This window comes from Dermacentor silvarum, chromosome 2 (assembly GCF_013339745.2).
Source record: "Dermacentor silvarum isolate Dsil-2018 chromosome 2, BIME_Dsil_1.4, whole genome shotgun sequence".
Lineage (NCBI taxonomy): Eukaryota > Metazoa > Arthropoda > Arachnida > Ixodida > Ixodidae > Dermacentor > Dermacentor silvarum.
This window is the reverse complement of record NC_051155.1, coordinates 162,559,895-162,631,983: the sequence shown is the minus strand read 5'-3', so window position 1 is coordinate 162,631,983 and position 72,089 is coordinate 162,559,895. Positions and strand designations below refer to the sequence as shown.

General features: G+C 44.5%; 3 protein-coding genes across 3 annotated transcripts; 1 reads left to right on the top strand and 2 right to left on the bottom strand.

Moving 5' to 3' along the window:
• Positions 1-1,038: 1,038 nt before the first annotated feature.
• On the bottom strand, positions 1,039-16,861 carry LOC119441994 (uncharacterized). The gene is made up of 10 exons (XM_037706685.2): positions 16,690-16,861; positions 16,552-16,622; positions 16,205-16,351; positions 13,975-14,139; positions 9,841-9,920; positions 8,197-8,320; positions 6,499-6,597; positions 4,420-4,488; positions 3,734-3,874; positions 1,039-1,263 (listed from the first exon to the last, which is right to left on the bottom strand). Exons 1-10 carry the CDS (start codon positions 16,730-16,732, stop codon positions 1,168-1,170), a joined length of 1,035 nt encoding a protein of 344 aa, XP_037562613.1. The 5' UTR covers positions 16,733-16,861; the 3' UTR covers positions 1,039-1,167.
• Positions 16,862-16,903: 42 nt separating this feature from the next.
• LOC119441993 (divergent protein kinase domain 2A) lies at positions 16,904-19,868 on the top strand. The gene is made up of 3 exons (XM_037706684.2): positions 16,904-17,846; positions 18,176-18,476; positions 19,367-19,868. The coding sequence occupies exons 1-3, from the start codon at positions 17,256-17,258 to the stop codon at positions 19,714-19,716; spliced, it is 1,242 nt and encodes a 413-aa protein (XP_037562612.1). The 5' UTR covers positions 16,904-17,255; the 3' UTR covers positions 19,717-19,868.
• A 7,900-nt stretch (positions 19,869-27,768) lies between these two features.
• On the bottom strand, positions 27,769-62,068 carry LOC119441992 (rho guanine nucleotide exchange factor 7-like). Its single transcript, XM_037706683.2, has 18 exons — positions 61,901-62,068; positions 61,200-61,331; positions 59,087-59,213; positions 55,981-56,057; positions 54,091-54,185; positions 53,309-53,404; positions 50,531-50,653; positions 48,563-48,701; positions 47,470-47,529; positions 47,309-47,389; positions 44,151-44,291; positions 40,835-40,910; positions 38,504-38,706; positions 37,841-38,000; positions 32,476-32,580; positions 31,481-31,559; positions 30,602-30,656; positions 27,769-30,262 (listed from the first exon to the last, which is right to left on the bottom strand). The coding sequence occupies exons 2-18, from the start codon at positions 61,266-61,268 to the stop codon at positions 30,137-30,139; spliced, it is 1,812 nt and encodes a 603-aa protein (XP_037562611.1). The 5' UTR covers positions 61,269-61,331; positions 61,901-62,068; the 3' UTR covers positions 27,769-30,136.
• Between the last annotated feature and the right edge of the window lie 10,021 nt (positions 62,069-72,089).

Sequence of the window (72,089 nt, the reverse complement as noted above, 5' to 3'; positions counted from 1 at the left end):
TCTGGCATCAACTGCGTACTGTGCGGCAGTGCGTGGTCACGCCGGCCGTATCTTGAAAGCGATCTGTGTTGGGGCTGAGTATAGGCAGTGTAGGTGCGTCGGCGGCTCGTAGCTTTGTGCGTGCTGTGTGTTCTCAGCGCTCAGTTTGCATTGAAAGCGAGACAACAGCACGAAGATCACTTCGCTCGCTTCTGCAGCGGTGCTTCCACACGCTGCCAGCATTTGGCAGCGCGTGTCCGCGCTCATCGAGTGTGATGTGTCACAGCGTGTACCAGTGCGTCGGCAACATCAACTGGAAAAGGAGAGAGTGCCAGCTTGGCGGGCTAGGCCAGCTGCAGCAAGCGGCAGGATCAGGTTTGAATGAAGGGAGGGGGAAAGGTCACGCCCGCGGCAGCAAAATCGCCGGGTCGAGGGATGCAGGCCCGCCTTGCACACATGGGTTCGCTTCGCATTCCGTCGCGGCAGAGAAGGTACTTCCGGTTGCTGCTGGCGCAAAAATGACAAAATTTGGGGCGAAATCTCTAGGTTGTCGGCGGGGAAAATTCGTTACTTCGAGGGGGTCTCCCACTGCCACTTCGTTACGTAGAGGTCTCAAATACACATGCTTCTATGGAGTAACGACGGGGAATAGAAAAACTTCGTTATATCCCGGAATTTGTTACATGGAGGTTCGTTATAAGCAGGTTTAACTGTATAACTATTCATTAATAATAAATTAAGTAATAACTTAATTGGCAGCCTGCCCACTGGTGCTCGCACTATTAACATTGCAGGCTGCAGGCACGATGTCGAGGATCTGTGATTTGCATATGGACGTTGGAAACTGCTAATATGTCAATCTTTTCTGCCGAAAAATATTTCTGGTGGTTCCACTCAACCAGTCTAATCTGACCTGATATTTTTATTTCATATCCCTTTAAAAAGTTGCCAACAACAACAAAAAAGAAAGATGTTTGACCTTGAACAGGGCATCCCAAGGAAAATCCTACACGAGTCCAGTCAAGTATGATAAAAAATGACCACATATGGCTGCCTGCACACATTATAAAAACTGCACACTTTCTTTTCACTATCAGTTCATTCGCCACACAGTGTTCCCAAGTGTCTTACACCTCCATGGCTTCTTCTTCTTCCTCGCTCTCACTGGCGAAGCTCCCTTTATCTTCCTCATCTGCCTCCCTCGGGCTCTGGCCCTAATTCACCCAAGAGCTCCTCAATGTGGGCCAACTCATCAGCGTCATCAAACTGTACCTTGTGGGCCACCTGCACAAACACAAACACACAGGCACACCTCTGACTAATCAGCAAGATCCACAAATGTGCTCTACGTAATGGTGCCCCAGGCCCCTCTATAACTGTCGGACAGCTATCTTTTGTCCCATGCACACTCAATACGCACTTTTGTAAGAATCTCATTTACAAAGTTTTTGGCATCAGGAAATCTACCATATGCAAAATGTGGTGATAAAAACCTGTGTCCTGCACGAACTCACCTTCAAGGCAAGCCACTTGCAAGGTGAGCCTTCGTGCATATTCAATACATTCGAACCTCGTTATAACAAAATGGAATATAATGAAATAATGGATATAATGAAGTAAATTAAATTCCTCTTGAAATCCCCATAGAGATCCACATAGCTAAAACCTCGTTTTAACGAAGTGCAATTGTCCTGCCAATGGGTATAGTACTAGATTCCATCTCCAAAACAAAAAAATACCCGACCGTTGCAAGCCGAATACACCGCTCGAATACACTGCCGAGTTTGCCACTCGTTCGCCACAGCAGTTCAAAACTCCTGTATCCCCGCGTCGAATAAGCCAACAAGCAACAGTGGTCTTTTCCCCCGTTACACGTAGCTGCACGCCTGCGCACAAGCAGCTTGGTGTGGCCTCCGAGATCTCTGCCAGCGCAAACGATGGGGTCACGCGCAAGCCTGCGCGTTTCGTGCCATGCTGTGCAACTGTGTGGTGGCGCGAAAGATTAATGCATTCATTTCCACTGCACGGCGCAGCTGGGTGTGGCCTCCGAGATCTCTGCCAGCACAAACGAGGGGGTAACGCGCAAGCCTGCGCATTTCGTGCCATGCTGTGCGGCTATGCTCAGCGGTGCGAAAAATTTGTGCATTCACTTCTCTTTCTCTACGGTGTGCCACACTGCCAGCCGCAGCTGGACCTGGTCTCTGAGATTTCCCAACACAATCTTGGGGGTCACGCCCAGGCCGTGCATTCAGTGGGCCTCTTCGATTATTAGTCCCTGACTGTCCTGGACTGCTTGGGACTGCTGTCCTGCATTCAATTTTCTCGGACAGCTTCAGAAGCTCCGGCCACCAGTCTAACAGCTGCCAGAATCGGGTTTGATTTTCACTGACTGGAAGCCATGGACTGTCTGCGGACTCTCAGAGCTGTCAGCAGATTTTTGCTCAGACCGGTGCAAGCAGCTATAGCAGACGTCAGCTGTCTGAAAAAGATGCACCCGGCGTTTGCCACCATGTTGTGAAAGATGCCGTGTGCTTCTGCGTACCTTGAGCGTTCCAGACAACAAATGTTGTGCATGTAGTTATCACATCTGTTACATCGCTACTTTGTGTGCCATCATGCGAGCTTTTCATGAGCCATGTCATTTCTGCAGCTTCAGTCTTCGGGCTTTTTAAGAGACAAGCACAACAATCAGGTGAACATGTTTGCTTTTAATGCATTTCACGAAATCTGTCATGCTCACTGTTATATGCATGGTAAACTAGATGGATCTTACCTTTCAAGTGAGTGAAACTGGTGAGCGAGAAAGCATATCACATTCCATGTGGCTGTTTGTCGCCAGTAGTTGTGGTGGTATACAATCGGGAACATCCGTGATTACTGCTCACATAGGTTGATCCAAATCTTGTGCAAGTTCGAGCGCTTGCTTTTGGACTGTACACAATTAGTAGTCGGTGTACATTCGCTCTTTCTGAGACGCGCTACTGGGGACTTTCTGCATGAATAGCGACGCTGTACGATTGCGATCTTGTTTACGTTTGTGTGGGTATTCCGATTAAATTTTGCAGGCAATGAGCTAGCTCAATTACAGCGATTAAGTGGCATGAAGAGCGAGATCAAGACGTAAGCTGCGCTTTGAAAACACGTTCTATGCACTGAGGCGATGATTCCACATGCAAGCGCTATGGTTGTGTCAGCGACGTGGTCTCCGAGGCTGTGCCATATTGAAGGCCACGCTAATGAATTTGCTGAATAGTGGGGCTATCTACGAGCAGACGATGACAGCCAGCAGAGTGACTTCCGGTCAAGGTGCCCCACAGCTGGATCATGCGACAGTGACATGCCCTTCTGTGAGGGCTAGTCGGACTGGAAGCCTGCGGGCGGTTTGCGGATAGTTCAAGACTGGATAATCGAAGAAGCCTACTACATGTCCCTGCGATGCGCTGCACGAGCTGGCAGCTGGGCATGGCCTCCGACATCGCATTGGTACCAGTGCTGCCAACAGTGTTGCCAACATAAGTGTTGCCAACATGGCATTGCGAATAGGTGAGATGCAGCAGTTATAGCGACTCCATAAACCAACACTCACTGCATTTGAAAGTTTTGAACAGAGAACATGGAAAATCGGAAAAATATAGGTGTCCTTATGGTACTTGTAAAAATATTCAGAAAATCGGGCCCTTTACGATAAAATCGTAAAATTTCGCAGAATGCACTTACATAGCAATGGGAACTGAAGAGTGAAACGTATACTCACCTCGCGAGCTTGGTTAAGGTAGTACCGTGCATTCCCCCAGAACTCTCCTCCACGGAGGTAGTTCAGCCATCCAAGCAAGTACCACACATCAACCACTTCGTCATCTTCTTCAACCAAACCATCGAGAACAGTGTTGGCCTCCTGTAAAGCCCACAAAGCCAAAACACCAATCAACATCAAGGAAAACTACAAGATGTTCTTCACCTATATTTCTGGCCATGGGGAAAACACACCCATACAATATAAGCAATGAGATGTTGTCAGAGTAAAAATAAACTACAGTAGTCAACTTGTAATTGGTTTGCCGAGCTTGCTATGTACAAACAAAAACTCACTTACGTAAGCTCATCAAAAATGTTACTACAGGCTTTGCGTTAAGCCTCCCATCATGGTTAAATCAGAATTGAGATATCAAACTTGGCCTAGCAAAAATAACACATTGGGCTTTGTGGGTTACATAAGAATAAGTAATGTTATTCAGGTCTCCGGCTAATGTGCACATCATTTCTTACGTATGCAATGTGAAAAGTGATGTACCTAGTTATTATTGAACCGCTTTTCATATCAGTCACATTAATAAAACAGCTTCTTATTCTCATTTCTAATGCGTGCCTCACATTTATGGTATTTCCAACCCTTGTGCAAACAATTGAAGTGCAATAATTTATCTCATGAATCATACTTACATCAAGCATCTCCAGTTCAATTAGTAGCTTGGCTCCATTAACTCGGCTGCTATAGCTCAGGGGGCAAACCTGAAATAATAATAATAAAAAAGATTGACGGTGCATCCAATATTTGGAGACAATTGGCAACAATAATGCGGTTAGTAATCTATCTTATGATGAGTGCATAAATGGTGAGGATACGTTTCATAACCCACTTATAAGAATATATTCAAGTGTCAAGAAAATTCCATTGTTAAAATTGCTTGGGTTGCACGGGAAAAAAAAAAACAAAAAAAACAGAGGGTACTGACATCAAAACAATTTACTTTGACAGAAAGAAGTACACTCCAAACCATTATAACAAATCTATTTGATTCAACCTAGTTGCTCTGCACCTACCCACGGTGCGCTCGCTGCATCTAGGCTCTCGATTCTCCGAGGTACAGCGGCACACCCTGCACCCCCATCCTCGACTGCATGGGGTGCAAGGCAAGGTGCTGCCGCAGTGCAGTGCACCCTTGAACCTTGCAGTCAGTGGGTGAAGCCTGGCACACCACAACTGGCCCCGCCTGCACCTTTTCGTTTGCGGTGCTCTGCACCTTTTCTAAGTCAAACAGACCTAACATTACCGATTAAAAAAATACATATTCGCATGCAACAATCAGCAGCCACAGCACCACGTGCTCTATGGTAAGATGATACCTATGGTACCTCGCTTACTACAATGTTCCCATGACGCATTATTGGTCATAACAATTAAATCTGGCTACTGGGTGTCTGCACCAAAAGGAAAAGGAATGCGAAATCATGGCAAAGAAGGAAGAAAAATAGAAAGAAAGTGTGCCGCCATTCTTGTTGCATCGCCAGCCTCGCGCACCTTTCCCTGTATTCTTTTTACCCCTCCAATACAATATACAAGTCAACAGCGCCGACGACGGACGTTGATGAGGCCGGATTTCGGCACAGTCGGATTGTGCTTTGAAGTGGTGGATGCGAGACGGGAAAGGCGTGCAAGGCCGGCGATGCGGTGGGGGTGGTGAGTGAACGGCACACAGACGGGTGCGTTGAAGGTGTGGCACGCAGGCAAGTGCGGCAGCGCGCTTTTTAACACGAAAGTGTTTTATGCCGGGGTCCACCAAGACTTCACTGACGTATTTCCGTCACGGAAATACGTCATAGAACATAATACAAAGAAAGAAACCAGAAGAAAAAGTTCCACAAACATGCAAAATTTGGGAATCGAACCCACGACCTCTCGGTCCGCGACGATAGATCGCCGAGCGTTTAACCCATTGCGCCACAAACGCATTTGCAGAGAGCTACACAGACGCGCCTTATATATCTAACACTCCTCCGTGTGCCCGCGCTTGCTCGGGGCGGTGCCGCCGCCTACGAGCAGAAAAGAGAAGTACTGCATTATGACACTAACGCGCACCGACAGTGAACGCTTCGGTGGTCTCTGCACTACGACGCCTCGATGCCAGCATTCGAAGGGACGCTGGCATCAAGAAGCACTACCAACGCCACCTAGGTGGTGGCGTTCACCGTACTCAGCACAGCGGAGCGAGGCCTCCGCAATTAGCTCTGAAAATGTTTCTGAAGTTGATCGCGGAGGCTGCAATTACGACTTGTGGCATGCAGGCAAGTGCTGGCACGCGCGCTTTTGTTTTTTTCTTTCTTTCTTCTGTGCCATTATCTCACTCCCCCCCCCCCCCTTAGGTGCAGACACCCACTACCAGATTCCACTAATGCGGCGTGCAATAACGCAGCATAGGAACATTGTAGTAAGCGGTTTATTTTACCATAGAACACACACCAAAGTTAGGGGTACCACGGCTGCTCATCGTTATATTCAATGTATTGTTAAAACCAGTATCATTATAAGTGTGTTCGACAGTATTATGACAAGTGGCACATACACAGTGACCCAAGTTGGCGTGAAAGAAATATGGTTACATCCTGACAAAGACAGATCCCGAAAAGTGTGTGAGGTATCCTAACAATGCTGATCATCAGCATTAAAAGACACCACAGCAGTGTACAAAAAAAGCACAGCAGCAGGTTTATGTGTCAGCAAGCGCATCAGCAAGCAATCACCTCCACAGGGTCGCTATTTCCAGCCTCTTCTCCCAGAAGCAGCCGCTCGTGCTGTGGTAGCCACAGACCAAGACTCCGCTGCATGGCCTCTTTCGCCGCCTGGATTTCAGAGCACAGGAATCGCTGTTGTTCACAAAACACATAAACACTTAAAATTGGATGGATGTTCCACACCTGCTGCCATTGCCATGAGCGGCGCAGGCTAACACTCCCAGAGAGAGAGAAAAAAAAAAAACTCTTAGCAGACCCACGTAAATTTGATTTACCATTGGTCAAAGACAAGCAACTGTCATGTTTTCTCACCAGAATATCACACTCTTACGATGTACTGTGCACCTCTATGGACATATTTAGTTTCCACAACGCCGCTGTTCACGTGACCTCACCTTTGCCATCCCTGAGTGCACCTTGCTCTGATTAACTCACACGCCACCACGGAACACTCATACGACAAGCAGAAAACACTGCCCACTCCCGTGAGACCTCACCTTCTGCGCAACCTTACCACCGATGATCCACCGCTTCTCAGTAGGGATCATCTGAACACCTCCCACATCCTAGGACGTGCCCACCCGAATGCTTGCCCCCACTCCCTCTTTCAACCCAACTTACTCTCCCACCTCATCCATGGTGGCTGACTACAGCTGCCAGTCATCGGGACCAGTGTTACATGGCTGCATACCTTGAGGAAGCACTTAAAGATACGCAACCAGGTCAGGAGTGGCCTGAAAATGGAACTTTACACTGCCATACCACGTCAGGCCTGGACTGGACTGGATTGGCTTCCTCCCAATCAAACGAATAGGAAAAAAACTAAGAATTTCTCTCTCTCTCTTGCTTCGATTATTGTGCTTAACCTTCAGTGTTCATAAAGCAATTTTGAATAACCACTCGGCTTGTAGAGGTATTCAACTATACATGTGCAAAGTTTCAGCTTGAAATCTTTATTCCAGTGCTTCTGGTGATAGTTTTAACCTTAATTTGGGTCCTTTGTAAATCATTTTAGAGGGCCCTGCAATACTACATTGTTAATATCTGCCTACAATCAATCCACACACTTGATAGTTGCCCAGAGACCCTATGCAATGTTCCCCAAATTCCTGCAAAGTTTCATTCTGATCTATTTTTCAGTTTTTATAAAGCCGTCTTAAATAGCATCTCCATTATCTGTGAGGTACACTACAGTTATTGCAGCTTTGATCATTTCTTACGACTTCACCAGTTATCTCACATCTCTGTAACTTCTCAAATGACTTCTGCAAGGTATCCATTCCATTCCTTAAACTTTTCATTGCAATCCAATCTTTAAGCTCTCCTACAACAATAATTTCAAATGTCCTGGCAGGTGTTATTTGCAATCAACAAATTTCAGACAAATTCTTGACTCCCACAATAAAATGAGATCTTATAACTCTTCCTCTAAATGATATCCAATGTTCTTCATATTCCGGAAAAGTGCCATCCCTTTCAGACTTTTTAGTTCTCTTGTATGTGTTGCAGCAATACCTTTCTGTGCATGCTTTTCCAAGACGCAAAAGGTGATTCTAGTAGCGTTAGCAGCTTTATGTAAAAAAAAAAAAGTCTGAGAGCTTGCATTCACATTAACTTTTAAGGACCTGTAAATGTAGTGATTCAAGCACTCCGGACTTCAGTGAGCTACTATAAGATCAAGAACCTCATACAGACAATTCTCCGAACCTCATGTTCTTGTTTGACAAGCAGGAAGCTGGCCTGGACTTGGAAGGCTTCAGGGTTGCTGGGATCAGCCTGGACACTCTTCTGCACCAACTCTGAACACTGCTGCTCAGCCTCCTCTTCATCACTGCGTGGTAAACAAACACGATTGCCACCAAACAGAGCCCAGTAGTGAGTGGTTTAGACTGATTGAAAGATAGATTGATCAATCAAACACTTATTCATTTTCAACATGGTGCCGTATAGATGCATCAGCAGTAAGAAAAAAGCTACTCTTCACCAACACCACAATTCAGAATTAAATATTTATTAGACACATCCAACCTTAAATTCATAAAAACTTCACACAGAGGAAAAATATCTAACATACAGAAACTATAACTGTTTACGTTCGCTACAATGCAAACAGTAAGTTCAAACTAACATGTTCATAATGATATGAAGCAGACAGCAGCATATAATATAACCAGATATTGCTTCCTAAATGTCATTCCATATCATCAAGCCTAACCATGTCCAGGACAAACGCCTTTCAGCCATGCCAAGATAACTTCGGAGAAGAAAAAAGAAAACAGACACAGATAAACACTCAAGAAGTTCTGTAATCCTAAAGTGTTAAAGCATAGGAGCAATATAGATCTGGTACAGACTTGGAATGCTCATTTACATGAGCAAAGCTAGAGCTCTGATTTGCATTGCACTGATTGCACATTTGCACTGATTATAAGTATGCGTTTGTTGCAATAAGGATAAAATGTGAGTTTACTGGTCTCCTCTGGTCATGGCTATGATATTGGATTTTATTTGTGACATCTAATGCAGCAGATAAGCATACTCCTTACTGCGGTCATTGAATAATCATCAAGTACAGCTCACTAATATATTGTTACGTGTAGCTGACGCCCAAGGCTATTTACAATTTATTTGCAGGGAAGCTAACGGACGCCAAGATGGCGATGCTATATCAAGTGGGAACACGTCTTCCTTCTCCACAGTGCAGCCACACTATGGCAGCTGTTCCGTATCATCACCACCGGCAGTAGAAGCACTGTCCCAAAGTTACACATCCACGGTGAAAGGTGTGTGTGGTATGGCTTTAGTCTCGCCACGTGAATGATGTCACTTGCAGCTGACGACGACACTGAGGGGTCGGCGGGGATGATTTCATATGTCGATATGTGACATCGGTCACTTGTCGCACCACATGGTATGGACCAGTGTAACGCGACAGCAGCTTTTCGGAAAGGCCCACACGGCGGATGGGTGACCAGAGAAGTGTAGAGATCAGTGACCAGAGATCAGTGCAGCCACACTGTGGTAGCTGTTCCGTATCAATATAAACACTCTGCAGCTGTTCCCAAACATGACAAATGTGAAAGTGGTTGTATGGCTGCAAGAACTGCACTGCCAGAAGAAAAAGAAAGGAAAAGAAAAAGAAAAGAAGATGGATGCTTCGAAGCCGAATTGCCGACGCAAAGCAGGCACCTCGCGCTGGAGACCGTTTTGGCTAAGCCTTGAGTGTCGTGTTTTCTGCTTTATGCACACTTCGTGTTCTACTAAGCTTCCTAATAAGAAAATAAAGAAAGGGGTGGGGGACAACAAAACAAGCAGGTCCACGTCGTCTACAGAAAGTGGCAATTAACTCACCAACAGTCAGTCATGTAGATCTCAGCCATGGCGCAGTATGCTGATGACAATGCTCGATTGAGGTCAGCCCCACTACTTTCCTAAAAACAAGCAAACAGCAACGTAAAACTGCTTGACTACAATGACGATGCTAAACACACACACTTCATCAAGTGTGCAGTCACTGCAGTCATGCTGCATGCTTCTCCAAATTACTTTGGATAGCCTAACAATGTGACACCCAACATTCAATTTGTGCCGAGTCCCAAAGCATACTGCCACTTTTTTCGAAGCAACTGCCAGCCATGGCAAGTAACTTACAATAGATTAAGAGGGGAGTGGAAGAGGATTATGAATTGGGCAAGTTCACAGGTATTCATGATGATCAGCACACACAAAAATGAGTACAGGGTTAGAGAAACATGAGACAGACACTGTGCAACAATCGACTGTGCATTGGAAACGAAGATTGTGGCTGTGTTGATACAGGAGCCTCTGCCGAGCACCGCAGCATTCTCTAGCTTGGTTATTCCCTTGTGCACTAGGCTGGGAAGCCATCTCACCCCCCTTATTTAAAGCGACTGGGTCGGCTGCTGACCCCGACACAACAGGGCCTACTGCATCAGTGACAGGATGCCCGAGTTCCGTTTCATCAGGAGCTCCTGAAAGTGGCCTTATAGTACGATTCTCAAAATCGAAAGCTTCATTTCCTCTCCTCGCCAGCTTAGCCACCGAGTTCAAGTGTTGCCCATGGCACCCTAGGTGGAGGGGGGCAAAATTAGACACAGGTAGCACTACTTTGGTCATTGATTGGATTACAAGAGAATGCCACCTCTTGCTGTGAATTCACCTGTGACCTGTGTGTATCTCCCACACCAGTGTCCTGCAATCACTCACATGTAGCCAGTGAAAAATTCACTAGTGCAGCCTCCATTTAGCTGAATTACAGGGGCTCAAAACTTCACCCAGCTGACTGTCAGGCCAGGCTGAAGCAGGGCTCCCGACGACCCTCACCAAGGACCCTCAAACCTGCCTTTCAGTGGCTGTGCAGCCTCAACATGCTGGATTATAGGGAGATCAGAGTGCCCGAGAACTGGTGGGAACATAATACATCATGAGATGTGAGCACACATGATTTAGCCAGCTATCAGTTGCACTTACAAAAGAATGATGTTTTTGTATAGCACCTGACAATTTGTATCGCTGTTTTTTTTTTTTTTTTCTTTTCTTGCTTTCATTACATGCATTGTATTTTCCGGTGTATAAGCCACGTTTTTTTTTCCGGAAAAACTGCCATCAAGATTCGAATTGTATGCTATGGTCACGCGAAGCGCACTGGGTTGACCTTTCTGGCAGTTGCTACAGGTTGTGCGCGCGCAGCGCATGGAGGTACCAGGTTCTTCTCGTGATGGAGTTGCCGAGCGCCGTGCGAGAAGGACGGAGCAGCAACGCAAGCGGCGGCAGGCCGACCACGAAGTCATCGCATCTGCAATTCTCTTTCAAGATACGGTGTGCGCCACTGCGCAAACTACGCAGTTGCTACCAGAGTGCAAGCCAACCCCCCCTTCCCGTGCTGACTTCCCGCTTTCCTCCCTTGTGCATGATTCGGATCAGCGTCGCACGCTTTCACTCTCACATACAGCATACGATGCGTGAGGACAATGTTATCGTCCTTGGACTTTAGGCGGAATATCGCGGCGACCACGACGACAGATATGCGTCTAAAGTGTCCATATCATTGCTATTGCAATTATAGAAGAATGGCACCCATACACTTGCGCGTTACCCGCGTTCACGAAGTGAAACATCACTAATTCTTTTGATTACTTACCAAATCAACAGGTGCATCTTGTACATCGATGCGACTTTTATACGCTTCTTTTTTTTTCTGGAAAAACTGCCGTTTTGAGGGGGTGCGACTTATAGACTGAAAAATACGGTATATATCTACACATTTTTGTAATAGTATGTATTCCTTTCTTGTTTATCATCACATATATCTTCCTTGCATTTCCAATACATGTTCTGAAGAAGAATTTGAAGAAGAATGCTATTTATTCACTCACGAAAACAAAAGCACAGTAACAAGATATACAGAAGGAGATCCCAAAGCTCAAGGATGTAAGGGGACTTCCTAGGCTGCCCCATGGTTTTGTGATCTTGTGCCCATTTTCGTGCAGCTGATCATAGGAGGAGACTTGTTTTCCCGGGGGGGCGGGGGGGGGGGGGGGGCATGAGCTTCCCCCTCCTCTCTCTTTCTCCACACATACATATAAATATATATATGCTGTGCGTTTCTGCAAAGACTATGAATATTTCACCACTGTGCCCAACTTTCCACCTACTTTAATGCCAATTGTACATCTGTAAGTGCTATGCTAGAACTAAAATGCAAATGAAAAGAAGACCTACACCTCTTTTTACACTTAAACTTCATCCAGAAGTGTAGCCCTCATGCTATACGCTCGGCCTTCGTATCTGTGTTCATATATTAGCATACAGGTGCTCCCCTTCATGCAGGAAGATACGACACATTAAAATGTTTACGGTGTCTTTCCTTGCAGACTGGAGTGTAGCCAAGGAACATGGCCAGAAGCTGAAATAACTACCATAATTCACAGTATCCTTCCAGAATGCACACTGGCTGCAACAACACACTGCACATAAGACGTACATAACAAAAGTGACCCACTCACAATGTTAACTGCTTCAAACCCTATGCAAGTATCTTTAACCTTCCATGCCACATTTCAAACTTAATTCACCATACTGCTTATGCATGCTTTTGTCAACCATGTATAAGATGTTTCTTTCCTTTTATAATATATGTATGATCTTGGACACACTTTTATTGTAAAAGCCATAATTGAAATGCAAGTTTCTGTGTAACAATGCCTGAGTACCTAAGATTATGTTTGTGCACCAAATCTGACTTTTACACCAACCACAAAATAAAAAAATTGTGGCAGAACCCATTTCACAACGACTGTCGACGGTAATGCATTGGCACTGAATCAGTATAGCAACACAACGTAGTGCCACTGTCGAAACAAGTTAAGTATGAGGCATGTACTACGGCTGGACTACTTTTCTGTGCTTCCCTCACAACACTCGGTGTCATCTAGAGCTGCCGCCGTGAAGCCTGCGCATGGCCTCTGAAATGCATGGGGCGCCGGTGCATGCAAACGGCGAGAAACGCGTCACACAGCAACCAGACTCCTCTCTCCCTCTTCTTTCTGGACACGCTGCACCATCTAGTGGCACTGCTGAGAAATCCGTGCGTGGCCTCCGAAACAAGAAGCGTGGCGCGCCGGTGCCTGCGAATGCCGAGAATTGTTTCCTCGCTCGGCTGCACACTCAGTTGCACACACTCAGTGACCCAAGTTTGTGTGAGGTTCATTGAAGAGTGGCACATACCCAGTGCATTTGTGGCACAGCTGGCTAATGCGCCGGGTTGCCGTTCTTGAGGAACCCTTGTGACATGGCCTTGTTTCCACTCGGCATCAGAGAAACTTAAGGGATGTTTTTCGTCATTATAGAGCGGCACATTCCCAGTTGCACAAACCTAGTTACCCAAGTTTGTGTCAAAGACATTCATTGAAGAGCAGCACACACCTACTGGTGCATACCCGGTGACCCAAGTTGGCATCAAAGGGTTTCACTGGAGACAAGCACAGACCGAGTCGCACATACCCAGTAGTACTCCAGGTCAGCGTCAAAGAATTTCTTCGAGCAGCAGTACCTATCCAGTCCTGCATCTAAAGTGACCCGTGTCAGCGTCAAAGAGGTTCGCTGAAGAGTGGCATGTGTGTTCACATTGCCGCATACTCAGTGACCCAAATTGGACAGTCCGATGGTTGTTTTTGAACCCCCATACCTCAGCACAGCAGCCCAATGCACTACCCATTCGACCACGACCCAGTGACTCAGGTAGGCGGGAAAACGGTTAGATACATAGATAGATAGCCCCCAAAAAGTGCGTGAAGTACCAATACAATGCCAACAGATTAAAAGTGAAACTTATCAATACAACCATGTGGCTGCATCAGTGCTTAAAAGGAGAGGCCATTTATTGCCAGAAGTCACTGAACCTCTTTTCCCAGCCAATGGGCAAGCTGCAAGGGCTTGTGCAGCAGAGAGACAGTTGGCACTAACCTCTGAGGGAGCAGCCAAGCCATGTTGCTCCTGGAGCAAGTTGCACAGTATCTGCACTCCCTTTGCATAGTGCGCTAACGACTCCTTGCCATCAGTCAATTGGCCAAGGCTTAGATACTTCCTGAAGCCTCCATCTGGATCCAACTGGACCATTCTTTGCAGTAGCTGCACAAACAAGCATTGGGATGACTGCACTCCTTGAGAAGAAAATGGCATCAGAAAGTGAGCAGGAAGGGAAGCGACACATCTGTTATTTTTTTTAATATAAATCACACACACAAGCAATGAAACTCTGGACACACAGGCAAACTCTGGTACACTGCAAGGTCCAAAGGCTGGACATTTCAAGTTCAGTCTTATGCAGGACAGTTTTGCTGCTGTTTATTTCCCGCTTGAAGTGGGTGGATTCCGCTGTACACTAGGTCATAAAACATTCAACAATCTGACAAAAGTCAGGTTTCACTTCAGGCCGACTGAAATCACAAGCACTTCATGAGCAAAAACTGAGTGATCATCATCAGCATATTTAAGTTCATTGCAAGATGAATGCCTCTCCCAGTGTGTCACAGACCCCGTGAACGAGGCGCAGACGCCGGACCAAATTCCAAAGCCGACTTATCAGCTTCCGAAAATAATCCCATGAAAGCAAGGACAATTAAGAATGGGCCCTCTGGTGTGCCAGCGAACGCCGGTTGCTGTCCAAAGATCGAGTCAGAGCCCAGAGTTGTCAAAACACAACAAAATATATTATTCCCGCAAGGCAGTTACACACACACTTGCACATTTAGGTTAGACACAACACAATACAAATCAGATGGGTATTAACCAACACAGGAAAATAATTCACGACAAGCACTAAGAGTCCAACACGTAAAGTACAAAATGAATAGGAACACTAAGTGTCCAATCGTATTAACCGTGCTGGTTCTGGAGTCAGACGATCTCGGCGTAGCTCGGGGCGAATATCGAAGAAGGAACTTCTTCCGGAAATGCAGACGCTCGAGGAACTCGTCGACTAGCTTGTCGGGGAATCCCCTTCTTCCGCATACGATCAGTCTCCACGTTACATCTCTTATCCGGAGCGGTCTCAACTGAACTCCTGATTCTCGCACGGCGGTTATATATCTTCCACAGGCGTTCTCGAACTTTCCTATCGGAGTCGCGATCCCGTATCATGGCCAAAGCCTGGGAATCTTCTAGTCTTTTCTCGCACCTTCGACTGCTGCCGTCGGAGCGTCGTTGAGGGGGGGGGGGCGATGACTCATTCTGTTGGCGCACGCTCACGCTGTAGTAATCTCTCTCTCGACTCGCCGGCTGAGAAGGTGTCTCGGTGTGCACGTGTGCTCTCTCTCTGTCCGGTTATCGTCGCCTCGATGTCTAGACTCTGTTGGCCACGTCCGCTGTTTGAGGCGTATGCGCTCTCCCCGTCTGTTGAAACTGTCGTGGTGCGGGCATGCTTCTTTCGCTGGCTTGCGTGACACGCGGCGCACGCTTTCGTGACACAGTGCTTTCCAAATTGCCCCTTTCTCATGTCAGCCAACTCTACTGCATACCTACTAGCTTCCTATCTTGCCACTCCATCTATTTCTGTCTCACACTCAACTGCAGTTCCCTTCACTTGGCACCCATTCTGTTATGACAACAGATCACCGCTTATCTGTTCTACATGTTACAATACGTTGCCAGCTCTGCTCATAATACCACCCACCTGCATTTGTTCTCTAACCACTCTGTTAACATTGGTGCCCATCATTTTCCACACCACTGCTCACTGCCCAGCTTTTGGCTTCTTTTAAACATTGCAATATTCAATTGTTTGTGAATAATGCAAGTTGACATGCGTTAAATGGAAGGGAATGACTGAAGGCAATGCTAAAGGGCATAACGAGTGTGCTAAAACCTGTTTTTTCTAGTTCAAAATAACATTTCTAAGAGGGCTCTCATATGTGTATGGGGAGTCTGTGGCATGCAAAAGCAAGAATTGAGTGACAACACAACATATTGACAGAATACACAAGCTTAGAAATTAAAAGGAATGCAAACAGAACATTGGTTAACACACATACAGTTTGGTGACAGGAAATGGTTGTTATGGTGACTATGATATCTCCTAATGCAAACCTAGAAATTACAGCAAATGGAGTAAATGCAAACAAACCTGTCGACTGCTTGCTACCGTAGGCTCACCACAAACTGAACTACAGAAAAATTCTGACGCTGCTTGTCCTACCTCGAAGGCTTTTGCAGAATCACCCATTTCGAGCAGCAGACTGGAAAGGACGTCGAGTACTTTCAGGTTATCCGGTTCCATTCTTAAGGCGCTTTCGCCAAACTCCCTTGCTTGATCGTACTGCAGTTCGTTCACGCAACTTTCCATCTGATCGATAAAGAAAGTCATAGCATAAGTGAGAACCACGCCACGAGAAGACAACATAACGCTATCGTAACATGCGAAACATATGACATATACGACTGTCGTTTTTCACTGAATGGCTTTGTTACGCTGGATTCTTTTCTCAGCTAGCAACACAGGTCCTTAGCGTTTATAAATGTCGGCAGTAATTCGAAAGCGGTCACCTGGGACAGGAGGTCGTCGACGCTGCATTCTGCTTTGAGGTTTTCTGAACTTTTTTTCTTCGAGCCTGGCCCTGAAAGATTGACGCGCAATAGAGAGCGGTCCTTCAGACCCACAACGTTTTGTGTTTCGGCACTCACTTAGTTTGTTCTCCTTATTTGTCTTCTTCTTGCTTCTTCCCATGAAACCGTCTCACTTGCCGCACTGCCGGCGATGTCGTGGGACGAAGCAAATCACGCAGGAACGCACGTGCACGCACGTCGGAAACAGAAACATGCGTGAAAACACAATCCGCAGTCAGTGCTCTAGCCTTTCCAGAGGTCGGTTCTAGCCAATCTAAAGCCGAAACGTAGGCCGAAACTAGCTGCAACTTGCTTCCACCCGGATACCGCGGGTTTCGTTTCCTTTGCTGTGCGCTATAATTTTTCTGAGGTGACACTCCAAGGAATGGGTCGGCACATGAACCCTATGGATTTGATGCGAGTTAACTTGAACATCCGAACTTCTTCTTCTGAATGTGCCGCGTGCGACCAACTGGAGAGCTGCCGTCACTACGGAGAAGCCTTCACGCAAGATCAGCTCAAGAGGACAAGTGAAAGCTTGTTCGGAACAAAGCTGTTAGTTTTTGGCAGCAGCACTGATCGCTTTCAAGCATTCCGGTTCTCTGAGTTATTTGGGACATTATCTTGAACCTTAGTTACTAGGCATGGTGCTAGTACGCCACTCCAGGGCTCGATGGCGACTGTTCTGGCTGCTGGCGTCGTGCGTGTTCGTCTACGCGTTGTTCCTTCTTTCTTTTCACATAGAACCGGCGTCGGAAGCCTTCCACGAGTTTCACAAGTGCCCCGCCTGCTTCGGCGACGGTCTCTGCCCGCACATGCGAGACGTGAAGTTGACCGGCTGGTACAGTCGTAGCGCGCTGCGCTTTTTCAACGTCAAGAACGTCTTCATGGCGGAGCTGAACGGAACGCGCGTGGTAGTCAAGAAACTGGCACACGACGACGAGTTCCGCCAAGTGGATCGTCGATGGTGCCGCAGTCGTCGGTGTAACGTCGCCAACGTGGTTCGCAATACCGTGGACAGCGGCAAAACCCACGAAGTGGCGTTGATGAAACACATGTCCGCTGTCAGAAAGGAGCAAGACATGACGGCGTGCCCTTCTTCGCGCTTGATTCGCCGAATGCTGATGATGCTTTCGTACAAGCCAGCCATGATCGCACACCGCCAAGGCGCACTGAGAACGGCCGATGTGTTTGCTTATACCGTCACCGTCAATGCCGAGCCGCTGCTTTTGCAGGTGTGTAAACCGGATGAGAATGGTTCTGCCTCTGAATAGAACCAGGGCGACATATAACATTTTTAGAACAGTTTTGGAATACAGTTAAACCTCGATATAACGAACATAGACATAACCAAGTAAATCTAAGACGTCTCTCGCCAATATCAGCATGTAACAAATTAATACATTCTTATGAACGGATGTTGGCTATAACGAAGCTCAACTGTGTAGGCTACCTAAAAGGCCTTCTTGCGTGTATGACCAGCCACTTCTGGCTCCTGTAAATAGCAACACTGGTTGCTAAACCTGGTAGGATAATCCACCTGTCGCTGCGCAACTCTATGCAGACATTTCCACGCATGGATGACTGGCCATTCCCGACATTGCTGGGCAGCTGCGGTCGCACAGTGGTGGAGACGTATGAGGGAGAGCCTCTCTCACACTTTGAGCTGGCCAGCTGGACTGTGCGAGCCAACATCTCTCTGCAGCTGCTCGACATGGCCGATTTGATGACCGAAAACCCAACTCAGTATGCACTGTATATGACTGATGTGAGCATGGACAACTTTGCTGTCAACGATCTAGGCGAAGTGAGGCTTGTCGACTTGGAAAATATAGTTGTGGTCGACCGCATGCAGGTTCGGGCAGGTGAGTTGTAAAATGATTGTGGGTGCTTTTAAGCACAGCTTATTATTATTCAAACCAGTATGGCCTCAATATTTCCTTAAAGTGCTCTTAAAACATCTTTGGCATATTGAATGCATTTTTATATAAATGTGCATATAATGTACAGAATGCCATGCCGATCATCTCTGGCAAACATGGCAAGGCTATGCTCTGTTGAGAAGCCAGAAATTAAACAATCCTGTGATCATCTCCAGGATTTTTCAGTCCCTTCTTCAAGCATCATGACACCAGCAGAGTCACATGCATGACATCACCTGGGTAAAAAAGCTTTCAAGTGGTCAAGGAACGAGAGCAACATTATGATTAGAGCTAGCTGTATATTCTGAAAGGGAGGGTTTTGACCCTTGTATACCATTAATCCTTCCGTGAACCTTCTATGGTCAGGGTCGTGCATGGAGCAATCGGAGGTGGACAATGTAGGGGGACTTTCTCTTGCGTTTTCTGGTGCTACCCATAGCTTTTTCTGCACTGCCACAAAGTGATGAGCGAAGAGGAGAGAGCACCCACGGGAGGGCAGCGAAGGCGAGTGAGAAACTGTGTTGGCCATGAAGTCATTCTTCAAATGCCTGTGACTTTGCTATTACCTCATCACCTTCAAGCATCTTGCAGCTGTAAGTTCATTGTATATGGGTACACAGCTGCCTCCATATAACAATTCTTTTAGCTCAGAGTGGTTTAGGGGCCTGTGAAGGGAAATAGATGCGACAACTTAGGCTATGTATTTTAATGAAAAATAAATCTGCAGGTATTTGTGCCAAATTTACGCTGTTATAACTGTTTGAATACTTGTGAGGGTGTTTCTCCTAGGAAAGATCTAGCAGGCTAAAAATGTTTCACTCTGTGCACTGCAGAAAGGCGGCCAGGTTGGAAGCAGTGGCTCGAACACCGGGAGGAGATGTGCCACGACTGCCTCAGCTTCAATGCAGAGGACCTGTGCTCACATGAAACGAGTGACCACAACTTCTATGCTGTATGCAGTGGTTTGCTTGCACCCCGCGCCTTCTACTCGTCCTACGGGGGCCTGATGCATGATATTCCAAAGAACGTCGACGAGCAGTATGGGCTGTCCAAGCTGCTAGCCATCTGTGACCAGCCAAGCAATGCCAAAGAGAACCGCTTCGCAGCCTCCCGCCTGCTGCGCAGAGCACTGGACAGAGTGCTGCGGGCTTCTGCTACAACAAGCCATGACAGGTCCTTGTAGGGAACCTCATTGTTGTACTGTAGTACTGCAAGTTGCCACAACTACCCATCTGCATTTTTTTTACTCTACCCAGAGCAGAACTGTACGTTTTGCAACTGTGATACCATGCATTTTATGTGGTGACACAAACCTTTAAAAATTAACTGATTGCATATTGATTTTCGACTGGACTGTTGACATTTTCTGTGTTGTTTCCAAGTGTGCAAGGCCACAGCAATTTTTAAGCATTGGCTTCTTGCCTTCTGAGACTTGCTGACTTTGCTAACTTGCAGAAAAGCACAAATACTGCAGGTAGTCGGCACATATTTCCAGTGTCATAAAGTAAGCGTAAAACTTTTGTGTGTGCTGCACTCCATTCACGCAATGCTTTAACTTAACTGTCGATACAAACAATTTAACCAGCCCAGCTGTCTTGAATGCATGTTTCAAATGAGCAATAGTCATGAATGCTTCTTCAAGGTTTTAGTGGTTCACCCACTGGTGAACTAGGACAAAAGAGCTAAAAGTATGACGTCTTCGTATTATTGTGATCTCTTTAGCACAAAGGAAAGCCACAGCGATTTTCTCAACATATGAGCATTTAATGCCTGAGCAAAACTAGTTTGGAGGCATAAGACCCTGTCTCGGAACATGTCGCCAACTGCCACAGTGACGTGTGAACCATCCACCTGTTGCCTATTCATGTCAGGACTGCAGCAACAATTCCTGTAGAGCAGCTCAGTAGGCCTCTATAGTATCTGAATGTGAAACTTCTAAGGCATGTCTTTATACATTGTGCACAATATAAATGGCTTGCTGCACTATGTGGGCAACTTGTGGTGCTCCAGAATGTTCAAGCACCCCTCCACCTATCCTATAGGCATGCATGCAAGTTTCGCATGGCATTTCATTCATGACAGTGCAACGTAAACAGTTGACAGTGGTCCATTGGTAGTTCTTTGGTGGGCCAAAGGATGTTACTGAAATGTGCTTGCATAACACTGTGAAAAACATTGTCCATTCAAATAATTATAGGCCTTCTGCTCAAAAATGAACACTCTCAACCAGTATGAACAGTACATATTGCAAACGAGCAGTAGCTGACAGTTTCTTCAGCTTCTACACAATTCAGACACATTCAATCACGCCAGCTAGCTTTGACATAGACCAAAAGCGCAAGCATATCAGTGCATGACATATTAGTGGACATATCAGAATCTTCGGAAGATGGAAGTCTGTGATCCTACTGCTACAAGTCTCATTGAGATTGTCTAAGAATAAATTGTCATGAGCAGTCAAGTGAATGATGCAGTGCCTTTGAGTAAATGCCTAAAGTCTCTAGCTTTATTACTAGCAGAACTGAAGACTGTAATGAACTTATGACTATGCATACTCGTCTGTATTTTAAAATTACATGTAACTTGTCCACTAATTTGTGTAATGACTTGTGTAATAATAGAGTTTTAGCATATCTGGTATTCCACTAACCGCAGGCAGACTGGACGTTTTTCCAGGTGGGCGGAAGCGCAAACATGAGTGGCCAGCACGGTGCAGCCACTTGGTGGTGCAAAGCTCAACCAGACAAGAGCACAAAGCTAATATTGCAGTAAACAAGTGTGTTCTACATTGCTGCGCATGTAAATTTCCGGCAGCGGCATAATCATGAACTGCCACCATAAATTTACACCAGCACCAAAGTAGAATACACTTGGTAACTGCAGTAATAGCTGTGTTTTTCTGGTTGAGCTCCACATCACCAGGTGGCTGCACTGTGCAGGCTACCCATGTTTGTGCCCCTGCTCACCCGGTGTTCCTTTCGATCTGCCTGCATTTAGCGGAATGCCGGACATGCTAAAACTCGACCAGAACCACTTAAAATGTATTCTCACTGGCCACAGAAAACACTGATGCAGCTGATGCACATGAAATACATTCCTGTAGCCACCACTGCTACCATTTTATTGACATCTGACGGCATCTTAATTGGCCACAAAGCAAAAGGATTACAGTGCAGTTGCAGCTGCTGCTTGGTAAATAGAGAGATTATATACAAGGCTTCCCAGATGACACTGGGTGTATTTTAAGAAAAGCCTTCCGTGCGGATGAAACTATGTGGTTAGCAGCCTCCTGAAGATGTTGCCAATATTTTTTGTATTTATTAATTGTGCCTTTACAGCCACGGCATCAATGCAAAGTTTGTAGAGTGCATTTGAAATCACTTTCAAGTACTTGCAATGCACTACATTTTGCGTAGCTCTTACCTCCACTCTAAAAATGCTGTGTTGCGCAAGCGGCGGGCCATGGCAGATTTTTAAGTCTTGCGGGCTTTCTTTTATTTGCGGAAAGAAGCTATGCAAATGGTAGTACGTCATAAACAACTGAGTGATTTTCAAATATGCTCTGCAAACCTTGTATGTGTTAACATTATTGCCATAAAGCTAACAATTAAAAACTTTGTTAATTAATGAGCACTAATTACTTAGAGATACTGGAGGTCTTTCCAGGAGGCTGCTAGCAACGTACAGTTGGTCTCATCTACACAGAAGGCTTGATTTTTTTAAATTTTGCTCTGTATTAGCTGGAACAAATGATAGTTTACTAATTACTATTTCTGGTATCCTCTCTCGCTCCTTCTTTTGGCTGTGTTTCGAGATGCAGTGGTGTCGTATCTGCAGTTGCTAGTTTCACCTCCACAGTCTCGTGTGGGAGTAGACCGCTACAGGTGGGTCAGAACTGGGGTTGAACAGTGCAGTCTTTCAATATATGTGCCTGATTCTGTGTTTTTTCTTCACTTCACTTCCTCAGAGTAACCATAATCTACATTTTGATGACACATGGTAGACAAGAACTATGCACACCTTGCAGGCCACTATATTAGTAAAGTGTTGCCCGCCCCTTAATGTCTTCTACTCATCGAACAGAGGCCCTCTGCAGGACTTACTAAACAACTTCAACCAATGATATGACTTGGCTAGAATGCAATTTTGCTGTACTACGCAGCTATGGACTTGGAATTCGGCTGTCTGTGTAATGTCGCCCTGGAATGCTTTTACGAATTCTTGACATTGTCAGAGAAAGAAGTTACTGGAAGCTCCGGTTTGCCATATCGGACTAGAATTAAGTATTCCTATCGTACTATCATTTGGGGCCTTAACACTCGGATATAACCACTGGTACGTTCATTGCGCTGGATTTTGTTTGATGAGTGAAACAAAACAATTACCATGCTAATCCAATTTTTTTTTTCTTCTTTTCTGCCCACTATAAATCTCACTGAAATTAACTGAGTCTCCAAATTCTTCACTAATACAGCCTATTAATGTCTCCTTCATTAATAGCTCTTTCATAATTGTTAGTCTGACTGCCTAGTTTCATACTACTCTTGTTTTTCTATGCCTTTCATTTTACACTTTTCGTTTCTTCGAATAATTACTTGAAGAATGCTACCTCATCCTGCCCGATTCTTGGCTTATCCCCCCTTTGTGGGAACATCACGTGGCTGAAGATCACCATCAGCTCAAATCAAGAACCCCATGACTGATGAGGGCAATCATTACATTGGCTACAAAAAAAAAAAAAAAAAAAGTTCACCAAATAGCTTTAACAGTTAACATCAACAAATATGAAACTCCTTCTTTGGCAATTCAAGCTAAGCGACAGAAGTGCTGTTCAACAAATGTGCTATGCTTGTCCATTACAAGCACCATCAAGCAGGGAAAAAGTGAACTAGCATGAGACAAGATAAATAGGTGCACGAGAAACTTGCACCTATGCATGTACCCAAAAGGGGTATTCGAAGCAAGGTTGTGTTAGGGAATGCATGACATTGGGCCTGCATGGTGCAGTCAGACTTGGGGCTATTGTTTTTCTTTCTGAGGCTCGCTGGTTATGAAGAGAGACTATTCTGATAAATTTCTGAAGTATCCTTAAACAATGCAAAGGGTCAGCATTGATGTAAACATACTTGTGCCATCAAGTCATTTTACGTTGCTAGTCATAGGTGGTCTGGTAGATAGTCCTCTAAAACAACAGGCAGCACATGATGTAACATATTTTCAATACAGCCCAACCATTAGAGTCTGCACAACGCAAGAAGAATATTGTAGCACTGGGAAAAACTCCAGAGTGGAGGAGAAAAATGGGGTTGATGCAAAATCAAACTGTTTTAGCGAATGAACTTGTATTTGAAATAGCGATTCGAAACTTAGAATGTTCGATTCGAGTCGGTTAGTATTCAATTAGGTTTGAAAGACACTTTTAATATTTGAAATATTCGAACCCCCCAAAAATTGCCATCAATTTCTTAAGTCAGCTTCGGAGCAATACAGCCATGTTATGCGGAGGCACACAAAATGCATTGCGGTAAAGCATATTTGCCATGCAGTGAAGCATATCCAAGGTAAAAAGGGAACACTAAATATACTACTTTGACCTCAGCATTGGCAAGCAAATTGAGCAACATTACCACAAAACCATACCAACAAACTTAAATAACACACATGCCTGACATGATTGACTGATTGGGTCTGACACCCCAAAGCAAGCGGGGGTACGAGGGATACTGTAGTGGAGAGCTCCTGACTATTTTTCACCATCTGGAGATCCAAGTGCACCTGAATCTAAGCACACAAAGTTTTTTACGTTTTGTCCCTACCAAAATGCAGTGGCCACAGCTTGGAATTGAACCTGTGAAGTCATGCTTGCCAGAAGAACACCATCACCACTGAGTCCTGACAGTGGGTTGCCTACCATGTGTCGTAGGGCCTCTTTAACATGCGTGTTCATCTGTGCTGACTTGTTCAAGTATCCACTCTAGCAATACAGCAGACTGTGCCAAGAAATCTAGATGTTCACACACAGTGGCAAAACCAGGAATTCTTTCGGGCTTGACTGAGGAAGGGGGGCTGGGCAGTTATAGGAGGTGTTGGCTGGGCACGTGGCTGTTGTTGCACATTGTATTATGCGAAGTACCCAGAGATTTCGGGGGTGGTGGGCACATGCTTGGCATACCCCCTCCACCTCAGCTGCACCCTTGTTCACACGTGATGTGCTACGTAGTAGAACTGAAAGTAAAACTATGGAAATTATGCATGGATGTGCACACTGCCATAACTGCCCCCTCTGGATGTAGCATGGTACACAAGTGGACAGAGATCAGGCGTTCAACCCTGGCATTCTGAAGATTGTTTGGCAAGATTGAAACTATACCTGCGGACAACTTTCTGTGGCAGTGAAGGGAAAGCTATGGGGGCGGAGCTTCTGCACATGTTAACGAATACTTCATGTGCGAGGTAGTTCGGCAGCGTTTGACAGTGCTTTTGGTTTGCAGATACTAAATCGGCGTAGCTCATGCGATGGTTTTGCATTTACCCAGATGCAGAAGAGAAAAGCAGAAAAATAAGTCAAATTTAGCACTCAGTGGTGTGTTTTGTCCTAATTGGCTGCTGCAAATATGCTATTTATGTTTTGCTTTCCCAAGCTTAAACTGACACAGACAAAAATGTGAGACTGTTTAGAGTGCAGCTCTAAACAGTCGGCCGTTCCTGCGGCGAGTGTCGGCATCATCCCTCGGCGACTCTCGTAACCGAGCACAGTGATAGATGAAAGAGCGAATGCGGAGCACGGATGAAAGACTGTGATAGCGAAGACGGCGTGAGGAGGAAAGTGGAGGAGGAGGGTATGGCAAAAGCGTAAGATGAAAAGCGTAATGCCGCGCAAGACAGGCTCTGTGTGGATGATGGCTACGAGATGGCGCCAGAGTAGCGCGCATTGTCTGTTCACCGACTGCACGAGCGAAGATCTGTATGTGGCGGCTGCTGTGAATCGTGCCCACGCATTACCCACGCGCTGCCTCTCGCTATCTCCCGATTAGCGAGGCAGTCGCACCACAGTTCGCTCCGCTTGCAACATGCCACGCGAGACAGATTTTTCGCGCCAGCCAATATATCGCGAAATGAAAACACGTATACAGCTGCACTCAACTTTCACATTAGGAAGTATCATAATCGTCGGTGAATTTCCGTTATTTGTAGCCTCATTTTTACATCTAGTGCCTCCCCTATTCCGTATACAAAATGTATATGCTAATCCTTCCCCACTGCGAAAAAAATCCGCCGTTGGAGAGGAATCAGAGACATTTTGAGTAAAGCGAAGGCTTTTTTTTTTCCCCCTGTAATCTGTGAATATGTGTACATTTGAGTGAGGTGCAGTAGCCCACACAAGATGACAATAATTAAAGTGTGAGTAATACAAGAAGCTATAGACCACCAGTTTGACTTTTTTTTCTGCAGCGCTATTATTTGTGTGCACTGTGCCCTCGTAGCTTTCCCTTCATTGCCACAGAAAGTTTTCTGCAAGTATAGTTGTGTACATTGCTCCTGTGACACTGTTGTTGGTTAGCTCTCAGGTTCCACTTTCTCTGGATAGAGCTTCACTAGAGTACCGGAAAAACTTTCGCTAAAGGACTATACTGACATGGCATGACATTTTGAATTGTAATTTTTTTTTGCATTCAATGAAGGTTAAAATCCTCCGAACCCTAAAAGAAATACATGCGAGCGTCAGAACACGTTAAATAATTACTGGTTTCCACAAGCCAATTTGAGTTTCGGCACCCAGGAGCAGAGGTGGATGCATCATGTTGCCATGATACGAGGGACGTTCCGAAAGCAAGTTTCGTCATTTTTTTGAAAGAGAACATGGTACACCAGGTGAAGCAAAAAATCGCCCTAAGAACCCACGTCCATTGCTGGTTCAACGACGGAAGGCGCGTCAGCAGAGGACGAATGACTAATGCGCAGAGCGCCAAAGAAGAGAGAGTAGCAGCAGACCGGCGTGCTCGAGGTTATTCGAGTACAAATCACAATGGCAGACGCCTGCTGACAACGTGGTCACCAATGGAAATGCGTGCTGTTATCCAGTATTAATGGGCACGTTGGACTGGTCCATCCGTCATCCATGAACGCCTACAGATCGTGTATAGTGAAGAGGTCATGTCTCGTCAAATGCTGAGGTGGAGCAGGCTGTGCGACAATTCCTTGCATCGCAGGGCACCGAGTTCTACCAGAGTGGTTTCTTCAAACTGATTGCACGCTATGACAAATGGCTCAATGTCGGTGGCGACTATGTGGGAAAAGAGTGCAAGGTGTATATTCATAATACCATGGTGTATTTTATTTTGGCTATAAAGCTTCCATGTGAAAATAAATGACGAAACATACTTTCGGAACATCCCTCGTACATTTCCTCACTTTAATTCTGCGATAGCCGCGGCTGCCAAACGCGAGCACACCCAGAAGAAAATTGTGCAGCGGTCTTGTTAATTTTTTTAAATGACTAACATCACCATGCCTAGTCATACTGCTACACAACATCAGCAAATGTTGCTTAGTGTCATCACGTCACAGCCGTGATGACACCAGGTCTGGCATCACGAGACCAACTTTGGTATCAAACTTAAATATATTATGTTTCCCAACCTTTGTGCCAGCTAAGTGTCATACTTTTGCATGCAAACAGCATGTGGTATAGTTTCTACAGCTTCAAAAATATGTGTTGGCACCCCTCTAAGAAATGACTACAAAGAGCTCCTTTATGTCCTCTCACTTAAAATGTTTGATTTGCACTTAATGTCTGCTTTTCATTATGTCTCACTCTCACAGAACACCTAAAGAAGCACTGTCCTGTTATACTTTGCTTTCTCAAGTATGAAAGTGCAACTCATCTGCACACTACAGGTTTCACAGGTTACTGCACAAAAGCCTAGGCAATGCGATGATCTCGTGTAAAAGAGCTGCCCCCGTTGCAGATCTTAGTAAACTAATGCAAAAATCAATTCTCCTATGATGATGATGGTAAACTGTCCAAATACGGAGACAAGGTCTTGCCTCATTCGTGGTGCAATGAAAAAAAAAAAAAAAGCAAGGTATGTTAGCAATGGCTGGACACACCCAAGGCTGCAAGTTTGTAGGCATGTTATATGTCTTATTGTACTACTATGCGCATCTGTCTTTCTGCCTTTTAGAAAAATATGAAACTGGAAGCAGTTGAAAACAACGAAAAACTCAATGTGCATCAAAATGGCTTAGAATTTATATGCTCATGGTCGTTGTATGTAGCACAAGGAAACCCACAAGAAAGCACTACACACAAGTCAACCTCACCCTGCCCCATAGCTACACATAAGTGTTTTGTCTATTCTCCTAGAGTGCTTGCAGAGTGAAAACAGCCAGATAACAGGTTTTAACATCTTATTTTCAGAGCACAATCTGGATGGCACATGGATTTTTTTTTTTTTTTTCAATTGTACGTGATCAAGGACGCATTTACACAGCATCTCTTCATGAATTGAACACCATGTTTATACATTACATACTAATGGTAAATCGGTGCGAAGCGCACTGAAAGAACCAACCAAAGGACACCACTAAGAATGCCTTTGTAGATTGTGGATAACAATGACTTGTGCACGAAACCAACTGTGATGACAGCCCTTTTGTAACAAGTGTGGCACATAAAAGTGGGATAGGTGGTCTGCACATTTTGATGCTACAATATAATGGCAGTGATGGGAAACAGTCTGTTAATGACAAAAAGTGACATTTTAGAAAGAAAAATTGCTCTGATCCTATCCCGTCTCTTAAAATTGGGTGCATATATACTGCACCGTGTACTACGGTGATAGCTACCTAGAAAGACACTGTTTCAGAAAGAGTGTGTATTTGAATTTGCAGAGTGGGCAGCTCTAAAGAGACATTTCTGCCTACATTCAGCTATTTTGGACAGAATTGAGCTATGCCAAAACTTTGAGAGAGCTTCCCCAAGCCCTACATAGTTGGGCTTAAAAAGAGGCCTACATAGTATACTGCATACAAACGCTTCTAAATGTAAGCATTTTATTTTTCTAACAGTAATGTCCGCTGGTATCTGGAGCAGGTTTTGTTGCTCACGTGTTCTCTGTACCACTGGACGTTTTGGACCAATTCACTCTACGATGTATCGCTCTCTCTTGCTCTGCTGTCGATAAATGAATTTGACTGGAAGCACTGTGCCTTGCAGTGTCACTTCTGCCGGCTGTGCATGACAACTTCTATCGTTATACAGCGTGGAATAGTACGTATATGTTTTTCTCCAGCAGATTTGAATTTGCAAAATCTTAGCATTGTCTAAGCGCTTGCTCAAGGGTTCAGGTAGCTTCTCTAAAACAACCACTAGAATTCAACTTAGCACAGTGTACAGACTCCTTCACACAAGTTTACAGAACAGCAGATGCACAACAGAGCAGCCACAATACTTCTTGGCACGTTACTAAGCAGCAGCTCCAAAGAATGCGTCGCCTGACTTGTGCAGGCACTGCACAAGTCAGCTTATTACTGTATGTTATCATGACCTCGCAGGTACTGTGATGTGCAAATGGTCCACACACCAGAAATGACCTGTGTGAAAATTTTGGTGAAAAAAACATTCCATGTGGCTGCTGCTTTAACAATGCATCCCTGGAACAATTCTACCTTTTTTTATCATATCTAAGAGAATCACTTGAGCAAGGACACTACCTTTCAAGCAAAGGTTTCCCACAGAAATTTGATTGAATGTACACGTTAAAAGAGCTATAAATTTTACTAGAGATCACTGTATTAAATGGTTTGTAACATGACTAAAATTATTACTTTTGTCTCAGATTATGGCTTTACCCCTACACTCAAGTTCCATGCAGCAATAGCTATGTACAATAGCTATCTACTTGGGCACAACACCGTTTCGTGACATGAGGGTCGTCTACTTCCACTATTTTTGAACAAGTGTGTTCTTGCGAACACTTAAAATCTACCCTTAATGTTCACAAGGGCCCCCCTTACATAATCAATGCATCGGTGCACAGCCATCGAAATCATCTCAAGCTCCTTTTTGGTCATCAAGCATTATCTGGCAGTACTGCGGTACTGAAAAAATACAGTGGTCTGGTTATAACAAGGGTCTTCTGCACCAGCCATCGTCCTTTTGCCATCTTCACGGCATTCAGAACAGCACCATCATGCGGCAGAGTCTGAACAGTCCAGGGAAAGGGTGAAACTTCTGTTCCTTGCTGCAGTGGCAGCATCAATGGCATGAGCATATCAAAGAGAAGGACGACAATGCTGGTCCAGATCGCTGTCTGTACCCACATCTGAATACTTACACCCAGCTACCTAGACGTGAGCTTTGGAGTGGGGACAATGCTGCCATTGTGCACGACGTTGAGACACGACACGACAGTTGATAGGCCAGCCTTTTGCCACCGTGCCATGCCCAAGAGACAGCTGCCACATGCTCGGAGAACAAATGGATGGAGAAGCACTGAAGCAACTGGCTGCACTGCAGTGTCCTTTGGATGCATACACCACACAAGAGCAACAAAGAACATTGTGTGTGGGCATCCGATGGTGGCCTCATAGCATGCTGGTCAGGACTCTGTGATGAGCAGGGGCTGGTCGCAAGAGCTTAGCAATAAGTGTTGCCGTAGTAGAGCCTCCAGTCGCATCCGTGCTTGTCGCTCTTCCTCAAGTGCGCGCGACAGCTGACTGGTCTCCTGCAACATCAGCCACCATCATCAATGTACATCACGTATCTTGGAGCAAACACTTACCTAACTTGTTAATGGTACACAGCAAGCTAACAAAATCTTCAATGAAGATACAAAATGCTGTAGTATTAGCCAAACTAAAACAAACTACAACTCGGTGACTAAAACAGCCTGTCTTGCTGTCACCGACCCAGTACTTAATTGAAGGCAGCCTACTTAAGCATGGCAAGCAAGTTGCCTCCTATCCAAGTTTTATAGAATGAACCTGTTGGGTCACCTAATCTGTACAAAGCATTGCATGTTATTAGTGAAGCAAATGTCAGCAACTGACAGCGCAGCACTTACAGTTCGCAGTTCCTTGACCTGGTCTCTTAGGGCATAGACAGTGTCAACAAGGCTTCTGCAAACCAAACCAAACAAAACATGGTGTCAAGATCATGCTGACAGGATGACCAGTGTAGAGTATCTTCTACAAAGGCTCATAAGGATAAAAAAATGGTCTGGAGTGTTCTGCGGCCTCATAAAAAAATTTGTGTGTTTCTGTATTTTCCGGTTATAAGATGCATTTCTTTCTGAATTTTTCGTTGGTGCATCTCATAGAATGGTGCGACTTATGTGCGTTTTTTTTTTTTCAGGAAAACTGCCGTCATAATCGGATTCGATGTTATGGCCACGCGAAGTGTGCTGGTTGACTTAATTGCTATGGGGTCTATGCACACTATCGAGGTACCGGGTTCTTCTCGTGATCAAATTCCCGAGCGCCGTGCGAGAAGGACGAAGCAGCAACACAACCGGCGGCAGGCCGACCGCGAGTCAACCGACCCCGAAGTCATCGCATCTGCAGATCGCTGTCAAGATACGGCGTGCACCGTTGCGCAAGCTACGCAGTTGCTACCAGAGTACAAGCCGCCCCCCCCCCTCCCTCCCGCGCTGCCTTCCCGCTTTCCTCCCTTGTGCGCGTTCATGGAGTGAAACGTCATTGTAATTTTTTTTAATCGCTTACCGAACAAACAGGAGCGTCTTATACACCGGTGCAACTTATATATGTTTTTCATCGGAAAAACTGCCATTTAGAGGGGGGTGCGTCTTATAGAAAGGTGCAAGTTATAGACCGGAAAATACGGTACTTCGAAAAGAAAGAAAAGAAGCGAGCTGCCACGTTTTTTTTTTTTTACGCTGAAAGAGGATAATTTGCTATTCATGGACTGAATTCAACACGTTTACCTCTCCTCCATGCCTTTGTTGTCTTCAACAATAATTTTCTCATCCTCTGCTACTAAGACTTGTGGGCAGTTCATCAATGCTGTAAAGAGAAGTGGCACCCAGATCAGTGAATGTCTCATTTTAGGGAGAGCAAGTGAATTGATGAAAGTAGACAAAATACTGTACACTCCCTTTATGACGCTACACAGAGTTCTCTGAGAAGCTTAACAGTTCCAAGGCCCTTTGTTTAGAGTCCCACAGATTCTGAACACCTATTAAGCCAGGCTCTTGTTAGGACGACCAGATTTCCATGCTATTTCATGCTTAGGAACACTAAAGGCAAATGTTAAGTCAAGTTAAGGTGGCGCATAAGTGCTCCAAGGTGTCCAAAACGTCACTATTATTGATAACACAGCTTGCATAAGCGAGCAAATGACATAAAGAACAGCATTGGCTCTGCCACTGTGGAAATATGGCACTGCCTCCTGTGATACTGTCTCATTTATAACTGGTAGTTTGTACTCAAACACTGATAATGAAAATGTTAAATCTGCCTCATTTTACCATGAAAGGAAAAGTATTTTGGCCAATTTTATTAGATTTTCCTACAGATGAACTTTGTTGCCACTACTTGCAACAGTGTGAGAAGCTCTCTATGCTGGCCACTGGATTGAAGTAAACAGTGGTGCCCAGTGAAGCATGGCCACCGAGGTCGCCAGCATAGCTATCCAACAGAGCCCATTCATCACTGGCGACTTTAATCTCGTAGCTCCTATGCAGACAATCTACACTGCAACTGATGACAATGACAATATGTTTATTTGACAATACCTGAGTAAAACTGTCATGGTGCTGAGGTGAAAGGTGACAACATGGGTCACCTGACTAGGCCTCTAGCACCATGAGTGATTCATCTCATGGCAAAAAAGAAATGTGCCATCCAATTATTTTTCGCTAGTGCCAGTTTTAAAGGGAGACTATTGTAATTTGAAATTCTGCAAGCATCTAAGGCCTACCTGAGTTCACTGTGTGCCTCGCTCGACAACTGCTGCCACAGTAGGCCTCAATGACTTGCAGCAGCTGCATGTCATCCACATGCGGAGCCCTGTCTTCAGCAGGACCTGCACAGGTGCCGCCCAGCCATACATCACAACATGCCTTGCCTGCACCATGTTGATAAGGACTGCATCAAAGTGATGATATTAAACTTTACTTAACCAATAACAAACAGGTGATCGTAATGCACAACTTATAGCTAACTTTTTTGCCTCTACTTCTGTCTTCTATACAAAAGAAAGATTAATGCTCTATCGAAGAAGAAAGCTTAGGTAAATTTCGGCAGAGCAGTAAGAAAGGTCACCTACTTTGTGAAAGGCGATAATACGGCACCCCTTTCAGTTAACAGAATGTTCAATGGCAGGTCAGTTCAGCGGAATTCCACAAGGTGGAGAAAGGTTCATGAAAGAGAAAATTGTTATCCACCCGAATGTAGCCCAAAGCTACAATGAATGTGTAGATCACATTATGTAAATAAGTTGAATTAGAATCAAATACTATTTAGCACTACATCTCCCAAAGAACAACTTTGTTTGCGAAGAAGTTATAACATGTTACAAATTAGGTACAGCTGCAGGCTGTTCCTAACTTTTTTACAAAGATCAGACAATTTTTTTTCTTTCCACTTAAGTAGTTAGTATGCACATAGTTATGACCACATTTCTTCCTCTCTGAGTAGAGAAAAAATAAATGGTTAAAAGCGCCCTGAAACACCATTTTTAACATAGTAAAAAAAGAAAAAAATGTTCCCGATCTGTTGTAGAGGCTGCTGTTAACACGTCAGCCAAATATTACTGCGCTGTATGCAGCAGGAAACCAGTGTTATACACGTTCCTCTAAAACAAGAACGAAAGCTCGTTCGTTCCCAATATTGAAACGAGTTCCCTTTACAAGTTCCTTTAATGCGAAAGGAACGCGTTCCAGTTACACTTCGAACATTGAAACCTGTCGTTACATTACCGATACATTTTATGATAATTTAATTAAAATATAGTGTCGGATAATCCTGAGGCGAAATAAAATGAGCAATTTAAAACTCACATCGAACTAGGTATGCTATACGAATTTGAACATCGCTGGCAGCAGATTATCTGGAAATAACAAGAATCCAAAGAAATGCTCCTATAAGAATTTTTTCAGGGAGCACCGGACATACTCCAGAGATGTCTGACTGAAACTTTGGTGCTCGTCAATTACAAGTGCAATACATATGGCACTTTCCACTCCGGTCTTCAAATGTGCAGTCAGGTTACTGCACTTCAGAGGTGCAAATAGAAAGTTACTCACATGCACCAATATAATTAAATTTCTTGCACAAGAAACTACATCGAAAAAAACAATACATAGGCCTTTAATGAATGGTAATTCAATATTGCAGTATGAGTAGGAAAAAGAAATGTCCAGAATACATATTCACAACTTAGTTAAGTCCCTTGTTTGAACTCAGGAAGAGTTGCATCTCGATGTTGGTGCCTGACAGAGGAACCCGTTTTTCAAGTGAAGCTTGTATTGCCTCACAAATGTTGCAGTGGTGGTGGTGGTGGTCTCACGCTAAAACCCTAGGGCTCGTCGTCGACGTGCCGATTTTAGTGTGAGGGCTTCCGAAGTCCGCGCGAAACGTCAGAGAAGAGCCGCGGACACCAAGTTGCGGGTGCGCGATGTTGAGGCCAAACGTCAGCGAAGAGCCACCGACCGTGAGTTAAGGGCAAAAGAAGCATAACGCTTGCGACAGCGTCGTCTTGCCACAAGCTTCACTTACCCCCATTTTCTCGACAGGGGAAGGGCTGGTGATTTTTTCGTTAGCACTTCGTTGGTAATGTTTAAGAGCCATTCCACCGAAGCGCTTGAGGGTACTGCCGTATTGTACTTGATCAAAAGTTGGATAGATTCCTCGAAGTTCTTCATTTGCGATAGCGGTTAGGCAACTGGCACCAGCAAGTACCATGACAGCTCATCCTGTGCCTCGGTTGGAAGGGTTTGGTGCCCGTGAGGACTGGAAACTTTCCATGCGCTGCGAAGTACCTCGAGTGGCGCTGCAATCCTTACGTCATGGTTCTTTTGCGGCAAGCCGGCATGGAGGAAAGAAACTACAGGAGGGAGCGTCACGTGGCAATCTTGAAGCCTAGTAATAAAAACGTACAACAGAGATCTGACGAAAAAAATGCCCCACAGTCACATGACAGGCAAGCGGTAGTTCTCTGCGCCTCACGTGGTCGCTCATCCACCCTGCGTGACATGCTGCATACATGTGTGCATCTGTTCAATACCGTAGAACGTTTACAGAAGGAACGCCGTTCCCTCTGTCGTTCCTTCATAAACGTAAGGAGTTACCGTTACAGTTCCACCGACCCTTAATGGAACGGTGGCGTTACTCCGTTCCTCCCAAAAGGAACTAGTTCCAGGAACGCCGTTCCGTACAACACTGCAGGGAACTTACAGTCTACCGTGAAACACCGTGAAAAATTGCTTGCTCTCGCTTCCTCATGCAGTGTCATCGAAAGCAGCTGGCCCGCCAACGCTATTGGCTGATTTCGTAACTGCCAGAGCATTCTCATCAATACACAATTGCTAATTTTGAAATAAATAAATGAAAAATATATATGTCTGCGATTTCAAGAAGACAGGAAAATTATTTTGTCCTTGCACTGCGCATAGCTCCATCTGCTGTGCATGGTCTCCGAGATGGCAGTGGCGTGCTGCATAGCGTAGTCTACCGCGGCCACCATGGAGTGCTGCGACAAGCCCTTTCGCTATCACGACATTCAACTTTTGGCCGCGGCTTTGACTCTTGGCTTCTCCGCTGTGTAGCTTCCAGCGCGCTAGCAGAGACGAAAGCAGAGAGAAAGTCGGGTATCGGAGCGATAACTCCACTTACAGAAGAATTAGAAAATTTTTGTGGCGTGAGATTCATGAACTTCTTTTAATACTGAGGCCATTCTATGATAAGTTAGAAAAGTCGATCAGAGCCCCCATAAAATGTCTGCCGCTGATCCTCTAAGTGAACTTGCAAGTGCTTTCATCTCATCTACTTTCCAGCAAGTCCGTACACAGCAAGAGTGATACTGCCACAAGTCCAATATATGACACCTGAATGCTGCCTAGCACACTTGCACATGATGGAAGGTGTTTCACCACACTCTCTTGACCATATTGAGAAACAGCTCACGTTTGGAGTACAATCAAATATGCACGGTATTTACTCGCATAATGAACACACCTTTTTTTTCCCCGAAAATATGCGCAAAGTTGGGAGGTGCGTTCATTATGCAGGGTAAAATTTTGAGCAATTTTATTTCGCAGCTACCTCTAAAAAAAGTCGCAGTTTCACCTAAAAGGCGAACCATGGATTGTGATAGCAAATGCGTAGACAGCTATACGAAGTGAGGATAGTAGTTTGATCGACTGTGTAAACTGGTAAACATTCGTTAACTATGTAGATTAACAAGCATGGCGTTAGCACGCACAGGCAAACATGCACACATCACACTCGATGACCGCAGACACTTGCTCTCAAAATGCTGGCGTGAGCAAGTGCGGCTGCAACAGCGAGCAAAGTGACCTTCATGCCGTGTATCGCTTCAACGCAAACTGAGCAGCAAGAACGGAGTACACACAAAGGTATAAGCTGCCATCGCACCTACACTCAGCCCCTGACGCAGATCGCTTTTGAAGATAGGGCACGCGCGGCCGCGCAATGCACAGTTGCTGCGCCGCGCCCCTCCCTCTCCCCAATGATATACGGTGCATTTCCTTCCCACTTTCCTCGCTCTAACGCGGCAGATTGAGCCGCAATCATTGGCGCCGACAGCAAAAATGCGCCTGGAGTGTCCATATGGTTTCTATCACAATAAAAGTAGGAGACACACGGTACAATTGGGCATCCAATACGGCATCCGATACAATCGCACCCGCCTGGCGCCATATCAGCTGCCAAATTACACCGCGTCTCTCCTACTTCACGGCCGCAAGTTCAGGGTGAGATCATTATGCGAGTGCGTTCAGTAGGCAAGTAAATACGGTATAAATTTTTCGATTCGAAGTGAAGTTGAAGTGTAGAGAAATTAGTGTAGAATAATATCAAAGCAAACAGTTTGCATAGTTGTGGGATTTGCATAAAACCTTGACAAAAAAGCCAGATGTTGACACATTAAAAAAAATATGGTTCTTTACTTGCAAAGTATGAAACAGTTATATCTCTGGAGTCAGTTTAGTTTCAAAGTACTGCTATTTTTATGCAGGAATGCAAGCAAAACTTTTTTTCTTTTTTCTACGATGCCAGCAGCCCAGAATTTGTTTACAGGCTTTTGCTCAGTGCTTCACTCTACTTGAAATCTTGCAATGGTCGAGGCCACACGAAGCCGTTGAAGTTTAGGCTATGTTGAACAAATTCAGAAATGCTATTCTTGGGCAATCACTTTCCCAAAATTTTGCGGGACTCCGCACCAGACGTGTTGGCGTTTATGGCTGACAGCATTTCTGGCGCTGTGCCAAGGCGCCGGACACGTCAGCCGACACATCTGGTGCCAAGTCATGCAAAATTTGGCAAAACTGATAGTATTTACGAAAGTGATCACTTGAGAATACCCCCTTTCCATATACATGCGACCTTAAACCCGTTCCGTCAGTAAGCGCACAAACTAAGTTGCTAGGCACGCTGGCCACTTCTCTGTCTAGCTCTCAGTATAGCCCGTGTGCATGATCTCAGGCCCAATCCCTGATGAACGCCAAACTTCCTGCAACAGTTTGCTGCCCAAACGCCACACCAGCCTTGGCTATTGGGTTAACCAGCGCTCCTTCACCAGGTGTCGGTGACCAAGGTTACAGTTTCATGCCAGGTTAGTGCAAATCTATTCGCAGTGGTCGTACAGCTCTTAGAAAGCCAAGAAACCACCGCACCAGCGAAAGCAAGAGTATGGGGGACCATTTTAACTGCACAAGATTTTTTTATTGGCAGCAGTTTTTGACGACATCGTGCGTGGGAATCATGCTCAAGCAACTGAGCCAGACAACTTTCAGTATCTGAAACAGTCAGAAACTTCGGTCGTCGACATACATTGGTTCAAGAGAGAAGGTTGCAAAAGTCAGTTGACAAATGCAAACGAATTCCCCACCTTTGGCTTGTCTTGGCTATAAGCTATGTGATGGCAATGAAACTTGATCATCAAAACTGAAACTATTGAGCATACATGTTTTCATTTTTAAAATTTATACTCATTCATTTTGAATACTGTAATTTGCGCTAAAGCAAATATCGAAGAGCATAATATTTTATAGAGAATTTGAAAATACAATGAATATTCCGAGCCTGCAATCAAAACATCTCACCAGGTCTCCGTTGCTGCTTATGGTGCCGGTTCGGGGCACGGCTAGCTGTTGGTCGGGGACGCAGGGGTGGATGCGGTCGCAGGCACCAGCCACCACTCTGTGATACTGATGAGCTCTCTGGCACGGCTGTCCTCTCGGTGGGTGGGCCCAGCACCACATGCTGCAATATTGACACATTATTAAGTTGACGTGCTATCAGTCGGGAAAACCCCAATGTGGGGTTTGAGGACACGCCTCGTCACTGCTGTGCTGGCATTCGTCTCTTCTGGTGTTTCTGGTTCTCGCCCTTTACACCCGTGACAGCACGGAGCGATGACTGTGGTGTCACTCACCTGTCACTCCGGAAGGGCAAGCCACTACGGCTTAAGCAGTCAGCCAATACATTAAGCTCTATGGAGAGTGGGTTGAGGATTTGTTGCAGCTACATTTTAACTGTTCATACGTTTTCAGCAGGCACACATTAAGGAAGTTTTAGTGTACATGCCTCATGCTTTATGGTGGTAGTGACCCCTTACTTATGATAAGCACACAGTAGGCATTGAATTTGCATGAACTAGGTTGTGTAAGTCAAGCTGAACTAAAGAGGCCTACAGCTACGAGTTTCTTTTTCAGGCGTTTTTAAACACTATCACAGGCGGAAGCTTCCTTCACTGGAAAACTCACCAAGGAGCGCTGTGGCACAGGAGTTTCCATTGGCCGGACCACTGTGACGGTGGGAGCTGGTGTAGGGGTGTTCACTTGTGCCACTGCCCGTCGGAGGGGGCTGGGTGCAGGCGGCGGCGTGGGTGAGCAGCTCAGCTTGGACTTCCACTGGGATGCCTCTTCTGCACTCCGACAGAGCACTGTCATACGTGGCACTGAAGGACCTGCGAGTAGAAGTAGCAGTCAGCTTAATAACAAGCTCTAGCTACCATGACCAAATGACCCACACAAGTGTCAATCAACAAAATTGTGCCAGGTATATACACTGAACAAGCACATTTTTTTTTTCTCCTTCAGCCCCAGAACACCTAGTAGCTGTCCTACTAACCCCCTCGAAAGGCATGAAAACAAAAGACCGAAAAAGGATTCATGCCTCTGAGTAAGTGCGAGAACATTACCCAAGCACCACACAGAGATACGCAGGCAGTATACGACACAGATAGCCACTTGAACAGCAGCACTTCACCACTTCAACAGCAAATGTCCCTATACCCACCTACCCACCCACCTACCTACTTTTTCCCACAAAGCATCCAACTGTGCCTCAAGTTTTAGTTGGCTTTTTGGCCCGGTTGTATGAAATGTGCTTTTTATATGAACTTCTAGGTGCTGGATTTCTCACTTCTCAGTCTTTGTACCGACGTTCATCTTGCAAAACATTGCTTATCTCACTCAAACATGTCAACCACTTGTCTGTTACCAGTCTTTGGGCATAAAGCAAAGCCAAGAAGATTCTGTGGCACGGGCTGAACTACTGTGCCCCTTAATTCTGAGGCCCGTACTTTACTAACTGCACCAAAAGGCCCACCAGTGCCCTCATGGCCTCAGAGGAGCTAACTGCTTCCCGCAAAGCTAAGGACATGTCAGGGAAGGAAGAACCAGTAAACAAGGTGGTGATTGTACAAGGTAAGGAAGATGGCGATTGTGACAATGACCAAGAAAGAAAAACAGGACCCAATCAACAAGGAAAGCAAAAAGGAACAGAAGGAGTATGTCTCGCTTAGAGGACAGCAATGGCGCCCTGCCATGACCTCCACCTTGAAAACAACTGAGGACACCCAAGCATGCACAGTTGTTGCACTTAAAGCTCCAATTTCAGGGTGACATAAAAAAAAAATCAATAAGTCAAAACAAGTGAGGCACTATTTTGTGTTAGCACCAAGTTTATAGTCATAAGTAGATACAGTTGAATTCCCCTACAACGAATGCCGCTACAACGAAATTTCTGCCACGACAAATATTTTCCGATTCCCCTTCAGCTGCCCATAGAAAGTAATAAAAAAAAAAAAAAAGTCTCTGCATAACAAAGGCATTTTATTCGGTATTTCCGCTTCAACGAACTTTTCAAGAACAAAACTAGGACTGAAAAGGCAAAGCATCGCTTGCGATAGCAGATTAGTAGACATCTATACGAACCAAAGATCGTAGTTTTATCAGCCGTATAAACCTGTAACATTCGCTTACTAACTAAATTACCAAGCACGATGTCACACGCGCACAGGTAAACATGAACACATCTTGCTCGATGACCGCGGGAACTCTGTGTCAACACGCTGGAATGAGACGGCGCGGCAATAGCAGCAAGCGAATTGACCTCCGTGCCATCTCTCGCTTCAACGCGAACTAAACGCCGAAAACACAGTGCACACGACTCTACCGGAACTAGTTGCACTTTGCCCACATCGCAGATCGCTTTGAAGATGAGGCCCGCGCAAACGCACACTTTGTGCACGGCACAGATTGCTTTCAAGACACGGCGGCCGCACCGCAGCCGCTGCTGTCAACACATGATGCCAACGTCTCGTCGTCTGCAGAAAATGACAACCCAATAGACACACTGACTCCGGCGACTGCTTTGAACGTAATGGATTCCTTTGACCTCATCTTAAAAGTTATCAGAGCCCACAACAATGACATTGCGATGGCTCTTTTTAACGGACTGTGAGACTCGCGTAACGCCTTTGCTTGCCATGAAGCGTAAGAAATCCAGGCTGACCGACTTCTGGAAATAAAACTTCCGGTAAGCGCAAGCTTGCCAAGTTTGCCAATTTTGTCATAAGTATACAATGAAATTGTGATAACTCAAACTGCTTCGTTGCGTCGGTGCATGTGCTGCAAAATTAGTGTTTCGCGATCACTCAGGCACACGCGTTGGTTTAGGTGTCAGCTGCAATGTACGAAAAATGCTGTAACAGCGGCGCGAAATGAATTCTCTCGTGAAGTTGACACTTTATTGACAGCAGTAGATTTTTCACTTGCTAACAAAAAAAAAAAAAAAAAAGCTGACGTTACCTTGAATGTCAAAGGCACAGCCATCAGCTGGATCCTGGGAGTTCGCGACTGTCAAGCCCAGTAAAGGGAAGCGACCCTGCAAAGGACACAAGTCTAGAGCTTGTCCAAAATGTTACACATGCAGTTGGGTGGCTTAAGAAAAAGGGATTCATTTGCACGAGTTGGAAACGTGGCTCATCTTGTCATATTTTATTTATTTAAAAAAAATGCAGCAAGAGCTGCTGGCCACAGAACAAGAAATCATGCCAATTCACGTCAATTTACGACAATTTTTCCGAACTAGAAAACTGTCGTGATGCATGATAAATAGCCTGAAGCTCTTTAATGCTTAAAGGGTCCCTGAAACGGTTCGGACAAATGTTGTAGACGCGTAGGGTACAGCTACAGTAAAACATTCGCGTCACAATTTAAGTGAAGCGTCTCATATTAAGAGAGCTACAGACGATTACAAGTTACCCTCCTCCCTAGCCATGCAATTCCTCCTCAACTCGTTCGACGAGTGATCGAGGCTACGCTCCGCCTTCGCTGGCTCTACGTCATGTTGTGACGTGTTGTCATCTACTTCCGGTTGTCTTGGAGCCAGCGCGCGAAGGCTCTCCAACCTCTCCACTAGCCGCCTGGCTGTGAATGCCCAGCAAGAGCGATAAAGCAGCGTGCATTGCGAGCGTTCTGTCGCAGCGCCGAACGTGTCCGGTATTCCGGTAACCACAGGCGAGCTGGGTGTTTTGACGGATAGCCAGAGGCATAAACTAAAGCCCCTCCATACCGCTGTGATGAAGGAGCTCCGTAGACATACATGAGCGGCCTGATCGGCATGCACGGTCCAGCCATCTGGTAGCGCAGAGCTTAACCAGCCAAATTCGGAGCTAATATTCCTGTAAACAAATGTAAAACATTTTAAACATATAAAAAGACAACATGTTCGAGATTATGCTCATGCCGAAAATTTGAGTCAGCAGCAAAGTAGAAAAAACTTGATTACTGCTATACAGTATAGACCACTTATAACGTAACCGCTTATAGTGTAGGACCGGATATAGTACGGTCTTTTCAGACTCCCGTTAATTTTCCCATAGCACTCCATGTATACGCATACTGCTTACAGTGCAGCCGCGTGAGACGAAATGCCGGGAAAATCTCGCTGACAAGGGCGGTAGTGAGCACGCTTCTCAACGAGGTGTGCCCAGCGATGGGAGAGGAGATCAACGAGGGCGATGCGGAGGAGGAGCATGAGTACAAAGGCGATAAAATCGTCGCCGCGCGCTGTATGTGCGAGTGAAAGCGCGCCTTCACAGAGAGCGAACGCACAGTGGAGATACAGGCCCTGTAGCAGAGAGCAAACGCGACTTCAATCGCGCGAAAGGCCGTGGCGGGACGGGAGGGAGGGAGGGAGGGTGGGCGACACTGTGCTGTGGCACCAAATGCGTATCTTGCAACTGGGCGCAAGGGAAGCTGGCGACGCTATCTCCCACGCGAAAGGAGCAAAGCAGGAAGGCAGCACGGGAGGGAGGGAGGGAGGGAGGGAGGGGGGGGGGGGGCGGCGGCTTCTACTCTGCCAACAAATGCGTTTGTGCCTATGCCGGCTGTCGGTGTTGTCGCGTGCACCGTATCTTGAAAGCGATCTCCACATGGCTCTGACCTTTGTATGCGCTGTGCTTACGTCGCTCAGTTTCCGTTGAAGCGATAGACCGCACGAACCTTCGCTCGCTGCGACGGCCGCGTTTCCCCACGCCCGCGTTTTGACACTGGTTGTCTGCGGTCATTGAGTCTATTCATGTTTGCTTGTGTGCGTTGACACCACACTTGTTAATTCAGTTAGTAAGCGAATGTGTCAAGATTATGCAGCCGATAAAACTACTATCCCTACTCCTTATAGCTCTCTACTAATGTGCTATCGCAATTGATGCTTCGCCTTTCGGGAGAAACTGAGACATTTTTTAAAATTATTACTTTTTCTGCTTCATGCGAAGATCGTGGGTACTTGGACATTAACCTTTCAACGTTCGTAAATTTAAACGGATGCAAAACTCCAAGTCGCAAGCTTCGATTCTCGCGTGGCTGCTTGGTTTACATGTTTTGCATACATGCAGGGCTTGAAAATTGTTGTTTTGGTTATATTGCGGTACCGCTTATAGTGCAGATATTCACGACTCAGCGACTTACGTTATAAGTGGTCTACACTGTATTAGCTGTGTGTTTGGTTGAGCTTTGTGCCGCCAGGTGGCTGCACTGTGCAAGCAGTTCATGTTTGCGCCTCCGTTCATCATGTAAAATGTGGTTAAGCGGCCAGTACACTTGTGCTTGCGTTTACCTGAATACTGGACACACTAAACTCTATTGTGGCAATCCTTCGACGTGAAGTGACGGCCGCAAACGCGTAGATGCTGGCGCCGTTTGGATACCGACAGTCCGATCACTGCAGCCACTCTGCTCGTCTGCTGCCTTGCAGCGGGGAACGATGTCACAGCTTGACATGTCGCCTATTGCTACGTTTGCAGCCCACAACGCAACAAGGGCGAACCATGGTGTTCACGAAAAGAAAGAACAAGAGCAACACTGACCGCGCAGCTCTCGTCAACACGGAGCACGTTTTAACACAAGCAGATTACACTTGCTGTGGGTCGGAAGTGCTTTTAGTGTAGTGATACATGTCCTTGTGCATTCTCTTTCTGTTACTTTCTTTTTATAGAAACAAATTAACTAACATCTAAACCATTACGAACAACATTTGTTCACCAGAATGTTGGCGAAATTATCGATGACGCGCCCTGGGCAGCCAATCGGATAGCTGGCCCAGTGACGTGTTATGGTCAAATCGCGTCACTTGGTCACAAAACACAGCCGATTGGCGTGCTGTGATCGATAGCAATGTACCTTTCTAAAACCTTATAATAAATTACACGCTTTACGTGGCGCGCTTAGATGCGTCAATTAATGATCAGAAGGACCTACTCTAATGACTGAGTACATTTGTACAAAATCGTCAAAATCGTTTCAGGGTCCCTTCAAGTCCTGAATGGCAAAGGAATTTGCTGCGCACATTATGACAGTGTATAGACATGTGCACGGGACAAGTGCACATTTCTAAATATATTTATTTAATGCTTAGCGCTGCCAGACAGCAAGAAAATGAGGCAATGCATGCGACACTGTGTGACATCACAATCCACGTGCAGCTTGTAAATGTGCAGCACGCATTTACAAGGACTTGTGTGAGGTTTTATGCGAGACACTGTGCAAGGAGTGTTGTAAAAGTGTAGCACACCTCCAACAAGTGCAATGGAACAGAGGGAAGGGTGTTGCTGAATGGATTCACCTGGTAAGAGAAACGCCCATTGGAGAGGGACAGCTGCACCAGGCAGCTGGAGAACAGTGCCAGGTAAAGGTCACGCCGCTCTTCCCCGGTCAACAGTACCACAGGACCCACGTGTAGCAGCTCGCCTAAGCACTGGAGCTCCTGTGGCATCAGGGTTTCGAGAATGGTGACAAGTCGCAATTAAACATGAGATCAAGGAACAGTAAAATTATAGAACCGCTGGATTGCTTGCCCCTTACGTAGTATTGTAAAAGGTTTGTTTGATGTTTTTGGTACAGCTGAACTACAATTTGACAAAGTCAAGGGGACTCCAGAAATATTTTGTCATATGAAGAACTTTGTTCAACCAAAAACACTTAAAACACTCGTGCAAATAACATAATATTTATTTAATAGTGAGAGAAGCTGTGATTTTTACCTGCGTGAGCTCTTTCAGCTGCGGGAATACAGTTAAGCCTTGATATAACGAAGTCAATAAAGTGAGCACATTGCTTCGTTATATCAAAATATATACCTAACTATATATATATACACACCTTCATGATAAGAAAGAACAAGGCATGCAGAATTTACTTTCAAAGATTGAAAACTTGTGTTGAATAAGCTTTCATAAATCGAAAGTGGCGCATCGCCGTCGCCATTTGTGCGTCATTGGCCACATATATCAAACATACAGCGGCGATATTCTCGAGAGAAGTAATGATAGCAGTTTTATTGTCCGTATAAACTTGCAAACATTCGCTTACTAAATAAATTAACAAGCACGGTGTCACACGCGCACAAGCAAACATGAGCACATCTCGCTCGTTGACCGTGGAAACGAACTGTCAAAACGCTGGAGTGACGAAGCGCGGCGAGCGAATTGACCTTCGTACTAGCATGCCTCTCGCTTCAATGCGGCGAAAACATGGTGCGCGGCGGACTTTCCCCGTCGCAGATTGCTTTCAAGATAGGGTCAAGGCGATCGTTTCGCCGAAGTGGATCGTCGCAGATTACGCCATGCTTCAGTCCACTGAAACCGTTCCGCATTGCTTTGCTGGCGAAAATCCTCTCCTGTTTGCGCCAGTCCAGCAAGCAAGTTTCGGATTCTCCAAACGCCTGTGATACGGGCCCAATTTCTGTCCGTCTCCACACACATGATCACTTTCTTTTTAAATGCGGCATCATGATGAACTTGGTACTTCATGCTGATAGAGCAGACGCAGAGAACGTGAAGGCAGACAGAAGACTATTGCCTAAGCACGTGTACTGCAGCACACGGAGGAAGCTACGATAGCTAGGCTCGACGCGCGTGCGATGCGGCCATTTTGAAATGCCGATGGCTATATGGTAACGCAGATTTAGGGTCGTACTCGATTCTAATGCGCACGCAATTTTTTGACCTGTTTTATAGGAAAAAAAAGTGCGCATTAGATTCGAGTAAATACGGTAATTATACACAGTAGAACCTCGTTCATACGATTCTGCATAATACGTGTTTCAGGATAATATGTTTTTTATCTTATATACGATTTTTATCTCTTATATACGATTATTTTCGGATAATACGATTTTTGGATGATATGTTTCATTTTCCGGTTCCTGTGATGATCGTGTCAAGGCGATTCCACTGTGTGTGTGTGTGTGTGTGTGTGTGTGTATATATATATATTTCAATCTGTAAAGGTAAATTCTGCATGTCTTGTTCTTTCTCATCGTGAAAGTAGCGGGGCAGTGTACACTTTTCTTTTATGAATCGGCAGCATGTTATATGGGTGTCACATGGCACACTTTCCATGGCGTATGGCTCGAACGGGATCGAATTATTTCAGTCGCGATTGGCTCCTTTGCTCAAGCTATGAGAGGGAGCCAATTGCGGTCGAGAATTTAGATCGGGCTAAATTAGGATTGAAAGTGGCTGTGCGACATCAGTCACATTCAGGCGCACTTTTATTTTACTTTATTTCTTTTTATTTTCTGTGAAAATTAGGTGCATGCTATATTTGGGGGTGTGTTAGAGTCGTGTAAATACGATAATAAATTAGCAAGCAAGGTGTAGCACGTGCACGTGCAAACATGAACAGATCTTACTCGATGACCGTGAACACCTGCTGCCTCAATGCTGGTGTGATGAAGAGTGCAAACAGAGGTAAGTGAATGCTTCTACTGCCTTTCCGTTCAACACATCTCCAAAATTTGAGATTACGCGACCTCCAGTACTAGGCACAGCAAGGGCCACGCGCGCGAGTCACGTTATTGTGCACTCCCCCTTGCGTGCGCAGGAAGATGGCGCGCATTAAGCTACCATCATTTCGTCTCACCCTTGCAAGGTTTGCCTTGTATCCACATCAAACGTTGCGCGAGCGCGACGGGATCCTATCAAACTTGGACATTATACGGAACATAATGGCAAGAGGGTCTTGCATTTAGTACTAAAACCACTAATGCTTATCAGATGCTGCTCCGCTTTGGCGGTTGCTCTCTGTTGCATAGCACACAATTTGAGAGGTGCGTTCACAAGCAACCGCATGCAATTCAGTCATTTGACCATTTGTGCACACAGCTGTTTCCATTTATTGCCTTAGCATTCCTCTGCCGCAGCAGTGAAATTTCGTTACACTGAAATTGCGTATAAACTCACTTCGTTATATTGGGGTTGAAGATACATGGTGTTGTATGGACAACATGTTATAAAAATTAAATACTTCGTTATATAGAGAATTTTGTTATCTTGAAATTTCTTATATTGATGTTTAACTGTACATACTAGTAATAGCCGCCATGCCCACTGAGCCCGTCTTCAGTTCCTTTAAAGAAGTTGGCAAATTTCTTAAACAAGTCAATGGTGTTTCGTAAAAGGAACCTCAAACAGGAATGGTAATGCATCTACTGTAGCAACAGGTTTCCCGTGACCTGCCTGTTTCCCCATACTTTCTCTAAAGCTTCATTAGATTGGGCAAAACGTTTGCTACAGTCCATTGCTTCAAGGTTTCCAAAACATCAGGCTCTGTGATTATGCGTCAGGGAACCGAAAGTACTTCATTAAACCGAGGTTGAACTGTAGCAACCTGCTGCAACAGCTCTTGCAGCATGTTGAGGAGTGGTGGCGGTTGCAGGACACTCACAACGGCACTCGCACAGAACATCTTGTGCGAAGAACTGCGCCAGAGGGTGCTCACCTCTCCCTCACAACCATCCACAGTGCCAGCGAGCACCTCCAATTCCAGCTCCTTCTGGCGTCGCATGGTAGAACAGCTGGCCTGCACAAACAGGCAGCCGGATCTCAACAAAACGGCACGGAGAGCAGTACCACCGTGCAAACAGGAGGTTGTATACGTACTGCCATCTCCTTGTAGACGAAGACGCTTCTTTGTGTGTCCCCGCGGTCTATGTGGCTCTCCTAAAAAAATTAAGAAATGCGGGTGGAAAAGATTACAGGTCAACAGTGTTCTAAGAGCACGGCCACTATTGACAAAGGATGTGCTTGGGCACTTTCAACTCAATACTTACACCGTCGAGTGTTCACAGCTGTGCGCGAAACATGGAAACACCAGTACAACTTCTTCAACAACCTCTCAGTGGAGTAAGTTCAAGCAATCAATAACTGTACAAATGATTGTGTACAATATGTCTCAATGCACATTTTTCTTTACTTTTAGTCCTTTGGTCTCCTGAAGTGCTCAAAAGGGGCCCATCATTTTCACTAGGGAGTCTGAAAAAGTGCGCTCGTGAGAACACACCTCTGACCTCTGCAAAATGCGACAAGCAAATAAAGTTGCCCTCGGGTGCTCTGGAGACCACAGAGAGCGAAGTTTCTTAATATAAGTCGACGCACAATAATTCAAAGTCGGTTAATGCTGAATGACAATTTATTCATTCAAGGCTTCGGGGCAATCTAAAATTTTTGGCTTCACAGGTGCGAGTAGTCCTTTGCAAAACAACTGACTCTGCTAGACTTTCAAAAGCATGAACAGTCAGAACGTGCCACAAACTTAAAATTCAACTTGGTGTGTAAGTTTACAGGTACCACAAGGGCAGGCACCACAGATCCAGTCATACACCTGTGCATCTGATATCCTCATGCGTGTACATGGGACTCTCTCGTTTCTCTTTCCTGTGGAACATGGCAGTGACAAGTAGCTCTCTTTGACACTGTTTTCAGTGCATGTGTGGCCAGAACCTAAAATTCTGCATTGGAGCATATCTCACGAAATTTTTGGGCAATTCAAATAGAATAACTAAAAGAAATCGTGGTCCCCAGAAGCTTAATAAATGCGAGTCAACTGTAATTAACAAAGTTAGGGCTAACCTTTCACAAAATTTAACTAGCCCATCCCACCATGGTATTGACAGATTTGTTAATTTTCATTCCAGGAACAGCAACAAAATGCCATCAAGTGTGCCAACATCAGAGCAGGGCAAGTGGTTTCTACCTCAGTGTGCCGCTGGAGCTCAGTGAGCAGGGCCGGGTACTTGTCGAGGCGACGGAATGGCCGGCTCAGCCCTGTCGTCAAAGTCAGAAGGGTGGCGCCAGGTGGCGAAAGCTGCTCTAGCCAGGGACCTAAAATATCTCTGCACAACAAGTGATATAAAAATGGCCTCTGTAAAGCAGCTGAACACTGTAGATAGCTAGTTCAGATGGAAACACAGCATGAACAAAGCACTTCAGCTCTGTCTGTCTTTCTATCATTGTGTCTACTCGTGCTCTAACTGGCTATGACAGATTACCAACATGCCCAAGCACAGATTTTATCACAAAATGTTGCCTGAGGAAGCCCTCTGGGCACTCCTTGCAAATCATTTTTCTCCACGTCGGATATCTCCTAAGATATAATATCATGAGCAGCGCTTGACAACGTCATAATGTTGTATCTGTTACCATGCATGTGAGCTTTTGTTTTGGTTACACAGAACATTCCTCTTATGCATATCAACAGTCAATTCAAAGTTAAAAAATTCCATACACTTGTAATGCCGGCTTTCCGTGGAAGCAGCCTTGCACTTCTGCACATTTTCCACGCCATAATGAAAGCACACAACTTGAATGGCTCACAGTGGTTCCAGAGATCGTCATGCAGAGTTGTCAGCATTGTGCCAAGGTAAAGTTTCAGCAAGAAAACTCAGCTAGCCACAGTTTTCAAGCACAAGGCAGTATGATGCCCAGCTCAAGAAGGTGCACTCTTTACAAACCACGTGTTTGAACATGTCACAGCTTCTCAGACATCCAGCCTATGGGCAGCACAAACCATGTTGAAAATGTAAAAGCCATGCAATAATTGCAGTACATAGCAAGTATGTATTGCTCTGGAAATTCCAAATATACACCTAGTTCATTAGCAGGGTAAATTGCGAGAACACAGCAACTGAGAGATAAGGGAATAAAAGGAATAGAAAGAAATTTTGAAAAATAAGAAGGAAAAAGTTATATCAATAACCAAAAGGTGAAAAAAAAAGAAGGAAAGTAATAATAATAACAATCGTCTCCCGTCAGCCTAGGTGTGAAGCCAGGAGCTGAGATATGCACCTAATGATTGACTATGTGAGCAATACAGTGTTCTATCTAATTAAAGACTACACTCTTCAGCTGCACAAAAATTGTTTTAGGGGCGAAGTTCCTTAGGGTGTGGGTCGTTCCCTCTTCTGTGGTAGTAGTAGTAGTAGCAGTATGTAGCCACCTCTAGTTTATGAATTGCTCAATAGATGGCGTTGTGTGTCCGTATGTGAAAGAGACGCCGCATGTAGTTTCATGAAATGTTCACTAGAAGTCCGTAGCTCTGGTTGGCATGGAGACCGCTATGCATGTATGTATACGCATATATACATATATATGTATATGTATAGTATAACCGGAAGCCGACTTCCGCTTCCATTCCCACTTCCGGTTCCAGAAGCCAGCTTCCGGCTTCCAGAGAATGCTTCCTGCGTTCTTCTCTCTCGTCCGTAGCTCGGTGCGCTGCGGTGCACAAGGGCGTTCGTTCCCGATGCGCGTTCTCTTTCTCTCGTTCCCGACGCGCGCTCTCTTTCTTTCTCGTTTGTAGCTAGGGGCGCTGCGGTGCACAAGGGCGTTCGTTCCCGACGCGCGCTCTCTTTCTCGTCCGTAGCTAGGGGCGCTGGATTGCACAAGGGCGTTCGTTCCCGATGCGCGCTCTCTTTATCTCTCGTTCGTAGCTGTGGTTTACCCGAATGATCCCCCGGTGTTTCGCCCACTCATCATCATTCACTTCGAGGATATGATGTGATTTTTTTTTTTACAGCTGCCTTGGTCCATAAACTTTTGTTGCTGGGCATACAGCAGATAAGTGCTCGCAGTGCAGCACGATGGAACACATCATGCCACAAATCCACACTGCACAGCACAGTGCAGTGAAGCGTCAATGGCATCCAATCTGCATGCTACCCACTTGAGCTTGTCCAAGAGCTGAATGGCACGTGGGTGGTTGGCACAGTAGATCAGCTGGCTGGCCTTCATTCGTGCTGCGATTTGCAGGAAGGCACCACCGACCCGCTGGTCTCGGCTTGGCTGCCTGCAAACCAAAGACAGAAGCAAGCATTACTGCGGGCATGCAGCTACCGAGTCCCTTCCGTGCTGAAGCTGGGTTCTGTGATATTTAGCTGTGTGTGAATGCAATCTGAACTAGTTATAATAAAGTCACATCGACATGAAAATACCTTCATTATAGCCAATGTTCATTACACACATATATTCATTACAAGCTGATATTAGTGAGCCACATTTTATATTTACTTCATTATACCTACGTTCATATCGCAGTTCGACTGCAATTGAAATTTTGAATACGAATTGAACAGCATTTATTATAGTCATATTCGATTTGAGAATTTGATCATAAAAATTTTCAAATACTGATTTCTGGCCTATTGTATTGGATAAGAAGGCTAATAGGAGCGTACATGAATAAACATGACTAGAAGAGGTATGTTTATGAAAAAGAGTACACGTTACGTGGAAGTTGTTACGCACCTGTTGTGAATCCAGCTGAGCTGCAATTACTGTAGAGGACTACGATCCAGAATGCACTTCTGCTACACGAGAACACATATTTCTGTGCTAGCGTGTGGATTAGTGAATTATTTTTGCACAATACCTTCAAGTGGGCTAATCAGTGCTTCTTCATTAGGCTGTCTGCAGATTTGTTACCTCAGTCTTTGTAAAACAGGAAAATCTCAACCAATCATCTTCCGTATTGTGAGATGGCCTTTTCAGTTTCTCATACAGGAGGAACTATTTGGTGTTCGGTTCAGTACTTAGAGCCACGTCTTCCAAAATATTCCTATTCGATTCTGTTTTAAAATTACACTATTTGAATGCTCATGGTGATAACACATATGCATAACACAGTGCCGGAACACAACCAGCTGTGCACATGATGAGCCAGAATTTGGTGATGACCAAGAATGATTGAACTGATGGGTGCTCTGTGGTTCAATAAAACGCTTACCGGATGTGCTTTCAGCCTTCGTTCAGCCTCTCAACAAGTAAATTTACCACTTAAAAAAAATTATGAACATTTTACACCAAAAAGTTCAGTCACTAAGTGACATTCATTTCCATGCAAAATACTGCAGCCATTCATTTCATAAATATGATCAGCGACCGCAAACATTAACGCTTTTGTCTTCGGTAACTGCATTTCGGTCGTTTTGATTCGCAATCTTGCTGTTTTTTGTTGTTTTTTTTGCATGCATTCAATTCATTAGCACTTAGATTAAAGCTGCTGGCGCTTGGATTAAAGGGTCCCTGAACCACTTTTTATCGAAGTGGAGAAAGACATTTGAAGTGTAAAAAGGGTATTTCAGAGTACTTTGCCGCAAAAAGTACTTTAATGTATTCAGCAGAAGCGGAGTTATTGGCAATCAAACACAGCCTCCGCTGTCCTCCCGTTCCTTCTTCAATGCCTTGCACTGCGAAGGCTACGGCAGTGTGGGGCGTGGCCACAACTCTCCGCCTTGGAAATGTCACCGTCGCGCGCAGTTCAAATTTAATTTTGGATGTTAACGTAGACGCCACGCTAAACATAAGCCAAACGCGGTTATCCTCAGCGAGCCGCAGTGCGCTTAGCCGGTGGACTCGTGGCGGCACCCCGCGGCGGCCGCGGTGTAGCCAACCACAGCGACCAATAGCAGCCACTAATGGGAATGTGCTTTATTACGAAATAAAGCACACAGAAAAGAGTGAGAATCATGGCTTCTGTTGAAACGAGAGTGTTTGAGAGAAAGGTGACTTTGCGCTGCGCTTGCGAGCTCCACACACTACGTACGGCAGCAAAACTTGGCTGAGAATTTCACAGCAGCGTATGCTACTTGCAGACAATGTTAGTTAACCAAGCACAAGGGGTGATTCAGGGCCCCTTTAAACATGTTGGCGCTTGGATTGAATTCGCCGGCGTGCAGCCTATTTGTGCTAGCGCTGGGAATAAATATGTTGGTGTTAGGATTAAATGTTTGGCACTTGAATTAAATAATTTGGCGCTCAGGTTATTTCTGTGACACTCGGATTATTTCAGCTGGCACCTGGATGAAAGTGAGCACGACACCAATCCGCCACTGCAATAGTCCAACAACCATGCGAACGACGCGGAGAACATGGATTTCACTTCACTTGACTGCAGATCTTGTAAGAATATCAGCGTGGCTTTTACTGCTAAATTAAACAAACAAAATTATTTGGACTTCCTATCACTATTTTTTTCCCGATGCACGCCATCTCCAGCAGCCTATCCACATCATCTTGAGGAACACAGTGCGGAGACGAGGACAACAAAGAAAAAAAAGCAACAGGCCAGTGCCTGTCCTGTCGCTTTTTTCGTTCTTTGTTGTCATCTTTGCAACATGTTCCTCAGTATGTAGTAACACCAACTTGGCCAACTATTGCTCTTCTGTTATAAACTCTCAACATGCTCAAGTTTGCATCTGTTACACATCATAGTAACATGGTGGCTATGAAGTTATGGGTTCTTTTTCCAGCCAAGGTAGCCACATTCAGACATGAGAAAGAAGCAGAAAAGCTCATTGGATTTAGGAGTATGTAAAAAAAACTGAGGTGGTCAAAATAAATCCAGAGCCCCCCATTAAAGTACCCTTCATAGCCCACAGCATAGTTTCGTGGTGCAAGACCCCTTCAATTTGCCCCCATTCTGTCTTGCGGCACTGTCACTCACTCTCTGACGCCCTCCAATGCCTCCAGCAACTCCGTGTGCACCTCCAGCACAGCAGGAAGGTTGCCCATCAGTTGCCGCAGGTCCTGGTCACTCAACCTGCCAGAAAGAGGACAAATGTGCTTGAAACCAACCCATGCTATTTACATCACAATGATAACAAAAGCCAGCATGCTGATCAAGAAAAAAATATTGCTTCAAGGGGATTTAAACATAAAAGTTCACACAACTCCCCTACAGAACAAATACAGTAGCCATGCTACAACCAAGGAATTTTTCTGAGGCCACCTGCCCATGCCCAAAGTTCACTGGCAACTACTTGCTAAAGCGTAATGAGCTTACAACAGCTGCATTCATGTAGGCTGGTAGACCAGTAACAGCCTTTTTCCTTCTCTCAGTTGACCACAAAATCGAAGAACTGCACTTTTCATCTTAATGCCTACTAATTAAACCAATTCAGAGCCACGCAATGAATTTCCATTCTTCCATTTAAAACCTGTGCCCTAGCTAACCAAAAGTTTTCCTGGTGGTTTCAGGCTTGCTCTCCTGCACTTTTGAAATGCCTAGGCGCCGGTGCTACACTAGTGCTTATGCAGGCTCGGCTGTTTTGTTTCTGCAGAACCAACTTTATGCAACTGCTCAACTGAGTTCACCTTCGCAGTTGAATAGCACTGAGCTGCAGGGGTGAGCAGCACAAATGGAGCGTGCCCACAAAAGTGATATTTTACTCCCAGCATGTTCCAGTTTGGTCTAATGCTACGAGCACTACACTGACAGGAACTCACAAGCCAGATTGCTCAAGGGGCTGCAGGTAGCTGCTCATCAGGGTCCTCAGCTCATGCACATGGCTTGCCTCCGTGTCCAGGATGTCTTTGAACACCTGTACACAAAAACACACAGGTTTATAACACCTTTAATAGCCTCCTCATACACACTAGCATCAGTCACTGAAGCCAATGGCTGTTAAAATCTACAAGATTCATCAGATCCACTCCACTGAGGTCCCAGTGGAGTGGAGCCAATGGAGCTTGTAGTTCCCAACCACAGTTGGTTTCAATGGGCAATGAAAGTGCATGTGTGACTAGAGTGTAACACTGTGTCCTCAAACAGTTGAAAACAACAAATACCTTTTTGTATAACTAATAATGGCGGATATAAAACTTGTTTAAGGCACTGGGCCGTATGTAGGATATGTGCAGGCTCCAAGTCACATTTTAGTGTGCGCAGGAAAGGGTTAAAGAGGACACATCCCTAAACTAATAAACTTTTTACAACCCTTTTACCCCTTAGGAGCACCCTGCCATTTTTTCTACAAGTCAAAGGTACCTTTGCAACTCCTGACATCACCGACAACTAAAACAAATTTGACCTACTGCGTATGATGAACCATGTTGTCAACACTTAATTTGCAGGTGCTCATGTGTACCTAATGACAATGGTATACATGCAGGTACATGAAATTCTGTACCTTCTGTCACAATTTCTTTGCAGTTACATTGTTGAAGCTCAAGATCTACCTAAACTGGAGGTTAGAAAGCTGATATTTCATATTTACTTTCCCATTAAATATTATTTAACACAATCAAATCTCAGAGATATCATCTCTTTTAACAAATGTCAACAGACAAGAAAGTGACGACCTTTGCTGGAGTGTGCAAAGACATTTCTGAGGCTTTCGTTTAGTTGCTTAATGAAATCAGATTCACAGGGGCTGTATAAGGCATATAAAGAGACATCTAGGGATTTATAGAGGTGCCCGTAAGAATATGCATGAAAAATAATCCCTAACACTGTTCACAAAGGCAACACAGACTGCATTCGAGAGCTCTTTGAGCCAGGTGTGACTAACTCAAACAAAAGCAACCAAGAAGCATCAGAGAAAGAGTGTGCATCTGGGCCAGTATTTTGTAGCGATGCCTTATGACTTATTCCATACTAGTCTTATCATCCACCGCTCACGGTCGGCTGATCCCGTTGATAACGCGAGCGGACTGTCGCTCTGACCACTGACAAAGTGTGATAAACACCAAAAGGCATTAGCACCGGAAAGGCATCGCTAGAAAATACCGGCCCTGACCTCTCAGGGCTGAGCATTGCAAACCTGCCACAACGTTTTAACGTTGAGCAATGGCAAAAACATGCTACATCGAGCCTACTGCTATGGTTTGTACTATAGTTGGATTACTTTTTCGCTTCTTTGATCAAGAGTGCCCCTCACATCATAATTGTAATTGGTATATATCTGTGTGAACGCAGTAAAACCCCCAATTAGCATTCCAATCAATGGCATGAACACAGTCTTCACAACAACGATGGTAGGAGCGAATAATAATACACTACCTCAGCTCAGTGCGTCTTTCTTTTCTCCTCACTAAAGACAGCGAACATAGTACATCCTTCTGTCTACCACACTCCAGCATTACACTGTGGTGGGAAGAAAGCAGTGTAACTGTGTAGCAGCTGGGTTTTGCAGAACGACATGAGTACACAATGGCACACACATCGGCTCACTAACCACAAAGTAATGAGTTCCATACATAAAGCACACCAAGGGCTGCTCAGAACTTTCTTTCTTTGCTCTGTTGTGCATTGCTCAAGCAATGAGAGAACAGCACTGAACTCTGTACACACTGCTAGCCTGCAACAGAGACAAAGAGCCAGTGTGTGCTTCTTACCATGTTCCGATGCCTTGAGCTGAGTGAGTGGTCAAGCGCCCGGGCCTGGACTCCAATAACCCGAGACGCATCACCAGCTTTTAAGAGAAAGACATATTTTGTGCTCATAAAATTACCACCACCACTAAATTTTGAGATAACTGCATAGCTTTAGTATACACTGAATTATATTGCCCAATTCTTGTCATTAACTGTTACTCATTTTTGCCCATTTTCCTCCTTCCCTATGCAGGGTAACACGGTAGAGCACAATAGCATAGGCCTATCTGCCTCTCATAAGTTCTCTTTCCCAGCCCCATTGTTATGATGGTACACACGAGGGTGCAGGCTTGATTCTCGGCCATGGCAGCTGCATTCTGCAATCGGAATTCAAAAGAAGCTCGGAACTTGGAGTTAACTGCATGTTAAATACTTTAAACACTGCCCCCCCCCCTCCCCCCAAGCTTCTGCAGCAACTCTTATGGGCAACTTTGTTAAATTAAACCTTATTCAAATGCGGCCACCACCAATTCACTTGTTCATTTGAAAACACAAGTTCACTTGAAAACTGGGATGCCCGGACAAGGTAGTATAAGCAAAAAAATTATGTGTTTGCTGGTTTCTATTCTAGTTACTACAAAATGCACTAGCTTAACTAGACAGCTAAAGGAACTACATCAACAGAATGTGCCACATTTGAGCATATCAGTTATGCTTGTAATGAAATGCAAGTAGAGCTCCTTGTCCCTTATTACTGTGACACCCTTTCTTGACAACATAAGACTAATTTGCCAGTATTTGTATTAAGCAATGGAATGAAAACTAACACAATTACTTATTCATATAGTACAAGATTTTTTTCCAAGATGACAAACAGACTTTGTATAGTGCGATATTGATGTTAAAAAAGAGGTGTGACTACTACCCAGTGAAAACACTTCATCTATAGGACATTTGAATTATGTCCAAATATCCACGCATAATTTTGGTTACAAATAGGACATCCACCAGATGTCCAGTTTCGGATATCCTACAGTGGATGTCCCAAGGTTATTCTACAAAGACCTTTTTTGATGTACACGTGAATATTTGTCTTCCAATTGAGGCTTTGTCTTCGAGTTTCCTTGTAACAGAATAATGTTTTCTCGCATGTTCGATTTACAACCCAAAGCTATCATGACTGCAGCTCGTGTGTACATCGTACTTTATGAGATTTCCGACTCAATTTACTTGACTCAATTTGACAAAAATGACTCAATTTAGAGCTAGTTCAATAATTCATTTGCATTTGTCGGAAGGCCTAGAAGAATGAGGAGTATTCTGCACTTTCACACACATGCGTGCACACGTAACTTGTGCACACAATCATAAGAAGCCAACAAACAATGACACCAAGGACAACATAGGGGAAATCACTTGTACTTACTAATTCAATTAAAGAAAATGATAAATTCACAGAAATTAAAGTGGATGAAAAAACAACTGTCCGCAGGTGGGGAACGACCCACGTCTTCGCATTACACGTGCGATGCTCTCACCATTGAGCTACCGCGGAGCCGTTTTCCCATCCACTTTCTGGGGTATTTATGTTTTACAACTAGAACTCACCCTGGGAGTGTTAGCCAGCCGCGTAATGCGAAGACGTGGGTTCGTTTCCCATCTGCGGACAGTTGTTTTTTCATCCACTTTAATTTCTGTTAATTTATCATTTTCTTTAATTGAATTAGTAAGTACAAGTGATTTCCCCTATGTTGTCCTTGGTGTCAATGTTTATTGGCTTCTTATGATATGATTAATAAAAATCGGGCCCCTCGGTTCTCTATCTTCTTGTTCATTACATAACGAGGGCTCGAATCCGGCAACATTGATGCATTCAGGTAGCATATGTGGGTTTATTGACCAGTTGCCATCGCCCAAAAAGATCACGTGTTCGTGACGCCTGCGGAAGAAAAGATGTTCCACATCCGCCCCTAGGTTTGTGAGTGGTGGCGCTGGCTAACACTCCCAGGGTGAGTTCTAGTTGTAAAACATAAATACCCCAGAAAGTGGATGGGAAAACGGCTCCGCGGTAGCTCAATGGTGAGAGCATCGCACGCGTAATGCGAAGACGTGGGTTCGTTCCCCACCTGCGGACAGTTGTTTTTTCATCCACTTTAATTTCTGTTAATTTATCTTTTTTTTATTGAATTAGTAAGTACAAGTGATTTCCCATATGTTGTCCTTGGTGTCAATGTTTGTTGGCTTCTTATGATATGATTAATAAAAATCGGGCCCCACGGTTCCCTTTCTTCTCGTTATGCACACAATGTATCTGTTCTTGATGCATGGGTGCTCTGCCCGCTGCATCTGTAACACAGCGTGCAAAAACTGTGCAAAAGGCCCTGGCATATGTCCGTAACACACACACAGTATGTGCCCAAATGGTGTCCCTTGCCAACATGCAGGGGATGTCTGCAAGACACGGAGAGTGTGACCAAACTTCCATGTGAGGGACGTCCGCAGGACGTATTCAATACATCCCTAGGATATCCATAGGACGTCAGTGTTGTCACTGGGACTACACTAAGTAACCAGTTATGCAGTTATGCTGCATTGCATTCTGAAGCGTATGTCATGTAAGTGACGTTCTTATTTATTTCATCCTGTGTAAGTTTCAAATTATGTTGATAGTATGGTGAGAGAATTGTTATTGCGGCATCTAGGCTGGGATTATGTGCATTTTTTTACTGGTTTATGGGAGTAACTATGCAAGCTATGCGACAGCTTGGAAAAAGGCTCAAGACCCAATTTTAAGCTTCCAGCAGCTTGTCCCAGTATTGTCAGTCAATGATACAGAAAGCTTTCACAACAATATTTCCTTCCAGTTGCACAATGACCAAATGTTCTTGTTACTATCCTGAAAAATTAGTATTTCACTTTGAGTTTTCAACACCAAAACCATAACTTTCAGGAACACTGCTTGCAACTTTGTAATCACAGTAATTATAAAATAAGCACCTTTTGTAAACCCGATTAATGCACACACGTACATGTGGGTGATGCACCCAGAACACAAAGGCCCATCCATAATGCTGTCCCTGGTCAGTAGCTGCATTAGATCAGCCTGGCCCACAGTGCAATCGCATACCTTGGGGCTTGTGGTCTTTGACATAGTTGCTAGGAAACCAGCCAGTGTTGCCCTGGAGGGTGCCTTCCCACCAGCCCCCATCCAAGGCCTGCGTCACCGTCAGGATGTCACCTTTCTTGAAGCACAGCTGGAAACAAACATAATCAGGACACTCATTCCTGTCACTCTCTTTCATTATATCTTATGTTGCAAAAAAATAGGCACGTAATTACTCGCTCTTCTGCCGCATATGCAGGCACTGTTGGTAACCACATTTCTTATTTTAAAGGAGCTTATTTAATAACAAACTCTGATGTTAGGTCCACAGTAAAGCAGCTGCTCTGTGCTGTAATGATGATGCAAAATGCAAATCATGCATTTCCAATGAATGGGCTTGTATTGATCGAAACATCTTAACATACAAGAAAACGGAGAAAGGACTTTGGCCCTGGACCTCTGTCAAAAGGGTGACTGCTCAATTACTTTAAATCTCTGTCACAATTCACACCTTGAACAGCAAAGCTAAGGTGTTATTGCGCAACAAAAGGACAAGGACGGCAGAGAAATACACACACCAAGCGCAAGGTGTTATTGTGCTTGGTGTGTGTATTTCTCTGCCGTCCTTGTCCTTTTGTTGCGCAATAACACCTTAGTAATGGACTACCAACTTGCCCGCAACGCTGCCCTCATTAACAGCAAAGCATTTTCTATTCATGTGGGGGAATGCCACCTCTCCTTTGCACACTACCAAAGGTGACACAGCTCTTATATATGACGCAGGTTTGATTCTGCCCTGCACTAGATAAATTTTTAAGGATATTTTTTTTTCTTCAATGTCAGAAACACCTTGAAGCTATGTCTTCTAACAATAATTCTCGTTTATTTTTATTTTGCTTGTTTTATTTTACTTTAGCAAGTAACTATACTGTCAGCTAAGCTGTATTGCGGTACAACATGCCCCTGAATGTACACTAAATCCTTTGGGCTCGCAAAAAATAGCGCACACAGTACTTGCACCATACCGCAACATCAGTGGATTACCATGTTATCCAAATGGCCAATACAGCAATGCCAGCAGAGCTACAACTCTTTATTACTATAAAACAACAGGAGTCTGAAATATAGCAAATACAAAATTTAAACACCGATCTTAGTAGACATTGTGGCATACGAAAGTTTCATGCAAGTTGCGGCTAGCCAACACAACTGGTAGAACAAACCTCAGAAGGTTTAATTTTTTACAACCTTCAATCCGTGACAGTTACTAACAATGGTATATGGTAATAAAAGGCAGACACATGTGTGAATAACTATCAGAAGTCATACAGCTCAATAAAACTGCAGAAAGATGCTTGTCCTTATCATGTTATACTCTTATATTCCTGTCACTTTTGGATTTTTAAGCTCGTTGCACAGCAGCTATCACCATCGCGACATTGAATGCCATTAAGTATGCGCGTATAGCAGCGACCGAAATATAATGGCATTAAGAAACACTTAAAGCCATACATTTTTAATGGCATTAACCTCGCCCGTGTAGAAACGACCCTGAACATTCCAGCAGACCACCTGTATGCAAAAATATTTTTTGACAAACTGTGCATAGCATGAAGATCTTCCATTCTTTAGGTATTACTATATCTGCTCCTACACAGTGTAAGCCTGTCTATCACTATATATATATGTATATATATATATATATATATATATATATATATATATATATATATATTCGTCCACACTGTTTGGCCGACACAGGTGGCACGAAGTAAAATCTAGATTTACATGACACACCGACTTCTTCAGCTCCTACGTAAACTAGCCGTAAATACAGAAAGCTTGGCCAAAAAGGGCATTAGCACATGCCATCGCGAAAGGCATCTTGCAATTTTTCACGAGCAGTGCACTTTCTTTGAAAAATAAGATGACTTATGGCATCCTTGACGAACCGCACTGGTGCGCCCTGGTGCGCCGTTTCATCCAATGTTTATAGATGCTTTATGCATACGTTGGTTGCATCCGATCATTATCTAATCATCCTCGCACTAGGGCGCCCCAGTGCTCACCTGTGCAGGGTTTGTCGAGGATGCCATTAGCGGAGACAGTAAAGGTAGTAGGCCCTCGTGTTGCTCACCTCATCATTGTTTTTCCCCTTGAAATTGTGGATTGCGCGGACAAGTCTCGGCGCGACGTCTGAAGTCATGTCAACCGGCGCAGATCATGACGGTCACGACGAATTCTCTCCCCACTTGGCCTGCAACGAACGCTGCAAACAGAAAGCGGCCACTGCTTGATCAAAGGACGGACACAGGTTTGTATCACGGCTGTACGAGTTCACCTCGGCTGAAAGATGACTTAAGAAGCGAAGTCGCGTGTTTCAGATTAACAAAAAACAAAGTCGTAGCTTCCGAATTTGCCACAGGAGAAAATGACGGCGAAACATGTTACAGCAAAGTCGTAGCACATGTAACCGCAAAGGGCGCTCGCGGCAGCCTACATCGAGTAAGGAGTGCGGCGACATATAAGGCGGTGATCAATTAAGCATACAAGCTGCGTTGAACACAATGTCTTGAAACATCCGCGCCCTCCCAAGGAAACCAGAAACGGAACTGCATGCGTCACTTGTGCACGTATACGCGACGGCTTGCAGGCGTCGCAACGCGGATGATCTCACAGCTCTATGTTGACGGCGCTTATGGTGTCCTGTATCAGCACGACTAACCGCACTCCGGTAGCTGGAACAGATGTTAAACGTTTCCTTTGATCGGGATGACCGCCACAAATCATGATCAGATGCCCGATGCGCTCCAGTAAACAAGAGGGAGTGGCCCTCACATTTCAAGAGATCCGTGCTTTCCGGTTCACTTGTCAGGTGCACAGTGCGTTCTGACACGTTGTCGCAGCATCAGACATGGGTCAGGAATCTGACATTTCATCACACCCAAAAGCAACACAACACATATCGCGAAACTCGCAGCGCGCAGCCATTACGGCCATTACCGACAATCGGTGGTGACTATCTCTACGCGCTGCCGCTAAAAAGTTGAGCTCTCGTTTCGGCAGTGTGTTGCGGCCTAATTTCGGTTTGGTTTGGTTTGGTGCCTGTAGATATACCACAACCCACTACGGGGGATTGGCCATGAATCGGGCGGCAGTGGGAAGAAAAATGAAGGATACCTAAATGGGATTTTATTACTTAAGAATGAGATAATCAATGAATTATAATCGTTAATATTAATTTTCATTTAAAATTTGAAGCAAATATTTTTGTTGTCTTTAAAAAAAATTAGCATGGCAGTCTCTTTGTTTCCATTACAAAATTAAATATGGCATCACATACGCTCCTATTACAGTGTCCTAGTGCCGACGCCCCCAGAGATAGAATGATAGGTAACGTAATGTTCAATCCAAGTTGGCGGAGGGGACCTTCTAGAAGTCGTTTTCTATGCATGGTGAACCTACGACACTCTATAAAGAAATGATCCATAGTTTCGGGTTCATTGCAATAAAAGCATTGAGGGGAAGGCGCCAAACCAGACCTATCGGTATAGAAATTAAGCCTTGGTATTCGGCAACGCATTCTAGTAAACGACACCTCAAATTTTCTTGTTGAACACCATCTGCTGTGCCAAGGAAACCTAAGGTGCTGAAAATCGGTGTTATTGAGTACACATGATTTGGCCTGTTCTTCTTGGACAGAACATTTTTTAAATCTCGCAGAAGTGACGTATGCCGAAGGTCTTAGGATCCTCAGTACCGGGCCGTTAAGAGATGCCGCTGCTAGTGCGTCTGCAGATTCGTTTAAAGTGAGCCCCACGTGCCCAGGCACCCATACCAGATGGATAAGGCGTAAATGTTGGGGGATGGATGAATGAAATTCACGGAGAATGATAGATGAATTGGGCACTGATAAAGCGGAGCAAACAGACAAGGAGTCGGTTAATATTACGGCTGAAGTAATAGATGCGGGAAGTTTTCGTAGAGCTAGGATGATCGCTAATAACTCCGCCTGAAATATTGGCGTAAAGTCGGGTAGTCGAAGGGAGAAAGACCAATTTAAGGATGCCGAAAAAATTCCCACACCTGCCTTCTCTTCACTGACAGAAGCATCTGTGGCTATTACTGCATTTATTTGGAGGTTCTCGAGGTGGTCATCTAGCAAACTTTTTAGGTATCGAATAGGCAGGAGTTTAGCGTTATTAGGAAATATATCATCGAATTCAACGCTTACTGTCGCAGTAGGGAAATTTTGAAAATCCACATCACGGATTGATATTTCTAATGGCTCTAATAGTTTCTGCACAAAAACTACCTGGGGACAATGCAGTCTGGACCATTGATTCTCAAAGAATGCAGCCGGTTCTCTAATAAACATATAGAAGGAGCGTCTCTGGGGAGAAGCATATATGTTCAGTAACGTTTGGACTGTCAGTATATGAAAACGAGTTTGAAGAGAAGGCAGGTGAGTTTCATGATAAAGAATATTATTCACTACATATTTTGGAAGGCCGAGACATAGACGTAGTGATTCGCGTTCTAAAAGAACCAGAGGGCGTAATTTATAAATAGGACCTCCAGAAAATAACACGCATCCAAACTCTAGAATGGGGCGGACATACATACAATAAATCATCAGCAAGGTCTCTCCGCATTCCAAAACGATTGCTGCTGACTCGTCGTAATAAACCAACTGCGCGTGATCCTTTAGATGCGATGTATTCTATGTGTGTCTTCCAATTAAGCTTTTCTGTGTAAATCATTCCCAGATATTTTAAAGATTGCACCTGTGGAATAATCTCCTGGCCATACGACAGTGTTATTCGGATAGGAAAAGTTAAGGGAAAAACAATGATTGCACTTTTGCTGACATTTAGCGACATTTGTATTCCCCTTAGCCAAATTTCAATCTGATTCAACTACAATTGCAAAGTTTTATATAAGCTATGAATATCATTTGATACTGAGAAAAATGCGATATCATCAGCGTATACGTATACCTGGTGGCAGCGACGGCGCACAGGCATTGCCTCACGCATTTTCTCTCTATGTGCAGTTATCTTGGCCTGCTGCCTATCATCATTCCCACGTGGAAAGCAAGCACTGATTCCAGTGAGCGACAGCTTCCTGCAAGCCCAACAGGTGTCGTCGGCTTCGTTGAGCACCGCTCATAACAAGCAGGACCATCACCGAGACTTCACTGGTGGCAGCGACGGCGCACAGGCATTGCCTCACGCATTTTCTCTGTATGTGCAGGTTAGTTCTGTTAAAGTTTTGACAATTCTTCTGCTTTTGACCTATTCGCTGTCGCTGCTGCCACATTTTCTGTTTTTCGCCTTTGTGCTCTTGCGTGCGAAGTTGTTTGGTTGCCGCTTTCTTGCGAACCTGAAATGCCGACAAATTCAGAGCTTGCCAAGAGGATTGAAGCGATTGAGGCTAAACTAGAAACAGAAAGCACTCAATTCACTGACGACATCCTCGGTAAAGTTCTGTTAAGATTGCAGTCCAGTGGGCTCGATGCTGTAGAACTAAAAAAACAAGTTGAAAACCTGGAGGCAAGTGTAGGTCTCTTAAATGACATCATTGAAAAACTGCGGGAGGAAAAGCTACAGCTTGCAGCTGATAATAAAAGGCTCGCATCAGAGAACAAAGCACTGTCTGAAAGGATGGCTGAGCAGGAGCAATACTCCAGAATGAACAATGTTGAGGTTAGGGGCGTCCCCTGTACCCAAGGTGAGGACTGCATCACTGTACTGCAAACCATCGGCACGAAAATTGGGTGTCCATTAACGGTGACTGACCTTGATGTCGCTCATCGAGTCCCTACAAAAGTGCAAGACAAAAAGAACATCATAGCTAGATTCTGTTCACGCGCAAAAAAGGATGAATTTGTCAGCAAGGCACATAAGGCTAAGCTTCACCTAAGCGACATCGGTGTGAAAGCTTCTGTTGACAGCGCGGTTTACGTCAATGAACATTTGACGCCGCAAAATAAGGCACTCTTTTCGAAGGCGCTGGCTTTGAAAAAACAACACAAATGGCAATTTCTGTGGATCAGCAATTGTCAAATCAAAGCCAGAAAAGCCGAGAGAACCAGAGTGTACCGCATTGCCAGTGAATCAGACCTAGCGGTCATTACCTAAAAAGTGTTCAGTTTATACCTGCCTTAACACCTTTTCGTCCATCATGGCGTCATATTACACAACCAGCAAGTTAAATGACTTCCTTCAGAATAGTAATCGCTCTTTCATTCATTTCAATGCGCGCAGCCTCCGCAAACATTACGATGACTTCCAGAATCTGCTTTCAACTCTTTCTTACACTTTTTCAATCATTGCTGTCTCAGAAACTTGGCTTAGTGAAGTAGATAAAAACTTGTACTGTTTCCCTTTATATAAATCGGAGTATACCCACAGACAGTCTAGTAACCACGGTGGAACTGCTGTCTATATCTCGTCCGGAATCCCGTACAATCGAAGACTCGACCTCACGTTAAATACTCAAAACTGCGAATCAGTCTGGTTGGAATTCGATCCTAACTTTCTCAACATTGATAATAGAAATTTCATCTTTGGTTGCGTTTACCGTTCACCTTCTTCATCAGCTCCTGATTTTTGTATTTCTCTCGAAAATATAATGACAACGTTATCCATGGAGAACAAAAATGTCATAATTATGGGCGATATGAACATAAACTTAATGGAGTCATCCCCGAGCTCTGTCAGTTATTCATCTTGTTTTCATGGTTTTGGTTACGAATGTCTTATCAATGTCCCTACTCGTTCAGTTCTTGACGGTTCCAGCACTCTAATCGATCATGCGTTGTCTAACCTTTTGAATCCACCCGATGCAGGAGTACTTGAAACTGACATTACTGACCATTTTCCCGTCTTTATCCGCACTACATCTGCGCACTATTCTTGTCCTAACACTTACACCAAACTTGTTTTCGATAAAACGTTATTCTCAGAAGCTGTATCTCATACTGACTGGTCTTTCGTTTTTGACACCAACGATGCACAGGTAGCCTTCTCGCGATTTCTAACAAAGTTGTTATCACACTATCATTCCCACTCTCAGATGCGCAAATGCAAAAAGAAAGTGGCGTCACCTCAAAACCCATGGCTCACCGATAGTCTGTTAAAAGCCATGCGCACACGAGAAAACCTTTATAAAAAAACAAAAAGACAACCATTCAATATAAACCTGCGCGCGCGGTACAAAAAATTCTGCAACTCACTTTCTGCTCGGCTTAAAAAAGCGAAAACCTTATATTACGAAGAAAAAATACTTAAATGCGGTTCTGATGTAAAGAAAAAATGGCAAATAGGGAATTCATTTTTGAATAGGATTCAGGGAACTGATAACATAGCCAAAATATCCCACGATGGCAATATTTATTTAGAGCCACTTAAGATTGCCGATGCTTTCAGCGATTCTTTCTTTCCTAATATCTCTACTCAAGCTAAACAGTATTTATATTCACCAAAGCGCCTTGCACAATCATTTTATATGTTTCCAACCACTCCTGATGAGGTGGTATCAGTAATTAACAATTTAAAAATAACAAGCGCTGGGCTGGATAACATTCATCCTGGTCACGTTAAATTAATTTCCAAATCAATATCATTTGTTCTGTCTGAAATTATTAACCTCATGTTTAAAACAGGCACTTTTCCTCGTGAGCTTAAACGTGGTAGGGTTACTCCGGTTTTTAAGAAAGGTGATCGATCATTACCATCTAACTACAGACCTATCTGTGTTTTACCATTCTTCAGCAAGGTCATCGAGAAAATAATCGAAAAGCGATTAATAAAGTACTTAAACAAATTTAATATTCTTTCACCTGACCAGTTTGGATTTCGTTCCGGGTATTCTACTGACCTAGCGCTTGTATCCCTCACTGACCAACTGAAGAAAGCCATTGATGACGGTAAATTTGCAGGATCTTTATTTGTAGACTTTTCAAAGGCATTTGACAGCATTGACCACGAGATTCTTAGTGTTAAACTAGATTCAATAGGTATAACAGGTCCTCCATTACTACTATTGCGCAACTACTTACGAGACAGATATCAGGTTGTTAGTGTTTCCGATGCTTATTCTAAACCAAAAATAACTAATTTAGGTGTACCACAAGGATCCATTTTGGGCCCGTTACTCTTTTTACTATATATTAACGATCTACCTAATTGCCTCACGTCTTCTAGGTGTATACTATATGCCGATGACACAACAATTATTAATTCTGATGAATGTCTGTCAACGGTAGTAACGAGGCTTAATACTGATCTTCATAACTTGTTAGGATGGTGCAAAATGAATAGACTTACCATTAATCCCACTAAAACAAAATTTCTTCTCTTCTCATCCCAAAATAAATCATCACTATGCATTCCGCCCATTTCCATAGGTAACCATTTATTATCAGCAAGTGAAGAATGCACTTACTTAGGTGTTATTATTGACTGTAACCTAAAATTTCAGCACCATATAACTCATATAAAAAAAAAGTTATCATATGGAATACGAATTCTCATTAGGTCACGTCCGTTCTTTTCACGACCTGTGTTGCTCTCACTCTATTTCGCGTTTGTACACTCTCACATTAATTACTGCATAACCTCCTGGGGTAACACGTACAGTACTCACCTAAAACCCTTACAAACTATCCAGAACCAGGCTATTAGAGTAATCACGTCGAATCCACACACCGCCAATGCTAAACAGCTACTACAAGAAAATAACATTCTTGACGTTGCCGCCCTTGTCAAGTTCAACCTTGCCACTTTTCTTTTCAAACTAATAAATGACAAGATCACATTGTCGCTATTTCCTATGTCATCTCTAACGAACACCAATCCAACACGTTTCGCGCTTCATAATAACTTCATTCTACCCAAAGTACGTACTAATTATGGCAAACAGACCGTTCACTTTGCAGCCATATCATCATGGAATACATTACCATTTGTCATAAAACTACAGAAAGCCCATAGGTTTTGCCATGAATTGAAAAATTTTTTGTTATGTGATATGTATGTGACATAGTGTACTGTATAACCCGCTCTCGTTTTAGACCTGCCATTCTTATGTACGTCAACATGTTGCTTAAGTTGTTCTTTAATTCTTTTTTTTCCCCATTTCTTTTCCCTCCACTTATATGTTAGTTTTACCTAGTTTTATTATATTACTTACTGCCGATACACTATTGACTATTAATATCGTTATTCACTTATGTCTGTATTATTATTTATCATTTTTGCAATTGTACTCATTCAGCTACCGTTCTTGCCATTGTAACTTTTATGTTAACCATGAACAGGAGGTCCCAATTCAGTCTTTACTATGGGACCTCCTTCTGTATACTTCTATCTGCAAAACCTTTTTGTGAATTAATAAAAATTTGATTGATTGATTGATTGATTGATTGATTGACCTGTACGTCATGATGTGTCGGGATGTGATTTAGTAAAATATTAAATAATACGGGGGAAAGTACTGCACCTTGAGGAACGCCCCTTGTCTGTTTGTAAATGCGAGAAGACACACCGTTTTGATAGCCATAAAATGTGCGTCCGCTTAGAAAATTTTGAATCCATGCAATTATGTACTGTGGGAGACTCACACTTTCGAGTCTGTTGATTAAGATACTGTGATCGACACTGTCATACGCCTTTGCAATGTCTAATGTGACTAAGGCAGCGTACTGGTTGTTGCGGCGAGCGAGTTGAATTCGACTCTCCAAGTCAACATGAGCTCACCAAATTGAGCAGCCAGGCCTGAATCCTATTTGAGAATCACTTAATATTTGGTTCTCGTCTATCCACCTATCGATGTGACCATACAGAACTCTCTCGATTAACTTTACGAGATTTGAGGTCAGAGAAATAGGTCTAATGTTATCTATTGTATATCCATCACCCGGTTTTTTGAGTAGTGGAATTATTTTGGCAACCTTCCAGTCTGGATGAATCCATGCATTTTTAATCGAGAAATTTATAAGATTAAGCAAATCCTGGGGTGATAATTCGAATAATAGTTTTATCATTGCTGTAGTTATGCCATCAGGACCTGGGGCTGAAGCTGGCAGCATGTTTACCACTCTCATTAATTCTTCTAATGTGACTGCTATGTAATCATTAGCTTTTTCAGGCGCCGGTATATGATAGGGGCGAAGTGATGTGAATCGACGCTCTAAGCCTTTTGCAATCTCCTCCAGTGATTGTACCAATTTAGTGAAGTTAAGATAACAGACTCTACATTTATTGGGGCTGAAACAATCTTTTTAGACCGTAGAAACCTAAATAGGGCTTTTTTATTACTAGACTGCGATAGGTAACTGTAATGTTTAGTGTTATAATTTTCTTTCGCTTGGTCAACTGTTTGCCTGAATGTAGTTGCAACAAATTTATAGTCATTCCAATTACGTGGACATTGATTATACAGTAACTTTCTCCAGGCTGCCTTTCTTCTTCTATATTCGCGTTCACACTCCGGATTCCACCATGGTGAATAAGTACCCCCTTTAGTTGACTGCATACTGAAGCTGGATTTTTTGTAACTGTCACTTATCACTTGACACAAATTAACTGCCTTAACTTCATCATTTAGACCAACCTGTTTATTTAAAGCTGATCGCAGTGAATCTTGAAATATACTATAGTTAACAAAGGTGCGGACATGCTTTTCGACTAAATTAATTGGTCGCATGACCTCAAAAATTATTGGAAGATGGTCGCTATTTGTGGCCGACGTGATATAGTAGACCAGGAGAAAATTGCACAACCCGAACTGGAAAAAGTTAAGCCTAACACCGAACGTGATTTGCCGGATACATAAGTTGGGGTTCTCGAATTTACACAGTTAAGATTATTTGACGAAACCCAATCCAACAATCTCTTACCACAAGAGTCGGACCGATAACCCCATGATACGTGGTGAGAATTAAAGTCACCAGCTATGATTAGATCCTTTCTGCAGGCTGCAAGCACGGCATCGAGAACTCCTGTATTGAGAACTCCTGTAGGAAAATAAACATTGACTATCGAAAATGGGGCGCATCAGGAAAGCGTTAAATCCAATGCTAGAATCTCACTTTCAGCAGAGAATGACTGGTGACTAATCTTAGCTCTATGACAAATTTTTGTTGAGATGAAAAATGCTAATCCCCCTCTACGAGAAGGGCGATCTAGACGAAAACTGCGATAATCCTTTAAATGAAAACTCTTTTCTGTGGATAACCAAGTTTCTTGCAAAATAATCAAATCAGGAGAAAGTTCTTCACAGAGATATAACAGATCAGCGGCTGCAGCAAAAATGGGACGACAGTTCCACTGCAGCACTTTTAAGCTTCCTATGTTGACGATATTCCGGCAGTATTAACTGCCGTCTGTAGAATGTTATCCTTTAGGAAATCATCCTTTGTTAACCTGTCATTTTGACTCTTTTTAGCTTTTAGTTTATGGAGGGTAGTTGCTCTCGGGGAGTTAGGAGAAGCACGACGTTTACACGTTCGAGCATCTAAATCCATGCTCTCAGTGGTATCTGAACCAGTCTCGTGACTGTTAAAGCCCTCAGGTTCGACAGGAGTTGCGGGAGCTGCGGTGTCATCAGTACTGCGAGGCTAGGCCTCTGCCGATTGGTGTTTCTTTATATTTTCATCAGAAACTGCGATTTCAAAAGGAACATTTGGATGCGCAGTAACATGCAAAAGTTGCGACAACTGAGAAGTGAAAACTTGCCCAATTGTCTCTGAAAGATTCGTAAATAAACTGTCAAGGGCTTTTGCCATAGCCTTCTCTACAGCTGCAGCTACAACATCACCAAGAGATGCATCCATAGCTTTGGAGTGACGAGCAGCAGCTTCAGCATAACCACAGGATTTCTCTAAGGCAAGAGCATGAGCTTCACGACGCGAACACCGTTTCCTTTCTATAATTTTGGATGTTATGTTTACGCCGTCAGTTTCGCTTCATTTTTGTTAAATAAGTCCTGATCTGTTAAAGGAAAATTACCATCCCCATTCTCTCAAACTGCTCCAATAATTACCTTCCAGATTTTCTGCGAAGGCTACAAACTTACAAACAAACAAGAGAAAGAAGGCTCATTCCATGTCAAACGCACCAGCTGGAAAGTCGAACCTCTCCGATTCCTTTTTAAAAATATGTGTGCATTTCGTAGGTTTCAAGAATTTATTTGCTTTGATTAAAGAACATTTTTGAGAATTTTATTTTTACTTACACAGCTGTAATTTGTTCGTTTGTGTTATATATTAGATATAATGGGTCCTGAACCAAAATAAAAATAATTTGAACATGAACCATTTGAATAATGAACAAAAAGAAAAAAAAAAAACCGCGCGCGCTCGCCGGGGCCGGAAGGCTCCAGGGGGAGGGCAGACAGAGAGAGAAGGACGCGTTCTACGCCGCGCGCGCCCGCCCAGGCCGCTGTATCTTTAAATCCACCTGCGGCAGGGACAGAGTCCGCCCTGCGCTTTGTTTTCCCGGCTTAGTTCGCGTTGATGCGAGCGGTAGCACGAAGGCCAATTCACTCGCTGCTGCTGCCGCACTCACTCCATTACTCACTCCAGCGTTTTGACAGCGAGTTTCCGCGGTCATCGAGTGAGATGCGTTCATGTTTGCTTGTGTGCGTGACACCATAAGCCATAGGCGCCGACTACGGGGGGTGGGGGGGGGGGGAGAGCTCCCCCCCCCCCCCCCGGAAAATTTCGGAGTGGGCTCGAGCCCCGGAGCCGCCCCCCCCCCCCCCCCCGGCTCCGTGCACCCCCCCCCCCCTCATAGATAGCCCCCCCCCCCCCCCCCCCGGCGATGCCGAAGCCCCCCCGCTCCTAAAATGTCAGTACCAGAGTCCTGTTACCCAAACCGTTTAAGGTTTCCTTCGAGTTGCCTCTACATTTTCCCTTACAATATTATTGTGGCTAAAAGCTCACTGCAGCATTGTTGACGCGGACGTGCACGGCTTTTATTCATAATTTCGCTTTATTTCTGAAAATCCTGGCAGTAGG

Coding starts and splice junctions, on each gene's coding strand:
- LOC119441994 (XM_037706685.2), bottom strand. CDS start 16,732: ATGGGAAGAAGCAAGAAGAAGACAAATAAGGAGAACAAACTAA. Junction 3,875..4,419: donor TTGAACTGGAGATGCTTGAT/GTAAGTATGATT, acceptor TGGGCTTTACAG/GAGGCCAACACTGTTCTCGA. Junction 1,264..3,733: donor ACCTTAACCAAGCTCGCGAG/GTGAGTATACGT, acceptor GTGTTTGTGCAG/GTGGCCCACAAGGTACAGTT.
- LOC119441992 (XM_037706683.2), bottom strand. CDS start 61,268: ATGACTTCAGACGTCGCGCCGAGACTTGTCCGCGCAATCCACAATTTC. Junction 56,058..59,086: donor CAAAGACCACAAGCCCCAAG/GTATGCGATTGC, acceptor TTCTCTTAAAAG/CTGGTGATGCGTCTCGGGTT. Junction 30,657..31,480: donor AACAAAGGCATGGAGGAGAG/GTAAACGTGTTG, acceptor TTTGGTTTGCAG/AAGCCTTGTTGACACTGTCT.
- LOC119441993 (XM_037706684.2), top strand. CDS start 17,256: ATGGTGCTAGTACGCCACTCCAGGGCTCGATGGCGACTGTTCTGGCTG. Junction 17,847..18,175: donor CCGAGCCGCTGCTTTTGCAG/GTGTGTAAACCG, acceptor AACTCTATGCAG/ACATTTCCACGCATGGATGA. Junction 18,477..19,366: donor CCGCATGCAGGTTCGGGCAG/GTGAGTTGTAAA, acceptor TGTGCACTGCAG/AAAGGCGGCCAGGTTGGAAG.